General features: G+C 39.6%; 2 protein-coding genes across 2 annotated transcripts in view; one reads left to right on the top strand and one right to left on the bottom strand.

The window, feature by feature from the left end:
- Window positions 1-9,648, top strand: part of IQCG (IQ motif containing G) — an 18,823-nt gene extending 9,175 nt beyond the window's left edge. Inside the window, 5 exon segments of the mRNA XM_009576814.1 lie at window positions 4,985-5,146; window positions 5,768-5,842; window positions 7,533-7,664; window positions 8,889-8,990; window positions 9,505-9,648. Coding sequence (XP_009575109.1) covers window positions 4,985-5,146; window positions 5,768-5,842; window positions 7,533-7,664; window positions 8,889-8,990; window positions 9,505-9,648 — 615 coding nt within the window.
- Window positions 9,649-11,809: 2,161 nt separating this feature from the next.
- Window positions 11,810-55,120, bottom strand: LOC104076085 (leucine-rich repeat and calponin homology domain-containing protein 3-like; the record flags this gene model as incomplete). The annotated part of the gene is made up of 22 exons (XM_009576813.1): window positions 11,810-12,108; window positions 14,798-14,892; window positions 16,531-16,655; window positions 22,257-22,334; window positions 24,561-24,698; window positions 26,242-26,360; window positions 27,010-27,123; window positions 27,626-27,674; window positions 28,568-28,639; window positions 33,621-33,674; window positions 34,807-34,854; window positions 36,106-36,246; window positions 36,402-36,453; window positions 39,742-39,818; window positions 42,550-42,698; window positions 45,230-45,350; window positions 46,239-46,332; window positions 50,642-50,751; window positions 52,143-52,279; window positions 52,452-52,557; window positions 53,343-53,469; window positions 54,976-55,120. Coding segments are annotated over 22 exons (2,450 nt in total), but the record flags the coding sequence as incomplete, so codon positions are not given.
- Between the last annotated feature and the right edge of the window lie 16,969 nt (window positions 55,121-72,089).

Below are 72,089 nucleotides of genomic sequence, written 5' to 3'. Positions count from 1 at the left end.
AGGGACTGGTGTGTAGGGGGCTGCAATCATCCTGTCTCACACTAGCAGCAATGTCCTGGCACTGTGCAGTCAGGCTGGGTACTTCTCTGTGTCCTGCCCTGCACCTCTCCTACCCCTTGCAGTCGTAAGAAGGTGTGTAGCTCCTGTGCTGAGAGGGTGCTCTTCTCCGTGTTCTTTCAGTACCTTCTGCTAATTTGGTTCTTGCTTTTTGCCTCATCAAGTGGGATCTGCACCCATCTGGGATTTTGTTTTTATATTTCCAGCTTAAAAGTCCTTTTCTGGGCTTCCTTATAGTTTCAGCTTTGATAACAAATCAAACAAGACTACTTTCAAGTACTGCTTTCCTCCGGTGCCAAAAATAATGGTGTCTCACTGTGTCTCCCAAGGGAGAATAATTTTTGTTCGCTTCATATGGGATTTTCCCATAAGCAGTTTTACAGACACTTGCACGATTTGTCACCTTGCCAACTAATTAAAAACAAAAATACAGCTTGCCGATTTTGGAGTACTTTGAACAATAATAATGCACAGACCTGTAGACAAAAGCCTACATGATTTTCTCCAGTCTAGTGGATGAGAAAACAAAAGTGAGCAAATCTAATCATGGAACCAGAAAAACACGGTCTTTGCTTCATGCATGTTGCCTATATGTTTGTATTTTCAGCCTTGCTACCTCTTAATGAGATGCTAATTAATGCTGTAGTAGCCTGCTCAGCTCATTTTTCTTTCTAATGAAACACAAATCAAATGCTAAATGTTCGTATTTGTTTTCTTTCCTCTTGGAAAGCACTGATGTCTCTAAAGGAGCTGAAATGATCAGTCTGGTTTTGCTCTTACCCCTCCGTGCAGGAGCATCATCGACAGCTCTAGTTTGGCTGCAGGAGTTCTGTTTGCTGCTGCAGTGTTCATTTTCTAGCTAGTACAAAAATATTCACTTTCTCCAGTTTCCTGGACAAGTGAAGGCAGTCTGTTCAGATTTTGAAACAAGTTAATATCGTATAGGATTATATAGTTTAACATAAAAATTTAGGAAATGTAAACTTTCAAATTCCTACATTGCTATTCACCCAAAGACTTTTTATGTCCTGTAGGTTTTGTGGTATACTCATGCCATACGTGTGTGCAAGTCATGGTATAATTTTATAACAAGCAGTAAATTGCAGGCTACCTACCAGACAGAAAACCAAGACGTTGCACCATGGTATCAGTGAAAACAGGTCCCTAACTTTTATTCTATGGGGGGTCTCATAACACACTCAGCTCCACTGTATCAGTGCGCCACCTGGTAGTACTTTTAGTAGTGCGACTAAAATCCATCCTGTTTCTTCCCTTATCCTCTCCTAAGAGGAAAAATGCATCAATGAAGTGTTCTGGGGGAATATTTTAAACATATATACACACCCATTGGTGCATGTTTCTAGTGGAGAAATGCACCAGGCGATTACAGTAGAAGGCATAAGGTTTGTGATGGTCCTGAGCTCCTGGGTGACTTCATTCTGCTGCTGGCAGAGCCCCAAGGCAGCTCAGCAGGACCCGGAGCTGGTGCACTAGATCCAAACCTGGCTCCAGAGGGGCAGGACTTTCAAAAAGAGTGCTGCTGCCAGCAGGTCTGCTCCCTCTGCCACCAAACTGCCCCTCACACAGCTCGCTCCCGCAGTTGTTGGGATCGGAGGTGAGCTAGCAGAGGTCTGCAGAAGCCGTTACGTGGAAGCTGGGGGACCTTCCAGACCTGCTGTCCTTTCAGCTGAGGCAATTCTCAGGGTGTGCAGCATGGGGATGTTCTGGCAGCTGGGACAGAGATGCGGTCTATGGCCTTATTGAAGTGTCTGTAGGGCTGCATGTTGTGGTTTCAGGGGGAGCAAGTCCAGGCTGCAGCAGGTGTGTAGATCTAAGCATATCTTCAGGCTTTGCAAGCTGAGATATTGCAGCTGCCAGTGGAAAGACTTGAGCTCATACGCACTCGGTGTGGAAGCAAGGAGGCAGGCAGCAGGGCTCTCTGCCGGCACGCTTGCTGCTTGCACGTAGCACAGCACCCGTTCCCCTGCCCCCTCCGAGTGCCTGCCAAATGGCGGGTGCTGGGTGTGCTACTGGCGGCAGGGGGTTTATCTGACTGCTGGACGAATTCCTCAGACTGTTTACTCCTGTTTGCTATTTTTGTAACCAGCTGTATTTTAAGTGACTGTAAATATTAATTGCTGTGGAAGAGCTGAGAGGTCTAGGTGGCACTTGCAAGAGAGATAAATCAAAGAAAATGAAAACACAGGAGGGCGCATACCCTCTCCAGCTAAGCGCAGTTGCTTTTGCAGCCAAACAGCATCTGTGGGGCAGACTCCTATGGCACTGGGTAACAGCAGCAGACAGGCCTCTGAGCTGCTGTCTTGTGAGCTGGGAGATCAGAGAAAATCAGCTTGTTTACCTGCTTGTGAAGCAGACTGGCTCTTGACAACTATTTCCTGGTTTTTGATCTTGGTCTCTGCCAGTTTTGGACACATGAGGTATGATTTTGCATCTTTGATTTGGCAGATTCAACGCTGAAGTCATCCCAAATAAGCAGCCCAGAGGTTTACTGCATTAACTATGAAAGCACTCCGAGTCCTGGCTGGGAACTTTGCTATGATAAACCAGAACGAATAAATATTAACTCATTTTCCCAGTGCCTGTCCCTGAAGTTCAGAGAACAGCATACTCTACAGATGGTGCCCACAGCTTGTGGACATTTACTGCTGCATTTACTCCCTGCAACCTAATACCAAATGTGCCTCAGTTCTGCAGTGCCAGGTCCATCAGCTGGGCTGCAGTAGCTGCCCACATGCCTGCAGCTGACTTTCCCTCTCCAAGCGAATGCGTTGCTGTAAACCACCAGTGGGGTTTTGCATTTCACTTCCCGTCTGCTTTGGATTGTGTAACCAAGCCCCCAGACTCCCCACCTCTAACGAAGATGTTTTACAACACCACAGACCATATCCAAACCACAAACATGCCATACAACAAAGAAAACAAACAGAGCAGATGGGCCCCCATCCCAGCTGAGGCCTGGGGCGCTGTAATCAAAAGCACTTTTTCTTCTGCTTTACTAAAGTATGAAATGAAAAAGAAAATAACCTGGTTCATGCTCTGCCCCACATCTCTAATATCTGAGTACTTTGTAACCTAGGCTGAACCCTTCTTTTCTGACCTGTTTGCAGATCCTTAGCAGATAGCAGTAACACACTAACATCAGCAGTGCTTGGCTTTGCTAAGCCTCAGCGCCACAAAAAAATCAGTGTTTTTCATTAGCATCTCCCCAGTCTCTTTGCCAGCCTCTCAATTTAGACATGATTCCACCACAACACAGGAAGACAATCTCAAAATAAAGTGGTACGGTCACCTCCCATGTCTACTGACCAGGAACCCCCCCCCCCCCCAATGTCCACCAAAATTTCATACCAAGGAAAATAAAGGCCATTACCAGAAACCTTAATAGGACACAAATAGGTCATGTCTGTAGCTGTCTGCAGTCATATGATGATATGGCTGTAAAATAGTGTCTGATGTTGGAAACCTTCAAAAAAATGTGAACGCATGACTTTTAAACCCACAAAACAGTATCAGCCAAGGCCCCTAATTGTCCTGAGCCTTATAAATATACTTTACTCTTCCTAACTATGTCTGACAAGGGGTGCAGAGGGAAGGATTTTCCTTTTAACTGTTCCAAACTCTTCTTATAAGGAAACCTTTTCCAAATGAGTCATGCTGCAGAGGCTTTTAAACACAGCTCTATTGAGCTCGCTTCTTCCTGTGGCATTTTTCCATGTTTACACAGCTAAGGAATGCAAGGGTGCTTCAGAGACAAGATATGTGGGCTTCAAAACACTTAAATGCCAGCACTTTGGTATTTCATCTTCAGCTGCAAGGTTTGGCTGATGAATGTCAGACCTGTCATAGCATGGCAGGAAAGCAAAGAGAAAGGCTGTAATGGAGCAATCGGGCGCCAAACCAGAGGCATTAAGATTGATCTTGCATAATTGCACAGGAGACTTTGATGACCTTTTTAACTCTTAATACAGAAGTCTAGAGTTTTTCATTTTACAGGCGGTTCTTCCAAGTTCCAACCCCAGATTAATGAACTTTGATGATTAATCTGTTACTCAAAGAAATTCATTAAAAAGGAGTAAACAAAACAACAATCCCCAATCAAGTAAATGCACTTTGCTTCCTGAGCACACTCCAAAAGCTGGACAAACGGGGCACGTTGGCTCAGGATTCTTGCCCATTGGGGAGCTCCCGGGAACAGAATTCCCCCAGGAAAGCTCAGCTCCATTGCAAAACAAGGCGTGGGGAGAGGCTGGGAGCTCATAGCCAGCTTTTCCTCGGCTCTTCTTCCTTGCCCTGGGTGTATGCTTTTATAACAAAGTGGGCACCATCTACCTGGTAAGATTTCAAGAAAGAACTGTTTAAACATATGAACGAGTCAAGATTAGATTTTCACCTGTTCCTAAGGTTGTGTTTATACAGTTGCTGCATAGCTAGAAAGAAATGAATCCAAGGAATAGAGTATACTTTAGGAAGTCAAACTTCGGTGTATGTGGGGCTGAGGCATTATCCTCCTCTAAAGCTGCTCACTCACTGAGATGGCCTAATCCAAGAGGTTAGTAAAGCCTAACTTTAAGCAGTTGAAATTACTGGGCTTCTTTCATGCTTATAATAAGCATGCCTGAATCCATTCCTGGACCAGAGACCAGAAGGCCTGGCTTCTTGTTCCACTCTGTTCATCACTCTACCCTCTCCAGAGGTAATCACTCCTCGCTGATGGGTTTATTGCCTCTGTATGGGTTACAAATCAAACTTCCCTTTGAAGTAGAGGCTGAAATGGGGCAACATTCAGGGAAAGTGTGAAGCCTATAGTCTTGTCTCTTCTGAGTTTATCAGGGAGTGGAGAGATCAAGAAACAGTGAGCTCACCTCAGTCTCCAGGCTTGCTTTTGTGCTTCTGTCTCCTCCACTAGAACCGAGATAGTATGATTGCCTACCTCAAAGACGAACTCCAAGAGATGAAGGCCAAAACGAACATGGAGAGCTGCTACATGAAAAAAAGCATAGACCTCCAGGTCCACCAAACCCAGAAGAAGTGCAGCAATGCAGAGAATGTCCTGGATAAGGAAATTCAGGTAAGCCCTTCCCCATGACCCCTACTGGAAAGCATCTCCAGCTAGTAAGGAAAGAGCCCTCCCTCTTTCCCCAGATGCCCTTTCAGTTCTCCATCACAGTCACCAACACACCTGTTTGAACTGGATCTACTTCTTCTCTGTATGGTCCTGCAAACAGCAACAGCACGGATGGCATGGCTGCAGGAGGCAGTGGCTGGAGGCAGGGACCGCTTAAACTAATACCATCATCAGAGAAACAGACCCATAACTATGTCCAAAGGATGTAGCTACAAGGCTGTTTAGCAACATAAGCAGCCTGAGCTCCCAGCATTGCCCACAGCACATTATGCTGATAGAGCTGTTCGTGTGGCTGTAAGGTGAACTGGACTAGAAAACTGTTCTGGTTTTGCAAGCATTTTTTTTTTTTTTTGACTGATCAAGATCTGATCTAGCTGTCCCTTTTTCACGGATGGCCCAGGGGCAAGGACTGCCTCGGTTAATTTTGTCACTGGGAAAAATGTCTGTGGACTACACAGAGAGCTCCTGCACCCTTGCTCACCAGCTCGGCTTTCAGCAGCATGTGTGTGCACACACGTATACACTAACATTGTCTCTAATGTTTTCTGTCTCTGCTGATCACAGAAGTTGAGGAGCAAAACTGATGAGGAGATTCGAGTCCACATGGAGATTGAAAATTTCCTCAGGCAACACCATAAGGTATGTGTGACTGTCTGCTGATGCTTAAAATAGCAACTGATAAACATTGTATCATCAATTAGTGCCTAAAGAAAACCAGTTATCGCTCCATCAAATTTACCAGGTTCATGATTGCTGCTGTTTGAATGACTACTTATCCTCTTAATTAACCCAGCTCTCCCAGATTTGGAATTTGCTACATTTGGATACTTTTCCTTAAAATTAGAGTTCATGTAAAGATTGGCATTGTTTATTCAGATGTTGCAGATTTTTCCTCCCTCAGATAGTTGTATTCAGCTAATTGGAATTTTATTTAGACCTTCCTTGGCAGTAGCTGGGGCTCCCAGCGACTCAGTGAAGAGTGCTACTGCACAAAGTGAGAGCAACAGTTTCACAGACCCAAGTGTTGCGCAGAGAGGGCACTAAGAAGGAAATGACACAAACAAAGTGAGAGCAACAGTTTCACAGACCCGTGTTGCACAGAGAGGGCACTAAGAAGGAAATGACACTGCCAGCCCAGTTTTGCCTTGTCTTAATCTGAGGAAGAATCAGGGTTGGATAATTGCTAACTCACCATTATTGTACCCATTTTCAGCAGCAAACAACCATGATTGTCCTTGTGCTGTTGATCCAGAGGTTCAGAGCCTTCCTATCATCAACAGCAGTGCCCATTACAGGGAATAACACTAGAAAGCATCTCATAAACTATGTAACTGGAAGAAAACCTTTACTATTGCAGGGTACCTAACATCACTGCCAGTACGAAACATAATAGAAGATAACAAATTTTAAAAAATGTAATTTGAGTGCAAAAAAGTGCTGTATCTTGAGAGCAATCAAATAGTGTCCTCCATATCCCAGAACCTTAGTCTGATCAACGCTCCATAGTGAGGGGACTTCCCACGTACAAGCTGCAGCCTATTTGACCTCTACCAGAAGGCAGAGTGCAAGCCCCTCTGTACTCAGACAACAGCTGGTGGCTTTATAGAGGCCCACAGAGAAGAGGATGACCATGCCCTCCATCTCCCTTGTGTGTCCAGCTGTGACGCCGTAATGAGATTGATGCTTTTCCTCAGATTATTTTTCCGTGCAAGCAATCATTGTTGTTGCTATGGAGAAGTTATTCGTGAATGGGAGGAAGTCATCTGGGTAACTGTTTCAGCAACACCTGCCCTCCTATTCACGAGTGAGACAAAGCCAAGTTCACAACCTGAAACAGCGTGAAGTGCTGTCCCCTGGGACCTTATTCCTGGTGTGCTGAGTTTAATCCAGAGAGCAGGCAGGGAGTCAGGCAGAGGATAAAAGCTTTCTCACTGTCGAATTCTGTTTCTTAAACCCCCCTCCCTCTGTATACACACAAAGAATGGCTTCAGGTTGTCATTTACTTCACCAGGATTGTCCACAAAACTAACCCCCCAGTGCTTCTCCATCCTTCATGCACCTCTGAAAGCGCAACCCAGTCTCTTTTCATCCCCAGTCCAGTGCTGCGGGTTCCATGGTGAACCCCCAGCGAGGGGCCTGCAAGCCGCCAGTTATTTATCACTAGTCCTAGGTGTTTGATCCTTTCAAGGCTCAGACAAGAAGGAAATACTGACCATGCAGAATTTATGGGACTCTTACCACCATCCTGAAAGCAGGCCAGATAACAGTAGCAAACCTTTCCCCTGTACACTCTTTGAACCATGCTAAGGACCCCTCTATCCCCATGCAGATGGTGGAAGAGAAGCTGGAATACTGGATGGACAAGTATGAAAATGACACAGATGCTAAAGACGAAGAACTGGATGCCCTAAAAGCATCAAAGGCAAACAACTTGGAAATGCTGCAGAGATTTGCCAAAGAGGTAAGATATCAGCAGCATCTCAGTGCTCAGCCATGCAAAACCGCATCCTGGCTTTTTCCTACTCTTGTTCAGATAAGGAACCAGGACCATGGAAAAAAAAAAATCAGCAATCTTGAGGTGTAGGGTACAGTTATAAGCACTGGTCCTGGGAAGGCAGGGACCGAGTAGTCATCTTCTATTTGCCACTTGTGACATCAAGGAGGGATGATGTTTCCTCTACAGCTATTTTCAAATACCAACAAGTAATCAGAGAGCTATTGACAGCCTTTGTGAAGGGCAAAGACACTGTTCCATCCTATCAATATGCCTCACCTTAGTTTGTTGCCTTAGTCTGAACAAATCTGCTCCTTCTAGCAACATCTGGGTATGTCAGGCTGAGACTGGAAAAGGCAGCTCCATCCCTTCCTGCAGATGCACATTCACAGCTGCACAGTGCTGTTACAAGGGAACTGATTTCCTGCTCCACATTGGTTTCTTGGTTAACTGCCGGGCTCTGATCACAGCTATGCAGGCAACAGTGGAGCAGGCAACACAGGGCAGAGAGAAGTGTCTAGAAAAAACGGTGCTTTAAAGCCAGAAGGAATTAACTTGTAATCATTCCTTACTGTCACTGGGTCTGAGATGATGGGACTGAGTTAGATGTTTCCCTGCTTGTGGGCTCATTTTTCACTCTGTACACTGTCATCTCAGTGTCCCAAGTGTGTTTGTACATCATCTGCTGCCTAGCCTGGGGGAGCACGGGTCCTTCCCACCACCATCTGTTGCCTGAGACGCCATCAGACAGACATTTTACAGCACAGGATCAGAGGGTTAATTACACGCAGGCCGTGAGAGGTTTCACTTTGGCAGCAGCTCTCAGTGCCTTAGGACTGATGGTGGTAATGAGCAACATTTGCCATCTGGATTCAGGAAAGATCAAATAAAGGAGGTGGGGGAGGAAGATCCACACTTACACATTACCCTTGGGCTGCCAGGGAGCTCCTTGGTGCACAGGGTGGGGACCCGCACCGCGACCCACGAGCCAGAGCAGCCCTGGCTGGGCTGTGAAAAGCATGTAGCAAGGATGAGACCAGTAGGCAGCCAGAGGAGAAGACTCCTTGCACCAGGGTCCAGGTGAGCCCTGCCCTGGCAAGCTGCTGGGCAGAGTGAGCCTGGAAGGTTGGCCCTGCGGTTTAGGGGATGTGTTTTTCATGCAGTTGTTGCCACCCCTGTGCTATCTTGCAGTGCCAGACGTTTGAGGAAACCATCATCAGTGACCGGGCGGAAAAGGAGGCTAAAAGAAGACAACTAGAGCAGGATGCCCTGGAGCTAAAGAGCATCCTGAAGGTAAAGGGGAGCAAAGCTGAGGCAGTGCTGTTCCATCAGCAGTTGGGAGTTAATCATTTGCACCACAGGCTTTGTTCAGGCAGAAAATGGCCTGAGAAAGTTGGCTGGTGTGGGGCGGCACAAGTAAAGGACAGATAAAGCCTGTCCCTTTCTTTTGGGGCAGACACAAAGCCAGCAGCTAGCTGCAGGTTTGAGAAGGGAGCGAAAGGGGAGAAGCCAGTCTCCTCGAATGATTTGGGGCCGTGCTCATCACACCAGCCCCACTGCATGGGCGACACAGGGAGGGTCATGGGGCAGTTCCCCTGCTCATCCCCTTGCCACCAGCAACAGATGCCCTAGGCCCAGATGTGGGTGCCTTCAGCGTAACCAGCATAGGCCCAACTGCTGCTGGATGGGCCAGGGGTTCCCTCTTGCAGCTGGGGAGCGCAGGAGAAACGCTCTGGCCATTGAGCTGTACCAGGTACCTCAGCAAGTGATTTCCCCTAAGACCTCTCTCTCTCTCTCTTGCTTCCAGCTGCAGGCCTGGTGGAGAGGTACAATGGTTCGCAGAAACCTTGGCCCCTACTAGACCCTCAGGAAGATTCAGGAGAAACAGCTATCAGAGCAGAAAGAAAAAGGGGAAAAGGAAAAATCTGGAGCAAAGAAAAAGACACGATAAGTAAAGAAACCTGGCCACAGATATGCTCCAGGACTGTTGCTCGGCAGGGTACTGCGGTCTGTCTGTCTGACAGGACAAAATAAACCATGTAACAGAGCTCAGACTATTCTGGAGAACACAGTTCATGACAGACACAGCTAAGGTGAAGCGGCAGTAACTCTTAAGATCTTGAAGCTGCCCTTGTACAGCAGAGACACTGTTTCTCCAGTAGAAAGGGGAACTGCATCAAAGCAGTGAGAAACGCTATATCCCCCAAAGTGCTTTATAGAAACACAACAGCTAGCGGGAGGTAATCCTGTTAACAGCCCAGTAACTAGGAGCCCAGTAACCCACCTGCATGGGATGCTCTGCATCGAGAACCTCCTCGGCAGACCCCAAAGCACTGGCTGTGGCTGAAGCGCTGGTGTTTGCTGTGGCTCTGAGTAAGACAGGGAGGCCAAGTCACCCGCATCTGGGCTCAAGCAGCACTCTGCCTGCTGTCAGTGCTGGCGTTAGGTCGGCAGGGGGAAAACTGCTGACAGCTTGCAGTGTGAACACAAGGGCAGTCAAAGCACACGCAGGTTTCCATTCCCACAGTCCTGCAACATGTCAGCACATAGACAGAATAGCTCCAAATACCTTCCAACCGAGGGAAGGAACAATGGAAAAAGACAGCCGGCCGTGCTGCCTACGGGAGCTGATCCGTCACAACCGTATCCACCACCCTGGCCACCGCCTCTGCGCAAGCAGGATGAGGCAGTAGGCAGGGAGCGAAGCTGCTGGGGAGCAGCGTGCTGCTTTTTTAATGAAGAGGGGAGCCCTCTCTCCTGATATGACTGCCAATCACATGCAGGTCTGTGCACAAAGCAAAATTAGCCCTGCAGTTGAGCTGGCTGGTTTCTGACACTCCCACGCAGGAGAGCAAGCTCAAACCATACAAAGTCTGCTATGCTCTTTGTGACCAGCCCCATCCAGACATTCTCATGTCCAAGCTGAACTGTGCCAAAAGCTCTGAAGTTCACGTGAGATGATTGCAATAGCGAGCAGAGAGCCTTTGGCTCAGAACTCTCTCTGAACGGGAGAGAACGGGCTGGTGCCTGACTATTAGGCAGAGTCGATTGTCAAGGGAGCACTTAAATTTCAAACTCTAGACAAACTTGTGTTAGAAGTATCGGTATTATCGCTGGAGCACCGCTGCTTACCTGAAACCAGAACGCGTTCCCGTTCCAGCACTGGTACCAAAGCCATGAGAACACTCACTCGTTTTCCATGGTCCCTACGCGGTGGTAAGAACAGGGATCACTCCAGTCCGATGCTGGCAGGAGCTGAGCCAGGACTCGGTGTGCTTACACCCCACGTCTGCACCGCGGCTCCCTGTTGCAGGAGGCACTGCAGAGCAACCCTGGGAGTTATGATCCTAATTTTAACTCTTCTTTTTCATGTGCTGCTGACTTGCTACATTTCATTTAGGACTATATTCTCCGTACGCGGTGAGTGTTAACAGGTGACATGTTCGGGTGGAAGGAATGAAGTTTGATCATAAACTCTTCAGAGGTTTTCAGCTAAGGAAGAAGTGGGATAGAAGGGAGGGGCAGTAGATCTCCGCTGTTTATACCAGATTCTAGGCACACATTAGTAATACAACCAAACAACTGAAATCTGAAGCACGGCATCAGCTGGGCTTTGCATGCTTTTCAGCAAAGAACAATACATAACATAATTCTGAAAAATCCTCTGCATCCAGGGATTCTGCCAAGGCTGGGCTCCCCTTCAAGCCCCAGTTCTTGATGCCAGCGTAACAGCACTTGTTTTTATGGTACACCAAGTGCCCGGAGCCGCAGTGAACAAGCCAGTAGGAAGTTAACACACTCCACTGGGTCATGAAATAATTCAAAACTTCCATTTCAGTGACTGGTACTGAAAGAGAAAAAACAAAAAACCCCCTAAAACCATAAATTGCATGGGCACAGCAAAGTCTGCTTCCAAAATCAGGAAGCTCTGTGTCTGTGTGTATACGGGAAGGCGTACTTTTTATTTAAAAAAAAAAAAAAGCAACAGTAGGAAAAAAAGCAACAGTAGAATTGGGTTTGCTGTTCCAGTAAGATGGGGGGCGTGCTGAAATCTTGAGTCCCAACATGAGTGTCCTGGCCACTGGGTGACAGTGTGACGGGGGCAAAGGTTTTTAACCTGACTGAACCCCCGCGAGCAGCAGGCTCTTGCCTGGGGGCCGTGGCCACCCTGCCACCCATCCCTCCAGCTCCTCCCGGCCTCCTCCGCTGCCGCAGCCTGTCCCAGAGGCGCTGCTCTCCTTATGAGCCTTACCTCTCCCGGTCAGAAACCGCAGTGGATTTCTGTTTCTTGGCTGTACAGCTGCCAAGTGAACAGGCTGAGCACATCCAGTGATGGGAGCGGAGTGCACTGTCCCAAAAGCCGGCAGTTTTGAGGAACTTTGCCAAGGTTGGCACTGCTGTTCTTCTCCAGCTATGGAGAGATGGGATCAAAGTGCACAACCATGGTATTTTCTGCAGGGGGAACCAGAAATCACAAGCCCTTTGGAGAAACTGGTTTGCAGGGAGGTAAATGGAGAAGAAAGGCTGGAGATTGAGACGCTGTTTAGGAGGAGGCTTTACACAGAGGGGCAGAAATGAACACCCGGAGAGAGCTGGGCAGCCCTGCTGAAGGCAGGAACGGATTTGTCCCAAGTGACTGATGGAGTCACCAGGAGGTCAAAAAAGGATGCTGAAGCAGCTTGGTGAGCAGGGAACAGTACCGCGGGGGTATGCAGCATGTAGGAAGTAGTTAAGTTTTGTGGGTCTCTGGCAATTTCTAGGCCTTGCTTTTTTTTTTTTTTTTAATAATAAAAACTAGCTATGACAAGGGAAGAAAAGGGGAGCGAACGTTTTGGCTACTGAGAACAAACCTTTCAAAGGCTGCAGGGGCATGAAGCAGGGGTGCAAGTTTTACATTTCAAAAGCAAGATAGGATAAAAACGAGTAAAAGATAAGAACGGCAAGGAGCACCAGTACTGGCAGCAGCAAACTCCCCAAACCTAGAATGTACATTTTACTTTGAGAAAGAAAAAAAAAAAGGAGGGGTGGGGAGGGAGGAGCAAAGGATTCTGTACAAAATCACTGCTTCTCAGTATCTGGGGAAGGTTAAAAACATCCCCAAGAAAAAGCTTCTGATGTGGCTGCAGAATGTGTGTAAAAATGCTGAATTTTTCCATCCTGGTTAATATGAAAACTAGAGAAAACCCAGGTCCATTAACTGCCAACTGTGAGGGTGGGGAAGGGGAATAAACACCCAACACAGAAGATGTGACATTCATTGATGCAACAGAAAAACAGCAGGAAGAATACTGTAATTCATGTAAGTTTTAAAACTTTATTTCAAATTACCCATGGTTTCCTTTTATATTATCAATGTGCTAGAAGTTCACACTACTGGCAGAATACAGGCAATTTAAAATAAAGTATACAATATTCAGACACATTTATATGTAACAGACTTAGAAATTATGGAATGTATTTACAGACATACAGCATGGGTTGAAGCTTTAAAATCCTTTACTCTATTAATTACACGTTTACACTGTTTTCAGAAATAACAAAATTAGATCGCTTTGTAAAATGACACAATATCTATACAAAAGAATTTTTTAGATGTCCAAATTCACCTTAAAAGACCTCTGTTTCTAAAACATTTTTTCAAAGAACCATTTATAGTCATAAAAGTGTAAAAATACCATTTGCCACCGTGTCACTACCAAGAACAACAGAGGTGTTCTTGGCGCTGTAAAAAGTTGTCTCTGATTTATTTTAAGCAGGCCACCGGGGTCGGGGCCTTTATGAAAGCCTCCCCCTTCACAAGGGGAAGACCCAAATCCTGGCTGTTTTGCCCTGACCACCGCAATGCCATCAGGGACTCCTGAGTGCCCGTGCCGCTTGATCTGGAGTGTGTAACCTTGCCGAGCCTCAAACGCTGCTCAGTGCTCGACGTGGTTTGAGGAAGGATGGTGACACAATGGAGTCAGTGTACAAACAGCAGCAAGCACAAAACACTCAGATGGATTCCTCCCACATCCTCCAACTCAAATGCCCCAGAGAGGAAAGACAATTGCCTCTTTGCTTTAACACACAAAATAGAATTTTATACACGTTTTCTTTAAAATATTCTTTTCACGGGATACAACAAAAATTGCACATAAATACACCGAAAAATCCCAACCCATTTTGCAAAAGAGAACTGAAGTTGGTTTTGGTATAATCCATTAAATAAACTGTATGATGAAACTTCAGGTGCGGATTTTTGTCCTAAACATCTGGTCAAGATTTAGTGTTTGCCAGCATGAAAACACAGGATTATAAACGTCAAACTAACGTGACCACATAGATTGAAATTGCCAGGGTGAACTGTTGCTTAGAACAAAGTAGGTGATAGTGGGGACACAACGCCTGCCCAGCCACGCAACCACTGCTCTTTACATGAACTCAGCTGCTGTGCGTACGCACTGCTCGTACGGAAGAGTAGCTGTGTTAACCAGATGCGACAGGAAATGGGCATTTCTTGTAGTTCAGGCTCAACTCCCCACCCCATTAATTCCTAAAAACTAGTATTAATGCAATGTCAAACTTCCACCAACCTGAATACTGTTAAGTTTCATTTTCCCTAAGTGCTGGAAGCTGGTCTGGAGCAAACAACATACCCTCACAGTTCCATGAAGGGAATGGCTTTCTTAAAACGGGAATATTTAAATAGTCCGCAAAGGGTGTGCTATTAAGAAGTTAACATGCCCCTATACCAATGCAAGTGAGCTAATGTTGAAAACTAAGATGAACTCAGTGCCCCCCTCTTTCAAATTATGTGCAGAGACAAACATACAAGAAACACTTGTGGTCTGTACTGTCGGCCGTGAGTGGCAGAATCTCAGCAAACTACAGCAGAGGCTTCAGACACTTTTATGTAATCCTTTACGAATTACCAACACTCCTTGCAAGCGAAATTAAGTGAAACACAAGACCTACCTAAGGAGGAAAGTACGTCTGTAGGGAGCTGCTCTCTTCCTATGTGTATTGCAAGTTATTGGCATTTTCATTTCTTGCAGGGCTCAGGGCAACATGCTTACCCAGTATGAAAAGGTTCCTCTTTTCAGCTGTGCAGTTTTAAATACCCTTCAGGTGTTCTCCTCCACTTGCAATGTGATCAGCCAATGCCAATAAGAAGCAATTATGTGAAATAAGGGATTCAACAGTCACCACAATAGACCTTGAAAGAAATACATGAAGCAAAACAGAGCGGAAACAAAACTGCAAATCAAAAGGGGAAAAATCCAGCTAAGACCAGTCCTTGCCAGTGTTCCCATGGCAGGTTTACTTCAGCAGAAATGACTTTTAACTAGCCTGTTCCCATTTCTTCTCCTTCCTTTATCCCCGTGAAAGCCTCTTGGTGTATTCTGCTTCAAATATATCCCCAGATGCAATACCTCCGATTCCTGAAGTTGGTCTCAGACCCCGTGCACCACTTACTAGTAGCATAACGTTTTGGGATGCTTTAATTGGCCAAAACCTAACAAAGGAACCGCATGGGTGGAGAACTGGATTTTGCGAGGTCTTTTTGGGGAAAAAAAAAAAAATTATTGTAACTGATCTGGTAGTGAGCTTGGTGTCGTCACTAGGACCAGAGCACACACAGCTAGTCTTTGTTTTGCAGGTCAACTTCCCAGCAAAATGCTAAACTTGTCGGCTGCCTCTCCCATTCCTGTATATTGAATTTCCATTTTTATGTTACGGTATGAGGAAGGAAGTAATGGTAGTTCTGTAAAACCAGTGCATTTATTTATTAAAGCCTTGTTAAACCCACAAATAGAAGCCACCTTTTGCAACAGATTGCTGCTTTGGCAATATGCAGCCCACCTGTGGAAATTCAGTAATTGCATTCTTAAAATGATAAATTTCCCAGTGGCTGGGACATTCACCAGTGTTGGCATGTCTGCATGGGATGCTTCAGCCCCTGACAAACGTATTATTTGATAATGGGTTTCTAATGATTAGCATGGCAAGCTGTAATTCTTCACACTGCAGTGAAAATACATACATGGTTCTTGATGACATCTAGTCATCATTTGACAAAACTACTGAGTAACCAAACACATCCCGACATGACCAGAAGGGGAGGTGAGAGGAGGTAGGAAAGTGAACCTAGCAAGAATGCTAATGTCAATTAGCTAATCTGAACAGTTCCGGTTTAGTATCTTTTACTAAGATGTTTCTGGCGGAGAAAACATGCAGTATTTTTTCCCTTGGGGAAAAAAAATCAGGTTTTTTTTCCTTCAAATTTTAAGTAATGAGGACATGCCAAAACAAGTTACAGCTGCATGAGGTTCGACCCTGTTATGAAACACTGCAGGTTAAGATTGTATGTTGCAATTTTTTTTTATATATAATAGAAATAGCTCTTGTTCTTTGGAGGCAAAGAAATTCCCTTTCTTTGAACCCTGCAGGGATGGGAAGAAATTTCATTCCCCATGTGCCCACTGCAGCAACATCCTTTTTTTACAAATTCCCCTAGGAATCGCTTTCCAAACTCTACACCCATGTCTTCAGTCTACAAGGTCAGTTTCTACAGCTGGCTCCAACAGTCAGCCACTGGAATTCCCTGCCCTCCTCCCAATGAACTGTATTTTTTTTAAATAAGGGGCAAAAATACTGATAATAAAAATGTTATTGGAAACTGTTGTGATCTCCAAAAAAATGGAGAAATGAAGTAAAACATTCCTGTCAGGAATCACGGAAACTCATTTCCTTAGAACAGAGCTCTGTGTGTTTGGATGCACTGCATGGGCAGTAAAGTCTTCACGTCCTTCTGCTTAGCCAAAGTAACCCAAAACGTCCCGGAGGTCTTTACACAGCAGACAAGTGGTGAAGTTGCTGCTGCTTTGGGGGTGCCAGCTCCAGGAGCGCCTGGACAGTCACAGCTACCTGTGTCAAACCCTTCTCTTCTAAAATATGCAGAGGCAAACATAATTGCTCCTGAATGGGGAACAAAACAAAGACAGAAACAAAATGGATGAAAAACACTCAACTGAAAAGAAAAAAAAATTAAGCAAAAGGTGACTGAAATATGAAATGTTATGGACAGCTAGCACACACACAGGTATGAAATTAAATTTCTGCTTGTGACTGAAGAACCATGAACATGACTACTCAAAGGAGGAGGCCTTGGGATAATCCTTGTGTTTGTTTATTAGAAAACTGTACAAATAAGGATTTGAAAAAGGACTGTGGGAGAAGTGAGGAATAGCAAATTGTCCTCTATCTCTGCCCAGACTGAAATGGCAGCAGTTTATGAAACCAAAAGTAGATTAACTTAAGGAGGGGGAAAGCTTTGCTTCAACATGATGACCTTGCTACAACACAGAGTAGGAAAGGAACCATGGCTTCCTTTCCAAAACACACCTGCCTTTTTGAGGGAGTCCTCATGTAGCAAGCCTGTTTAGCCATCAAACATGAGGAAAGACCTGCTTTAAAGCAGAGAATGAAATACTAGTGTGTGCTATGGAAACACCGTGCAACAGGTCTAAGAGGAAATGTCATACTTAAAAGCGATTCTCCTCTCATGAGACACACTGCCCATCTGAAGTTCTTCCGTCTGTATGTATGCGCTGATCTCTATCATTACAAAAATTCCTTGGAAGGCACGAAAAAGCAGAAAGCACAAGTTGTTTTATGGAAAGGAAAAAAACCCACAAAAACCAAACAAACAAAACCAACAAAAAAAAGACTTGCTTCTATGTATGACTGAAATAACCTTGGTCAAAAAATGTGGAAAATGCCATTGCTCCTGTTCAAGGCAATGAGAAATCGACGGTATATTTATAGGCAAATATCCATCCTATGTTGTGTGAGTCACTACCACTTATTTATCTTCCAGAAGTACACCCGCTTAGCAGGTTACCTCCAAAATAATTCTAAGGAATAAGAGTAATACGCAAAATGCAGAAAGAGGTTTCAAAGTGTTTATTAATAATTGTGCTATTCTCAGTCTAAGATGGATTTAAAGCCTCATCCTACGTAAGTCCTTGGCACATCCTGGCCATCCTCACTCCACAACAGTCAGGATACATGTCCAACAGTTCTCTGTATCTGTAGAAAACAACCAAAGTGTGTCCTTCCTATAGAGCTACAGAGATTATTTTTCACATGTTATTTCCACAGCAACCTGCATTTCTCCACTCTTTGAATCTTTACTGATTTTTGATTGTTAAAGAAATCCTTCAGCATAAACAGTGGCAGCCAACGCTCCTCCCGCAAAGCTCAGGGCGGAGAGAAAACAAATGAACCCAGACTGAAATTCTTACAGTAAGCCATATGATCAGGCTGAAATGCACTTTTCTTCCAGCAAATTTATGTTATTTTGAAAAAAGTGTGCTTTTTGAGAAAATACTTGTAAACTCGAGCAAATATGCCTTATCTTTTTTCTGTTGTATGCAAATAGATAAGGGGAAAAGCTTTGGAATGACTCCATACCACAGTCAGTCACAACAAACAAAATTTAAAAACTGGAAGGCACTGTTAGTGTAAAACCCCTTGCAGCTTTTATCACAGTGTTCATTAGAAGAAGTTAAGAAACATAGGAACCGAGTTCATTTTAGTTCAAACCAGTAAGCAGTGCAAAAATAGCTTATTTAAAAATAAAACAATCTCCCCCTGTCAAAGGTCCCCTCTTTCCTCAAAAATGTTTTGCTTGGACAGAACACTTTGTGTGATTTGGAAAGAGGGCATCAACTCCTCTACTTGCTCCTTCGTTAAATACTCACTTTATGTTACAAGAGTTTGTGAGATCCATGTACACATAACACATTTTTACTGGTAGCAACCACATTTGCAACTAAACTCCTGTGTATCTTAAACTGTGCTTCAGAGTTGTTGCCAGGTTAACGTCTGAATGCTAACACCACTTAAACTGGGCTTACAAGCCATTTACTGTATTTTCAGGTATAACAAATTTATTGAAAACACATTTGGAACAGCCATTTTACTTAACACTTACCTGTCACTGGTCTCTAAGCAGAGTTCCCTGAATCAATCTACACTGAGGAGACATGGTCTTTTACACATCACATGGGAGTGCCCTGAAGTTCTGAGGTGTCCCTGAGACATTAAAGCATTAAAGCACCAGGAGGCTCTTCCTGGGGAGGGAAAAGCTTCGAAGCTTCACGGAAGACTACCTGAGTTTTGTAAAACAGTGAAGAGTGATCGTGCAGCTGGGACTTACATTTCTGCAATTGTATGATATAAAGGTTTCTGAAAATGACAGGATAAGAGGACGAAGGGAATAAGCATGAAACAAGCACGGGCTGGGGTGTCCACAATCAAGTGGCAACTCAAGAAGCTTTTGTCAAGTCTTATCCAGAGCACAGTAAAATGCTATGACATTCTGTGGCATCTGATAGAATCTTAAAGATTTTTCCTTCTATGCCAGAAAACATTTCTCTCAAAGCTGTTGAAGAGCTCAATTTTCTGAAAATTTCCTGCTGTTACGAAGCTCAAGTAGCTCAGGATTCACTGATAGTTACGTTAAAAATCCTGACTCAAAGTAATACACAGAGTCTACAAAAATGAGAAATCAAATGCTCTCAGAAGCAGGATAAGGGATGGGGGGTAATTAAAAAAGTATCAGTAACAAAGTCCTGTGGATGAAACTTACCAGACCATGTCTCCTAAGACTGTGAGATCTAATCAAGAACACTGATGTTGAAAAAAATACTTCACATTCTTTAATTTTTTTTATCAGATAATCCTGAAGTAATTCACCAAAGTGGGTGCAATTCCCATTATAGAGATGGGGAAACTGAGGTACAAACAGACAATGCAGTTTTTCCAGTACTACATCACTCGTCAGCACACTATAGCATGCATCCTAACCTCAGTCCCTTGCTCTAGCCCATGGACAGCACTTCCTCCCTTATAGAAGCATTATATCTGCTAAATATGACACAGCAAACAGAAATGTGAATTATGTCACAGATGGTCGTGTGGGTGCACCAATGTGTTCGCACATTGTACTTGTCACCTCTGTCCCATCAGTGGGAAAGAAAACACTTCATACACCCAGTCTTGACAAAAACCAAAATCCTTTCCCAAGCACCGGAGTGACGCAGGGAGGAAGCAGCAACACTATCCTTCAGCTAGAGAAAAAAGACCCAGCGATAGAACATACAGAGCGTTAGCATTAGAGTACAGTAAAACACCACAAAGCCCCAGAGCTGAATGGAAAGGGAGACAAGACTGGATTCTTCTGAATCTGTCCCCAGGGAAAGAAGAGTCTCAACTGTTCTTTTAACGCTGAGGTTTAACTGAAGAATGTCAGAAGGGGAACAAAGATTGTCCTGTCCAGAGTGTGTGAGCAGGAAGGGAAAACAGACAGAAAAAAAAGGTCAGTCAGTTAGCCATAGTAACATCCACGAAGCAGTCAGTCATCAGACATCTCAGATATAACCTACATGTTCGAGAAGCGTTATCACAGCTGGTTAATTCTCACAAAGGAATCTGCAAAGGCTCCCATTGCAAAGAACTCACTTAATGCAAATATTTAGTGTTCAGTGAGGTGCCTGTCACCTGTAGAGCTTAAACATGTAACTATTCTTTGTTGTTAAAGATATAGCGGTTTACACATGCCCTAGTGAAAAACATTTTTTTCCAGGGGAAATGAAGAGGCTACAGGTTTCTGAGATGCTACTGGCACTGAGTACACACCAAAGCTAAGTCTCCACACGTATCTTAGTTAATAAAACAGTAGAACAAGGGATTATTTATGTGTAACTGATGCTTGAATGCAATATCCTGCAGAAATATCTATTACTAATTAAATTAGAGTTTAAGTGTTCTGTAACTATTCCCACTGTGTATCTTTTCCCTCCCTTTCACACGGGTAACTGCTGTAAATCAGTGAAACCTAGATGCATGTATCAATCTGTTCAACTGTGGGTTTCTTTTGATGCAAGGGCTTTAACTAGCAAAGTCCTATAGAAATAGCTGCTCCACTATACTGCCTTTAATTAGCATTTTCTAAAAGTAGCCTTCCTCTTAGAAGGTAAGTATTTCTACATAGATCCATACTTTCAGAAAGCCTTTTATTTTTGTAATTAGAATTTAAATGAAAGGAAATACCTGCAGGCATCTTTTCCAGAAAAATACACTAGGCTGCCACTCCATTCTTGCATACAGATATCTTACGTTCACATCTCAGTAGATATGTAATGTAGACATGTGAGAGCAACTTTAGAGTTCAGGTGGGGGTATTTCAGTAAGTTTCCCCAGAGACCCTCTCCTTGAACTCTTTCACATTAAAGCAAGAAATATGAGAAAAACAGTAAGTGTAGCAGATGTAGCAAACTGGGTTTATAGGGGACTTTTTCTTAAGTGGCTTTTTTGTTTGTTTTTAAATGTGGGTCATTTCAATGATGTGCTCTGCACTGCAATCCCATAAAAACTACATCTTCATATTTGAGGGAGCTATAAACAGGGAAGCTGCGATGGGATTGAACAATTTTGCCCCAGACGAATTTATATTGTGCAGTTCTGCTGGACGTAGGGGACCAAAACAGTGCAGGATCTCAAAGTACTAAGGATTACTTAAAACTCCCTACCACGTTCCAATGTGATTCACCACTCAGTCACGTGAAACTGCCAGGCAGCTCAATAAATAGGCTATCCTAAAATCCCAATGGCTCAAATGCCTGCAAGTGAAGCTATCTAAAAACACCAGAAAATACTGCATGACTGACTCGAGAACACTGCTTTTAGAAATAGCTGGGAAATGAGTCTCTGGGTCTACCTTTCCCTTTCACAACACAAAAGGAAGAAAACAGTACCTACAACAGAAACACTGATGCTTAGCAGTATAAGAAACCAAATCAATGCTCTAGAAGAAAAATTAAGAAAAACATGACGTATCAAAACTATTTGTACTGAGACAGCTGCTCAATAAGACAAAGTGGAAAGGACAGGACAGCATAAACCAGGGTAACTGGACTCAGATGGACTATTTTATATGTTCCCACCTCCTAGCTCTTCCAAGTTTCAGAAGAGGACAAGGAATACCAGAAGATGGACTTCTACCACTGGTACAGAACAAAAGAATTAGGATCTATGCAAAGATAGCTACCGTCAGAGAAAGGCCAATAATACTGCGACTTGTTGGTAAGACAGTAAAGACGTTCACATAAGAGAATTATTCTGAAGGAACATGAAAAGCTTTGGGATAAAAATAACACATGCAAAACATCATCCAAATTTTACCCCACTTTTAAGCTGTCAAATATCTAACCTTGAGAAAATGTAATTGTTTTTATAGAAATACCTTGCAGACTTTAACTGCACCAGCTATTATGAATTTGAGGCACAGCAGTAAGTGAATGAGACCTCTGATAAACTATATCTGACTTCATTTTGCTGTGGAAGACAATGCAAGATAAGTCTGATCTATACTGCAAGACATAGCTTATACCTGAACCTTCTAAACCTTTAATCATTTTGTTTTCATCAAATCTTTCAAAGAAGGTTTTATTTTCTGAAGCATCATACAAAACTGCACCTGAAACATTACATCAGGATAGTAGAAATACGTACCTGAGGCACTCCAATCCTTCTGCAAGCTTCCAAGAAATTCTCCACGTTTCGTCTGCATTTTGCCATTGTAAGTTTAGGCTGCAAAGAAGTAAAGGAGGAGGCATACAGTGTTCTTAATTGGCAGGATTTTAAAATATCTTTATTTTTTTATTTAAATAAAACTCTTAATAAATCTCTTTGCCAAAAACACACTGCACTGACATAAGCCTGCCTAATTCAAAGCAGGCTGTGTTGTAGTTTGCTTTTCTTTAGAAAAGCAAGCCCAAATTTCAAAGCTACTTTATGAAAAGGTAATTTATGAATGCTCGATTTTTTTAAAAAAACCCAATTCTAAGCTGTGCAATATTCATATACAAGGTGTTATATAAAACTGGCTAACACTTTTAGTGACTACAGTCACTTTTAAATCACAATTTTAAAAATATATTTTGAATGAAACACACATGCATGGCTTCCATGCTGTGATTTCAGAGCAATTTCACGATATGAAGCAATCTGGAGTCTGTTCTGGACTACTACAATACAAAAATACATAAATATCAAACCATATTTCAATTAACAAAGAGATAAAAAAAATGAAGGCTAGATAAAACCAGAAAATAATGGAATAAAACTGGAATTGAAGCTTGCTGCTTATCAGCCTCTAGTAGATGTGTTTGATGTAGCTGTTTGAATTGCACTCTGGCATTTTTTCAAGCAAACTTTTTTCTACAGTTAGCTTTCACACTTCTACACAGACATACCACGGCACAGGCTCTGTCTTGTTTCTATTCCTGAAGCTTATTCTTTTCTGGTTAAAGAGACACAAGCTTCCTGCTCCTTTGAACAAGCTACCCACAGTCTACATAGCAGCAGGCAGCGGCCTCTGTGGGTTCAATACTTTTCCATAAGTGGTGGGGGTTCTGCTCTGTCCCCTCAATGTGCCGTACTTCCCCACCAAGAAAGCAGGTTAAAGGCTAGTGCTGACTTCTTTCTCCCGAAGTACGAAGGGAACACAAAGATGACATTGTGACTGAGGAATGACGTGATGCCTCTTCTGCTCCTGGAGCTGTGCAGCTAAAGGCTGCCTCTTCCTTGGGATTTATATGACAAAGTCATGATTTAATTCCTAACACAGAATATTCAACAGCACATAAAACCAGGCCATTGAACAGATATTCTCAATGATGCAAGTCTTCTGAATAGTGGCTGTATGCCTTTTCTCTTAATGATTCCACGATCTGCCTAAAACGTTGGTGTGTCCTGTTCAATCATTCTCAAAATAATGAGGACATCTGCTTGTTCACATTAAGTCCAAGGGAGAGGAACCACAATGATATGGTAGGCAGCCCTGTTAAGTGCCAGTTCAAATTCCCACCAACACAAAGACTGACTCCAAAATAAGAAAAAGCAAACACAACATGCATGTTTCAACAACTTCCCCAGGAACAATCTTCAGGTTTTTTTCCTTGTTCGTACAATTTAAAGGTGCATAACAAGCAATCTGCCTCTCCATACTACTTTTAAGTAGCTGACCCTAAATATTTTCACTGAACTTTCTGACTTCCACAAGAAGTTCTTGACCTTTCTCTAATTCTTTTTCCCTACATGATACACAGTAACGGACCCAGAAATATATCATCTTCAATGCTTTCCAGAAACACTGCAGTTAGGCAGGGTAAGAAAAACAACTTCAGAAATTTTCAAACTTTTCTGTGCGCTTCCTTCCTTGCTCCCAACAGTCCCCAGATACAATACCTTTTTCCCAGTTATCACAAAGATATGACTGGATTTGTTTTCTTCCAGGAAATGCTGTTTTCCAAGTAGCTCGAGTATGCTCTGCTAAAATTCCTAAGCAGAGGAATTTGGAGTGCTGTGAAATGGACACAGGAATCAACTTGGCTTCTCTGCCTGTTTTCACTATCTTGTGTAGTGGGATCCTAAATGTTGTAGAGAACGTTGTATTTTCCTACTATCTGTTTTCCTGAACTTCTTGGACCTTTGGATCTTTTGAAATATCCTATTTCAGTTTTCATGCTGAACTGTGTCTTATTTCACTAGTTTTCAAGTTAACATAGAGAGGACTTGAAAACGGTAACATTTTCTTACAATCTGTGTTAGAAGTAACTTCATTTAAATGAAACAAACCCAAATATAATTTCTTCTAATGAAGCTATAGACTCTTTTTTAGACAGAACAGATGGTTATTTTTTGTCACGTACATTTACAGAGGAGAATGCTGAATTTAGCATTTGTCTGTATTACAGAACTTTGTTGGATGTTATTTTGGACACCTATAAAACATTATCATTATTACATACTTACAACAGCAGGTGAGGGGACATGAATGCTGGGAACAGATCGGGGACGCACATGATTAGCTAAATGGCACAGAACAACACCATCGGTGAGAGCTGCTCCAAGATCACTGGGCAACGACACTTTCAACCGTGATTCTATATTCTGTAGAAAAATGAACACGGACACACAAAAAGTAAGAGCTGGTTTCCTCCAACTGTTTCATTCTGCAGAACATTTTATAAGAGGCAGAAGTGCTTCCACCACAACTCTCTGTCCATTCTCGTGACACTTCTAAACAGCTTTCTGACTAACACCAGGGAAGGCTCTGAGCACTACTATGGCCCAGAGCTGACCACAATCTGGGAGCAGTTAAGTTCAATGATGAACAGTCTTCGTTGTACAGCACAAGGGACTAATGCAACCATTATTAAAAAATGATGGAAATCGGGGTCTAAGAACAGTATTCCTAATCCTGTGTGTTCTCAGAGAATGGTTCTGCCAAGGGAAGTAAAAATAATTGTCTTTGTAGGTTGGAGGACAACAGTTACTGAAAGTCATGATAACATTTTTCCCTGTAAAGAAAAACCCAAACTACTTGGCATAAATAATTTTAAAGAAATGAGGTAGTTAGCATTTGTGTAAGGGAATGAAAAATTTCAATTCAGGCTTTTAATCTTATTTCAAATGCTGTGTGAATTTCACCAAGCTGTTACACAGTATCTTAATTTTTTTAAGTCTTGAAAAAGAGATTTAAGCTTAGCTGGGAAGCAGAACAAAAGAGACTACATACAAAGCATTTGGAGATAGCAGAAGAAAGGCTCTGCAAACAGCACCAAGTTTTGTTTTGTTTAAAGTAACTTTCTCCTTTTAGGGAAAGGAGATTGTCCTTACTTTAAAATTTACAAAGATAAGGAACTCTCTCCATCTGGGATGCTTATGGCTTTTAAAATCAGCTTTAACAAGCAGGAATTCTTACTTCTTGAGAAAGCTCAAACAATTAATTAGAGCACCTCAAGGAATCCCTTCATGCTCTGCAGAAACAAGTCTGGGGCAAAGCAGAGCAATACCTTAACGCCATATGACATTTTCAATATTCAATATTCATGTGTATTGTCATTGTACCTGGGCACAAAGCAGGAGCGTGGTGGCCCTGAACAGGCAAATAGCACAACCATACAGAATATTTGTACCTCAGATGTTCTGCACTTAACTAAGGATAAGGCAAGAATCAACAGATGGATCCAGAGCACACAAGAAAACCATGCTGTCACCATGACTGGCAGTAGTAGTCTCCGCAATCCATCTGCTTTCCTGTGGGCTTTACAGCAAAGAGGAGTTTTAAAAAAAAGATTAAAAAGAAGACAGTAAGGCAACTTTCCAGGGAGTTCCTTACAAGTGTGAAGGCTGATAAGGAAGAAAGCAAGCACATGTTTATTTTAAAAGCAGACATCACCGGACATTCAGAGGCAGAAGTCAGCACAATCAATTTTACAGAATTTGAAGCTGACTTCATCCACCACAAAAGAGTGAACACCACTGCATCCATCTGAAAGAAACACTTGGACTGTACAATGCCATTTAATTTTGGTCAACTGTTCACCATATTGGTTCAGTGAAATCGGTCTAAAACAAAAGGACAGATTTTGCAGGATGCATGCAATGCATTTACTAACATGTCCACATACTGGCTCCTGGCAGCACTCACCTTACGTAGCTGCTCTATTAGCTCCAGCTCCTCCTCTCGCTGTTTGGAGTTTTGTCTTACTCTAGGGTCTGCAGAATCATTAGCAGGAGACAAGGCACGGGTAGAAGATGAAATAACAGCTAAAAAGGTAGCACGAAGGAAAAAAAAAAATCACTCAGCACAGTTTGACTGATTGTCCTTCACTGCTGTACTACACATGCACACACAAGGTTCTAGAATGGTTACCGTGCATTCCTTTTCATAAATCTGTTTCTTTCATTTGATTATTAATCAAGCTAATGATCTGCTAATCGAAATGAGATGTTCGATAACACTTTTTCCTTTCTGTTTAGGTTCTGTTCTTTCTGTTGGCTAATAATCATTCACAAAAGGAGGACAAAGTTTTGCCAGATGAAGTATGTTGAAACAGTTCAGTCTTTCTACAGCAACTGCAATTTTGTTATGTGCTACTGTGCAATGCAAAATTTATGAAGCTGCCTTCATCAGTGGTTGAAGGTTTTGTGGCATTTCCTTGGTATCTTTTTAGGTGCAATCACAGACCAGGAGGAACAAAATCCCACATTTCCACAAATAATGACAAAAGAATATTTGATGGTTCTAAATAAAAAATTGCTTATTCACAAGTATTTAATGCCATATGTCTACAAAGGAACTCTAAAAGTAGTTTGATGATAATGGCCTGAAGTAACAGAACAGTGCAAAACCTAGGTAATGCAGATGTTAATATAACATAGCAAAACTAATTAATTTCTAAGCTATAAAACCTACCTTTGCTTGCTTCATCCCTGACAGCTGCTCGGAAAAGGAAACTCTCAGGTCGCTGGGAAGGGTTTCTATAGGAAGGCGGGGCTGCATGGCCAGGATATGGAGGGGAAAGGTGGACTAAACAAATGTGGAAAGGCACAGGAAAGGAAAGGAGGAAGAAGGAAATGGTTAGAGTTTAATTAGGAAATGGGTTCAGCAATGTGGTAATTAAAAAGAACAAAACAAAAATTTTAATATGATAATGACAAAACAAATTACAGCCATGCATGATAAAAGCGCAGAGCAGGAAAAGGCACTTCCAAGGACGCTTGCATGCAAAGCACATTCCACATACCAATTCCAACAACTGTTCTGACTGTTGCTGAATGCATCTGTGTGCCAAAGCTTGTATGAAGGCCTAAAACAGCCAAACCCTATGCTCTGCCTGAGGACATGCTTCACCCCTGTTGTTTCTTCCCTCATGTGTTTCTAAGGGGACCCAAATAACTGGGTAAATTCTCAAACACAGCAGTGCCACATACAGAGATGGGAATATATGCTCCCTTCTCTTCATAGTACAAATAAGCAAGCAGGCATTTTGATCTTATTTTTCAGAAATTTTGCTTCCTTTCCCTGTTACCTGTCTGAGTGGTAGGTGAACCGGGGGAGACGGCAGATCTGTCATCACTCTGTGGACAAAAAAGCAGAAGAGTATAAATGGTCCTAATCTGGAAAAGCTGTGACTACATTTTAATTTGCTGTGTTTTAAAAAAAAGGCTCCATCCATCTAAATGTGTTTCAGAAAAAAACCAGAAATATGAAAAAACAGTATGTTGTTCCCCAAGTCTCATCTCTGCAGAAAGTGACAAAGTTTTTTCTTTTGCAGAAATGATACAATTGCTTTTTTCTGAAGAAAAAGAATGATGAAACAGCACTGACTGTGCAATGACAGAGCTTTGTTTACTCTTCCTTCCAACCAAAACTTTCAAAGTATTCTTTGCAAAGGGCACACAGAAAAACAGGTAATTAAATAACACGCAGAACTTGCATTACAGCAGCAATGATAAGGATACACCTCTTTGACACCTTTGCTAATGCAAAACTGCTATTTACTGAACATCACTCTCCCCAGCGAAACACACTGTGGTTTTATTACAGTGCTTAACCAGACTTATGATTTCTTGTGATGAATGCATTCAGTACAGCAGTTTCCACAGAAGAGAAAGAAATACAGGATATCTGTATTCAAAAGCAAGCTGGTAAAGAATACAACACGAGTACTTTCAATGAACTCAACTTGGTAAAGAGTATATAATCTTGTACAGAAAAAGCAACATCAAAGACAATCAAGAACCCCTCGGAGCAGAGACTGGTTACCATGTTTTTATAGCTTAGGCCTCCTGTAGACACAGCCTAAAGCTAAGATGAGGTAATACCTACTACAGTTTAATCAGGTAAATCGGATTCATACCCTACCTGAACTTTTGATTGGAAGCTGACAGACTAACACCTGTTAAAACAGATGTGTGGATCCAAGAGTTTTTTGTTGGCTTTACTGGTGAATGATAATAGCAAGAGATACCTTGACAGGACTGAAGATAGAGGCATTAGGCAGGGTAGTAGCACAGCTTTCTTGATTCAACCCTGAGAGCGACTGAATGCAGAAAGAAAGAGAAGGCAGCAGCAGTGTTAGCAAACGGCTGATAGGTCACACACAAAGGTGGAATGCAGTAGACAAGTTAAAAAGGAAGAGGTGATCACAATCACATTCTTGGAAACACTCAACAGGCAACAGATACATACTTGCTGAACTACAATTAAAGCTTTCCTACCCTCCTGAACTTTCCGGCTAATAAGCTTGGGAGGTGTGATGCTTCTTTTACACACAACACAGTGACATCAAAAGCAGAACTAAGAACAATAAGTGAGGTAAAAGCTTCTTTAGTAACACCTAATGTAACAGCTATGCCATCAGACAAAAGGAAATTTTACCCTACAGGAGTTAATTCTGAGCCACTATTCAAAATAAATAGCTTTCTTTTTAATGTTTCAAGTATGTTACGCATTTTTAGCAAGTTATTTTCCTACCAACTTTGTAAAATCAGAGAAGCCCACATCTAACGGGCTCAAGAATACACGCTTTGTGCCTGCCACAAACACCCAATGCTGATCCTTGTGAATTACACACAAAGTAAGTAAGATTCCGTGGGTGGAATCTAGCTCTTGGGGAAGATGTCAATGGGAAGATTTACAGTGTTGTCACAAATAAAGTGCAGCCAAATTTCAATTATAACCAATATCAAAACCAACCAAATAAACAACTTTTCATGTTTACAGAACAGGAGCTCCAGCATGCCAATCTGTCACTGACAGGTGAATCTAGAAGGCCAAATTCTGTGTCTTATTGAAAGCACAATCAAAACGTTAACATCTGAGGACTGAATGGCTCAAAAATGAAACTATACTTTCTGAAACAGCATTCAAATAGCAAAGTGGCAGTTCAGCACAGGAAAAGAACACCAAATGACACCTAGAAACTCTACAGATGTGAACGACACACTTGGGAGTGTTAGTATTTAAAACGATTTGCAACTATTCTGCCACTTCAGAACAGTACAGCCAGGAAGGACTAGAAGGAGAGGTTATACTCAGGGCAAGCCTTAAATACAAACATCTTTAGGCCCTATGCAGACTTAACAGCTGATCCTCGAGAGAGCCTCTTTCTCCACAGCAGTGCAGAGCAAAAATCATGGGTTTCTTTTTTTTTTTCCTGTTTTAAAGAGTTTCAAAATATCACTTGACTTAAGCAAAACATTAGCTAGTATATGAGAACAGTAAAATAAAGTAGAAGTAGGTGGTCTGTAACATTAACATAACTGTTTATTCCTGTATGAAAAGAGCAAGACAACCTTGATGCAGACCAACAAGAAGTTATTACAATCCACGTACCCAGCAGTGGGCGAAGGGAAGGGGAACATGGCACAGCACAGGGTAGGACAATCACAACAGCAACACACTGCATGCTCTTCACCTTTTTGCGAGTCCCTGGCCTTCTTTTAATGGTATTGGTGTTATTGTCAATCTCAAACACAAAGAGAGGCTCAAAGCCATTCTGTCAGGGACAGCAAGGAAAGAAAGAGAGGGAAGAAAGGAAGAAGTGAGGCAAGAACAACTGTAAGAAAAGATAGCCACAATACAAAAGGAACGAGGATGCTGCAATTCAGGCTTACAACACCCTATGTGCATGCCACACTCGGCCTCTAGGTCTAGCACTGAAGTCAGAGAAATCTCCTTCCGCCAGAAACAACTGTAGATACAGGGACTGCCAAAGCAGAGCCCAACCAGAACTCTGCACGAACCAAATAAGGATATTTTAAGGGAACTTGATTATTAAACATTTGAATACACAAATGGATGCCAATGGTCTGAGAGAAAACTCCAGGGTACAAGTTAGCATAATTCAAGTCCTGCTTACTTTACCCATACCATTATTATTTGTAACACACTGGTGCCTAAAAGCCTTAGCTTAAAATGTTTCAGAGATCCCATGTACTAACAGTAACACGATGGCCTCAGGCTATGTTGGAGACCACAACAACAAAACGCAACGCAATGAAGGGAGCACAAGGCAGCAATAACACAAAGGTTATGCAAGGAAGAGGTCACACCAGCTGCCTGATGCTTATCAAGTACTTCACAGGCTTCACAACAGAGAAGTTGAGCAGCAGTCAGAGAACGTTTTGTTTTTTTTTTTTCCTTCCATAATACTCACCTTGTAAGGGACGGTATGAGAGAAAACAAGAAGATACTTGGCGGAAAAATGAGATTCATAAGCGATCAAGGCTGAAATCATTAGCCAAGTCTGAAGCCTTAATACTATCTCAACAAGTAATCTCAATTGTAACGAATGGGACTACCCTTGTGAGAATAGCAAGCAGGATATGACTAATATAAAACTTTGAGGTATACAGCACATTTTCTCAGAGAGGCCAGTGATTACATTTCTTCAGCAACATTTTAGTCTGGCTATTACAAGTCAATGCAAAGAAATCAACCACAGCGTGCAATGAAGTACTACAGCCAAACTCCACTTCAAATCACAGGTATGCAGAAGAAACGTACAACTAAACTGAACTATTAACATTCATAGAAAGTATGGGTAGTCATTTTGTGAGTTCACACAGACTGTCCTGAAATTATTTGCAAACAGAAGGAAACAGTCAGAGTAACCTGTGCAATGTGAATACATTTTAATTTTAATTCATGATAAAAGACAACAAGGAGAAGACCAAAAGAAACATGATGTAAGATTTAAAAAAGGAGATTCACAACTTAAATGTTGGTTTTAAGAAAATCTTTGCTTAAAGCAGTAACAGTACCAGAAGAGGGAAGTAGTAAAATAAAAGAAAGCTCACTTGCTTTCTAACTACATATTAGACTTATCACTTTCTTAATCTTTTCCTTACATCTGAGCTGAAAACTTTGTTTGGAGCAAAAGAAAAGCAACTGCTCAGTTTAGAGAGCTCTGATGTAACGAGGGAAATACTGAACAAAAGATCTTTTACTATACCTCTATGTAATATTCTCCTATTCTGCCACAAAGTGTTATTCCCACACCATAAAGCTAGGACAACAGTGGAAAATCTAGCAGAACTTTTTTTTTTTTAAATTTTTAAAATTTTTTTTAAACTAACCTATCTGCAAGTTTCAATGCCCAGAAGTTTTATAAGGTAAAGTTTACACTAATGCATGCAGTCTTTATGCAGAGAGAGAAAAAGACAAAGAGGAAACTATGTAAATGGAAAATGTGTACTGAAACCCGCCATTAGCGAATAGAATTTTGACATGAAATGTCTCTATACTTTGGTGGAGGAAAAAACCATCCCCAGAAATTAGATCTAGCTAAATTTCAAATCCATAAGGACAGAGAAAATGTCAAATGAAATGCAATAGAATATAAAAAGGTTAAAATAATTTCAACTCTTATGACAGACTTTTTTTTTTTTAAAGCAAACTCATGAACATTTCCTTGCTGTTGAACAGGTTTTTACCATACAAAATACATTTGTGGAAACAAAAATGCTACAAATTCATGAGCTAGCCTGGGCTTAATGTTCCAGTTACAATAATTGCCAGAAACAGCTGCCCTGGCATATGTCATCATTAGACACAGTGTGTATTTCCACTACAAAATAGAGCTGCAGATCATACTTCAGCAGTTCAGAAAACCCAGTATTTCATATACTATTATATTTTGCTGCTGAAAAGAGCACAGAATCAAAAAAAAAAATGAATAGAGAAATGATTGCTTTCAAATCTAGTTCAGTCTCTCCCTCCAGACTGTCCACTTTTTTGTGAAGTGCAAGGATGTAACTTGGGTAAAGACACAAAGGAAACAAACAGCGATGGAAGCCAGTTTCAAAATAATTTCTGAAAATTTCAAGTCATGTAATGTAAAATTCTATATATTAATTTACAACAAAAGTCATGGGATCACACAATCAAATAGAAATGGGGTCCTTAAAAGTATCTTTAAAATACATTCCAGAGATGAATTCACTGACAACAGAATATCAACCCAAACCACTGCTATTCTCCTTTTCTTATTATCTAAATATGAAAGCACATTTTAATATGCTAATTGGTTGTGATTTCTCTAAACAGGCACATGCATGATCACAACTAAATTTCTCTCTAATATTATGAGCTTTCTTTTTCTCCCACACAATGCTAGTCATGTGAAAGCAGGAAAACCAAAAAGTCTGAATAAAGAGACAGTAAATATCTTGACCAACATGTTCTGGAGAGAGATATTCTGAGAGCACTGCCTAAAGAAAATTTAGGCAGATAATGGAAGCACATGAATTAAGAAAATAAATCCCAGGCATGCAGTCATGCAACAGCAGGCAAATCAGGTGTATTTTTCTTTTATAGACATGGATTATGGCATTAATTATATTCTTTAATTATGCTACATCGCTAAGATGCCTTAAAGGAAGAAATAGCATAAAACATGAAGTAAGTATATAAATATTTTTATTTTTGCTAAGTGTTCAAAATAGATTATTTTTAAGACATCTTCATCGATAAACAATAAAAAGGTATGAGGAATATTTCATGATTTGTAGCATTCAAATGTAGAGCAGTTTTTCCCTGTGCTATGATACGGTTACCAAGATACTAAGTATTTCTAACCACCATGTGCAGGATGCAAACAAGTTAAAGTAGAAGGCTGTACACAAAGCATTAAAATTGCTTACTTGACACTGAAAAGCACATCAATTAGGAAGCAAGCTAAACGGAGAAGGAATCAAATCAGAACAACTAGAGGTGAATTTTGAATTTTAGAAGCTGTTCTTTACTATCAGTAATTTTCTTCCGCTCTCAGCAAAAGATAAGCTTTAATTATTTTGTGGAAAAACATCACTGTATTATTAACAAATGGCTGACAGTACAAGTATCAACATATTCATGCTATTAAAGCTCACAGCTAAGCCACTTTTCAAAGACGCTCATGTTTTATGCTATTTAGATTAGCGCTAAAATAGTTGGTCTAATCTGAGACAATCATAGCGTTGTTATTTCTATGCTCTAGAATCTGCCACATAAAAAGGCCATTACGTGCAGGATCTTACCACTAACAAGGCACTATCATCAGTATGCTGAGACCTTCTGGATGGAAAGGGACACTGGGAGGTGGGAGAGATGGAGTAATGTCAGAAACACACAGAATGTCAGAAACACACGGTATGTGAACAGACAGAAATTTTGGAACATGTACTGCTTGTTTATAGCATTGTGAGGCTTTTGTTAAAAATCCATAAAGTATATGCAACTCTGTAGGAACATATAGCCACATGACCCATGAATTACTGGGTATTCGTATTATTTAAGGAATCAATTATTCAGCTTCCTGGGTTGTCTCAAGCAAATACAGACAACTACGTACTCACAGTTCTTACTGTGGTAGAACAAAGGACCCTTTAAAAGAATAAATTAAGAACAGAAGAACATTAAAAAGGAAGAGGAGCAAAAACTATTTCAATCACCCCACGTTTTGGTAATTTTCTAACAAAAAAGAGTTAGTTGGAAAATGCTGCTAAAGCACTATTTATATTCATTATATTATTAAAAGTTTTGATCTGATTAACACTGCCAAGTGATTTATCTTCCCCTGGAGGAAAGTGGGGATGGCAAGCAGTGGAAGAGCTATTACTATGCAGAAATCTGATGCAGAGAGTGAACAGATGTCATTGGCTCAGCTCTGTATATTCTAGAAGACTGAGCCTTGTATGATTTGTGTTCTCTACTGACTTACTGGTTTTGATTATAAAACTACACTAGGACAAAACTTTTTAAAAATTCATTTATTTCTTTTTCTGATAGCCCGCAAAATTCTAATGCTTAATCTTTCTGGGATAACTGGTGATCTAACGACAGGAAACTGGGAGAAAACTGATCAATGAAGGATGACTGCAACACAATAACTTGTCTGAATACTCGCATTAGAAAGTAAACTGTACTGCTCGCAAGGAGCATCTTAAAATGGAGTATGAAATGAATTTTCTGTATACAACATAGAAAACACACAAGAAACAACAAAACAACATACTTGGACAGGCAATCTACAGGAATAGAAGGAAATATTAGGCTGGTCCCAAAAGCAAAAAAAACCCAACCCAAAGCTTAATAAGAAATGTGAAAAAACTATGCTATAACCCAGTCCTGAAGAGTTCTCCATAATCAGGAAAATATCTCTGATGGAGAGAGCTAAGAATGCAGGTGCTGACGTCCCTAGTAATACTCTTATTGCACTCTTACCTCACTATCCAGAGGACTTTGCTTCTGAGGACTTAAGGATGCTTTTTGCTGTAGAGAAAAAGGAAAAATGAAAGGCCAATTTAAAAGAATGTGACAGAGAAACAAAAGCTCAGAACAAAACACCATAATTCAGAAGTGTTTTAAAACACAAGATGTCTTAGTTTTTAAATAAAACGTGCATTGGGGAAATTTCAAGTTTCCACTGAGCTGAAACTTCACTGATATTACTAGTAAAAAACCAGCCTCAAAAACAAAACCCCCAAATTGTTTTTGCATGTTAAAGATGCATAATAAACCCAAAATATAACCCAAGGGAAGAATTTAATTGCTGAGAATAAAGTGCTCATGAATAACAAAGGCAACAGAAGAAAAACAAAAACCCCAAAAGGCTCATCAGTGAAAAAAATGCATCCTAAATATCTAAAGTCTTTAACTGAAAGACTGAGCTGAATCTTTAATAAAAGCAGCTTTTCTACAAAACATTGCCAGGGGCCTGAGATTAGTTGGTGCCAATGAAAAGCCTAGTTTCAGGCAGCTAAAAACCTTTTTCTAAACTAACTTTATACATTATGTAAATGCAGTGTAACATTCTTTTCCTCTCTGCAGACCACCCTAAAGCCAAAATATTAACTGTAACATTTATTAAATTTGTGATGGTGAGATTCGGCTAGGTCACCAGAACAGTAAACAGTAAAATAAATTTAAGAAACTAGCATATAAAAAAGTTTGCATGTTAAGCAGCAGACTACTTCATATTGACTGCAGTGAAAGAGAAAGCAAAGACGCAGTGTCCGCGGAGTATCTGATGCACCACAAATTTGCACCCATGCTTTACCTGGAAGTAACTTATTTATGCATCATAATATACCAAAATAGATCAGGCAACATTATCTTCTTGTGTATATGATTGATTTCTTCTCTGCCAAATTTGCCTTCAAAATTAAATTGCCTCTATGCCTTCTCAAATAAAGAACCCTTCTTTCTTATACCAATCCTGCCACATCTATGCAAATAGAAAATTTAGAGAATGAGGCGGACTACATAAAAACACAACAATTGTTCTTTACAAAAATCATATTCTGGGTAAATCTCTTCTGTCTTCCTCCCCACTTCCAGATTTCTCTACATTAAGCTACAGCACCAACACCAAATGGTATTAAATGCTATTTCTCCATTTTCTTTATACAGGGCCATGCATGCCCAAGAGTGCAACGTACAAGTATTAATGATCTTGGCAATTAATTTTCATTAAGGGATTCAGAAAAGATAAAGTATCAAGTAGCTACTAAAAAGAGGTACCTTAACAAAGTCAAGGACAGCTTCTCTCTGGATCTGTTTTGTTCTCATCCGCTCCTCCTCGTACTGAAGCGCTGCTAGCTGGGCCTCCCGACGGGTACGCTCTATGTGCCTGCGGTGTAGTTCAGGATCTGTATTAGGCACCTGGAACAAAACAGTGCACCAGGCTGTAAAGACAGAGCTACACAGGGTAAACCAGATGGGTTATGGAGAAACAGTCCATGTCTTATGGCTAATGTAAGTTTGGTTTTCCATCAAACTCATCCAAAAGAATAAAATAGTAGAGTTCAATATCTTACCTGACTGTGGTGACTTGATAGAGAGAGAAAGTAAGGTGAATCAGCCAGGGGTCTGACAAATGGAAAAACAGAGTAAGTATACTTTTTATCTTAAATATGAACAAAATTTCATACATGAGTTGTCAGCAACACACAAGTATCTCATCAAATCAGAAGAGTAACTGTTTAGTAAGCAAAGCTGTTAAACCAACTGCTGTGATAACGATTTAACTCATTGTGCATGAGAGACTTTGTGCAGTCATTTCTATCTCTTCTCCTGAATTGTGATAAAATTTTTCTACAGCTCAAGATGTACCAATGGGATTGTATATTTGGCCTACTATATTGAGATACCCAGTACTTTATACCCATTCTTTAAGAGCTGGTTAAGTAACCAATCCAGGAACTTTTCAGATGATCCTCATTTAGAAGAGCAACTGGCTACTATGGTTTTTTAGGGAAGGGAAAGAAAAATCTATCTGGAGAAACTGTATGTTTCTTTTCCCTACCTCTTTGTCCTGTCCACATAACTCCTTAGTACTGGGTGATGCTCTCTGTCCTGCATTAAATTTAGAGTTTCAAGTCTTTGTAATTCATCAGTATCCCTACAGGTAAACACCAGGTGGAAGGGGGATTGGCCACTGATGCATATAAACTACTGTCAGATGAATTCTCCTCTAGATTACAGCTGGTTTTGTATGAGAAATTGCCTAGACAATTAGCTTCAGATAACCAGAAAGGTGAAATTTAGGATGACTAAAGAAACCACGTTGTGATACCAAGTCAGATCGCAACCACTGCAGTTCATAATCAAATAAATGTAACTTGCTTAACAATGATTTCAAAATACACAAAGATGGAATTTCTCTCTTAAGACTATGTTCTGGTTATTGTGGCTCTTACTCTGCTCTGGAAAGAACAGAATTATTTTTAAACATTAGCATCCTCCGATATTTTCAGAACAAATATGCTCACTTCACCAATCAAGTGATTACTTTCTAACCGTCAGTGATAGAAGCCATCAAAGTCACAAATAACTGATCTGTCTCTTATCCATCATATCAACAATAAAAGAGAAATTTTGCAGTCAGTTCTTTGCTAGAAGGTAGCTGCTAGCACTGAAACAATTCCCAAGGTCCACAGCCTACAGCATGTTCCCTGCCATGTTGCTTCCTAGAAAGAAAGTTGATGGAAACTGAGTAGCTTACTCTTGACAGCCTAAACTCTGCAACCTTCACTCCTGGGGCAACTATGGAATACAGAGACACTTTCCACTGCATTTCCAAAAAATGTCCGTCATGCTGCCTGTGTGTAGACTTATTACCTATTCTGCACGGAGACGCTTAAGGGATGTGGAAGACCCATATGCTACAGGTCTCCTCTGTTACTTAAATTAGCACTGATGCACATGACAAATCCATGACTCTGCTGTTTTGAACAGACAGGACTGGGTTCAACTGAGTGCGGAGAAGCAGCATTCAGACCAGAGTACACACAGCTTTGTTGCATCAGGAATGCACCACAGTCTGTCCAGAGGCACAAACTGTATTTACTGAATTGAATCAACTCATGTAAGTACTCTTGAGCTGAAGTCTGCATTACATCCAATTCTAAGAGTTTTAATGGCTCCAGCACGCTGAAGGGAAGAAAAAAAAAAAAAAAAAAAAAAAAGAGTCTGCCTGCCAAGGCATTTGCACAGAATTACTGTGGAAGCAGTTTACAGCTTGTGGTTGCCACAAACGAAATATTTGACTAATACAAGCTCATAATATAAAAAATTACTCATTGTCATATGGCTGTTTTTCCACAGTTTTGAAGGCAACAACAATATGACCTGTTTTTAGTGCCTCATCAAGAATTTCACTCTGCTGCAGCGTAATATGAATAAGCTACAATTAATTTAGATCGTTGATTAGCTACTTCCGCGTGAAGATCCACGTTAAATTTTGAAAATATTGGATACCCTGGTGAAGTACAATTTCCTTTATCATTAAAATCTCTCTATGTAAACAGCAGCTCTCTCCTGGCTAAGTAGCCTTCTCTTGTCTTATTTCCTTCAGATATGTCATGGAATCCAGTGTTTGTAAAGTCTAACTATTTCCATGTTGACCACAATGTTTAAATAGAAAAACAAAAAATAAGTAAACAAACACAAAATCAGTCTTTCAAACCGAGAGCACTCACTTTATTTGGGGAGAACACGTCAGACTGCTGTATTATTTTATGCCTTACCTGTAGACACTACAGGATAAAGGATGTTCATATATACTGAAGGAGTTACCCTCTTTTACAGCTACTGTATCCACACATTTCCTGCACATTTCAAAATGCCTATCAAAATGTTGCCATAGCTCTGGAAAAATTTACACACTATTCTTGATTTCATTTTCTGTTTCAGTATCATTTTAGAATGCCATTAAAAATTAATTTCTACTGACGGTGTAAAGTAATGACATACTTATGGCTAGCAGTTTTTTTTTTGTTTTTTTTTTTTTGTTTGTTTGTTTTTTTAAACATTCCTAGTACAATTGAGCCGGTTTTCTGCTAAGTCCTTGCACATTTACTTTCACTCCACAGAATACTGAAATGCTTCAATAGCATAGTAAAGGTTCTACCAATTTTGATTTTAGTTCCATTAGCAAGAAGCTATGAATTTGCTTAGCTTCTGTTCTTTTAACTAGACACCCAAAAGTCTCTTCTCAAACCTGACCACCTCATTTATATTCTGTCCAACTCTGACCCATATTTTATGGATAAGCATTCCCTTCAATAAGCCAAGAAATCATTAAAGAGTATGGGCATAATTCAAAAAGTCTATTTCCTTCAACTAAGCGACCTGTTTTCAGCATTGACTCCCATTCTATCCTTTCTTTTCCCCGATGTAAGCTCACGATTATGGCACAGAAAAGCCCATTTTAATTTAAATGAATCCCACACAGTACTACAGGTACCAAGAGTCCACCAAGAATGTGACCTCATAGCACATCAGATACTCTATAGTAACTCTTTTTATGCTTGCCCTAAACCTGCAGTACGTTTATCCCTTCTGTCTGCTGTGTAATATAGCTTAAGTCAACTATTTATCAAAGCACAAATTAAATCATGAAAACCTGATACTAAATCCGTTTAAAAGTACACACTTTAATGTGCCAGATTTCTTTAACCAACTGATTTAAAGCCAAGCCTTTTGGTCACTACCATTATTAGAATGCAAATTCCTAATATGGAACAGTAGTTTATAAATCAAGTGTCATGCACATTTCTCAGAAAACAATGTCATTTTCTAAACATATTCAGTAAATATGCACTCTGCATTCATCATGAAACTTTGGATAAAATTACTGTTTCCACATATTCTTACCTGTTTTGATGTAAATATCGTCTTGTATCCTCTGTTCTTTGAAATTCTCTGACGGATACAGGCTTTACTGGTGAGCTCTAAGCAAAATAACACAGAAGAGTGTTAGCAACTTGTTCAGAATACTGTACATTAATGTCAAAGAATCTCTTTGTAGAGCAACATTTGTAACTACTGGTATTCAAAATACCTGACACAGAACCACAAAACACAACTCAGGGATGTTAAATTTCCAACTAGGCAAGCTCACTTTTATTTTTTCCTGCGATTTAAAGAAACTTTAGTTTCAAGATTAAATGTCGCTACTGGTAAATTTAAGACTTTAAAAACCTCCACTATTAAGAAACATGCAGAGGAGTAAAGGTAGGTAAAAAATAATTAATGTAACATAGAAGAAATGTAGAGTTAAGCTCTGAAGAAAGTATATACAAGTGTACAGCAATGCAGTCTGAACTCTCAGAAATACAGGATACAACAGGTGATGCTCTCTTAAGATGCCCTAAAGACAGGTCACAGAGGGACTAAGAAAACAAAACATGGGATGAATGAGAACATCTTAGGCTTAATTTGAGCTATGAAATAATTTATCCCTTTGGGAACAGAGACATATTGTCCTTGGTGTTATTTTAAAACTATTACTGATACCCATTAATGTAGGAAGATGAAAACTCTTCAAGATTAACTTGTCAATTTTCACTCATGCCTGTATGTATGTTGCTATATTGCACACAGTTAGCCTTCCTAAGTAGTAGAGTATTTTGGATTGTCTTTTTAGACAAACTACTGCTTCAGTTAAAAGCAGTTTAATTTTTATGAATAGATAGATCCCTATGAATAGCTTTTTTCATGTTGATCAATGCCTTTTCACTATTTACAGCAAAGAATCCTTGGGTTGTATTGCCAATAGCTGCCTTTTTTGAGTTTTGCTCTTGTGTCTATGCTTCAAGTGCCATCAGCTTTTGTGATTTGATATTGAATTTATGAGATTTGCAAAATGAATGCACCTCTCAGATATCTGTGTCACTGATTTTAAACACAGTAAACAGTAATATAAAGTGGACAAAATAGGAACCAGGCTCCTACATGTATACTAAAGATCCACATTTTTTTTTTCTTTCTTCAAAAAGCAAGTATATTTCTGCTTCAAAACATACAAAACTTTGGAAGGACACATTTGAATTGCAGCACAATAGGTACCATTTAAGCATATCAACTACGAAGATTTTCTCAGACAGGTTATTCATGTAGTATGTACAGTGAGCCACTGAACTGTGTAGCTGTGGTATTAATTAAGACTGATAGAACACAGAAGGAAACATGTGGCTGAAAATCTGTTTCTATAGGTTCGATTTCTGAGGACACTTTCCAAAAGTGCACCGTCCAAATGACTTAACAAGGAACAGTTTTCTCCATCTGTTCACAGCAGCGGCTGCTACAACTGGAACAAAGGCATCTTCCAGTTTTGGCAATTCATCCAATTTCAAAGCAACTCCAGTTGCACACTAATCCTTGTGCAGCTAGAAAGCAATGAAATGACATGAGCTAAAGAAAAGTGACAGTAATTTTACTAGAATCATTGCCTTTGACTGCACCAGGACATCATTTGGATACAGTAAGCAATCAATTAAAGCAGCTATTATTAGCATAGTATATTGTGAATGCTGTCAAAAAATATGTGAAAACAAACTTCATCCATATGTTACGGTGAAGTGGATGCACACATCCTGACTCTCAGGAATTACACTGCAGTTACTGTTACTGAGATTTCTAAAATGCAGCATTGCAGTGCAAGTATTACATATCAGCTCAAACAGAAAGATACTTGAGAACAAAAATACAAAAAAGAAAAAGATACTGTTTAGACTTTTTGGGAAAAAAAACAACCGAGAGGCTATTTTGCCCCCCCTTTTTTTTTTTCCTTTTTTCTGTGAGAGGAGAAAACAGGGCAATGTCCAGAGCTACTCACGTCTGTTTCTAGACATTTGTAAAAAGCTGTCTGGAGAACTTTCTAACCTGTCTAGCAATAATTTTACTTATTATTCATTTAACTGTATACTTTTACTGACTGAGGACAGTTTCACGTCAGGTTTATCTGAAACTACAGATGACGGCTTTTGTTCAGAAAGGTGACTACATACATATCCAAGTCTCTACCTGTGGGTTCCAGCCTTGCTCAACGGTAAGAGAGAAAGAAATCATTTGCTGCAAATAGTAGGCTTTCTGAAAAGTCTGAATATTTAAGTTAGTCTAAACTTAAAATGGATGCTCAAGTCAGTGAGTTTCCTGGCAAATAACTTATAATCAACATGAACAGCCAAATTAATTGGCAAAATTCCTGCACTAAATTTTTTACACTGATCATAATCAACATTTTTCCCTTGAAAAAGCTGGTGTATATTCAGTACTACCAAGTAAAGGTTAACAATTTTCTAGATATCACCCATTACCAGTTGGAAGCAACAACTTCAGTGTTTTCTGAAAAGAGCACTCCTTTGGAAAAAGCATTTACTTCACATATGCCTAAAGCACAAGCTTGCAAGAACTCATGACAGGAACACAGCGTGGCTGCCGTAGACTTATTCCACATATCCCAAAGGGCACTTAGGAACAGCTTAACACTCCAGCTCTGACCCTCCACAAAGCACAACACTGTGCTCTTCCCCCACATCAGACTTAATGTTTTTTTTAAATTCTTTTTTTTTTTTTTAAAAAAAAAAAACAAAGAAAACCTCTGAGGACAAGAAGCATTAATACCATCACAAAGGCTTTCCTGGGGCATATGAATTTATCTAATTTAAGTAAAAGCACCACCTCATTAGAGATTCGCCGCTGGTCAATATATGCCATGAATTGTGAGCTGAGGCTGTCTGAGTCCATGCACTTGGGTTGCCTCACCTCTTCCTCCTCCTCTTCTGTGGCACAGCTATCAATATAGTCGATCTGATCGAGATCATGTTCCACTTGACATACATACACAAAGAAAACACCCATAATTAGATAACCAACAGGAGAGGGAAAAAACAACACAAAAGCAATGCCAGGAACTAAGGCCCTACTGTTTTTCTTCCGTCTGGGAAAGCTCAGCCTGAAAGCTCTTGAATTTTGTCTGGCCCACTAACATTTGTTAAACATCAGATTTTGAAATAATGGTAAAAGTAATGGTTTTTAAAAAGCAATGAGAAACATGTATTAAGCACATAGTTTTAAATTGCTGGCCGCAGATACTTCTGCAGTGCCTGAAAAAGTAAAATAAATACTGTGATTTTTTTTCAATACTGAAAACTATCTATCAACTAACACCAAGGCTGTACAATGATTTGTGTACATTTTGAATAATTTCTCTTGGTTCTAATTCATCTCTGTCAGAAAAATTAGAATGGATATGACAGATACTTCTACTATTCTTACTACTACAACAACAAAACAGAGGGCAGCATGTCCAAGTTATCTGGATGCAAATGGAATAAATACAAAAATGTGGAAATAACGAAGGACAGTACAGAAAGCAACAAAACCCCTCTAAAACAATATAAAAGCACGTGCAGTTTTATTTTAAAAAGAGGAATTAAGAAAGTAATTAGGAACCACTGAAATGAGAGCAAGAAACAGCACAGTTTGGCTAGTATTGATTTTCCCTTGTGTGGGCGATATTATGTAGGGCAATTTTTTCACTTGTCACTGCTTTTACACATTCTGCCCAGGATTCTGAGAGTCATGACATGGAGCAAACTACCCTGGTGAAAAATACTGTGCTGGGGATGCAGGGGAAAGCATAAGCTCCCTTTCTGAGCACTAGTGCTTTCTTTTCCTCAAAACTCTCCCCAAACTTGCTCCAGACTCTCTTGCAGACATTCTTTTTCTACTCCCCCGCCCCTTTCCTGCTTGTCTAAAACAGACTTCTCTTTGCCTCACCACACAATCTAGCAACTGTTACTGCCAAAGCCACCTCCTCTGCTACTACAACCATCCAAAACAGCATTCCTATATACTTTGGCTTCATTAAATCTCCATCTCAGTTTCAAATCTTAAAAAATAAAAACAACAAACCAAACCAAAACAAAAACCCCCTTCTTTCCAGCCTTGCTTATTAAACTTAAATAATAGTAATAATACAGTAGAGGGTGAAAGACATTAGTAACTGTATTAGGAACACAAAATTGGAAAGGATCTCCTGGATCACTGACAGCTACATGCTATGGCTTGTGCCCCTCTCAGATACATGAACTGACTGTGCTCCATCTTAAAAGACTAGTGAGGTATTTCGAAATCCCTTGTGTACAAAACCCAAAGAACAAAATAAAGTTAGTCTTAGAGGTGGAGCTGGCAGCACTACCTGTTATTAAGGCTGCCCACAGCTTCCCATAACACCATGTCTTTAATTCTTAGAACTTTGCCAGAATTTAACTGTTTGAACTGAATTTTTTGTCCGTTAATGTGTAAAAGAGTGTGAGTCAACCAAAAAGTTTCAGATATTTCTAGAAGGTGGCAAAGCAAACAAAATATTGTGGCAGAGAAGAATAAGACCAAGAAAAGAAGATGGCAAAAGATGAAGGGGGGGACGAAGAGGGAAGAAGGAAGAAAAAATGGGAGTTGGGTGCAGAAGATTAGAACTAGCTGGTAATAGCGAGACTCAGATAGGGAATATGAACTGGAGCCATTAGAGGAAACAGAAAACAAGGAGCAGCTAAGAAAGAAGAATAATTAATCAAATTATATGGGGATGAGATCTAATAATCGGTAGTGCAAAAAAAAAAAATGGAGAAGAGGGAATGACTGAAAAAAACAAATCTGGAAGAACGCTAAAACTGGGACATATAAACAAGAAGAGGACTGAACTGTGAGCCAGAGGTTGCAGCAGATTATTGGAAGTTAAAATTGAGAAGGACTGTGGAGATCAAGAAACATGGGAGGCCCTATCACCTCTTGAACAAATATGAGGGTGCTACTGTAAGACAGCAGGACAACAAATTGAGAAGGTACAAAAAAGCAATGTCACTCAAAAATACCTGTTCCTCCTAGATGGCTTGCATGCTTGCATTAAAACCCGAGACTACCGAACGAGACACTTTTGCTACTTGGAAATATGAAATTCCCTGACAAAATTACTTATCCTGTTCCGACAGCAGTCAACAAAAGCACTGACAATTTACTACTGCTGTAAATTTTCCCCAGGAGCTCAAGCAGCAAAACTCCATGCACCGAAATTCAAGATTCCAAAATACTGTTTGAAGCATTTGGAGACTTTAACACAGCACATATGTAGAAGCTGACAATGTTTCCCAGATAATCCTAATTCTGATGCTATTTGATTTTGCCTTGTAACACCCTTAATACAACAGTGTTTTTACACTGTTCACACAACTGTGTTTTTGTGTCATTCCATCTAGACCTTCCTCTCTTTCCTCTTTAGACAACCCACTGTTTAGAGCAAATATTCTGGAACTTTAATAATCATGACAATAAATATTGTTAGCCAAAGATCGCTATTTACCTCCACCATTAGTTACGACTGTGCTCCCTCGGTTTTCTTGATACTGACTTTCTCTTCGCAGTCTCTGTTCTTTAGTGATCTCTGCCACACGTAAAGGCAGATCTGAGAACTCATCTGTTGGCTTTAGAAAACAAACAGTGAAATCAAGAAACACTTTTCTTTGGAAACATTGTCTTGTAAGCTACTACCTCTTGATTTATGTTTTTACTTCAACTGTCCTGTTTTGCATCTACAAAACACTAACTTAAAGCAAAATACAGCTATAGAATCTTGTTTTAAAAAAACATTTATTTAAGCGTTCTTGAAAAAAAGCTTGCCTACAGTTTTGTTTGCAATATCTGCGCGTGCTTGAAAACATCCCAGGATGGAAACTCCTAGAACCCTCTCAAAAACCAAGCTAGGAGTGCAAGCAGGCATACGGAGTATAGCTCACTGAAACACTTTACGTCTTAGCTACTGCCTTTTCTAGTTGTCCCAAGAGGAAAAGGGAGCTTCTTCCTTGGAAGAATAATTGACAGTCTCCTTGCTAAGAGATCCCATTTTCCTGCTTCTAAATGGCAAACAGATTTTAATTTTAGCATTTGAAACAAGCTGCAAAAAAAGAAGATGAAATTTCCATCTCATTTTTGAAGCTTAATTTTCATGTTCATATTTATTTTATTGAAACAACTACTCACGAGTAATTGTAGTTGACTCAACATTGTAATATGATACAGTTATAAGCTGCTTTTACAATGAGGAACCCCCTTTTTCTCATCTTTTATGCTCCAGTAAATTCATCTGTCATGCACTGTTTTATACATTTCTCTTCATTATTTCCAACTTTGTGTCCATCCCATATAAAATTATGTTTGTTTTTCTCCAATAAAACAACAAATAATTTTGGCTCAAGGCAACCTGCACACTAGCATATACATGTTGCCTACTGAATATGCTTCCAGATGTATACTTACTACTTCTCTTTCCTGTACAATACTGCACTCAACAAAAATAAAGCTGCAACACTTACTTCATTTCCTGACCATCTTTTGTCTCCACTGTCCACACTATTGAAGCCAGAATCAAGTGCTCCATACGGCCGGCTGGAATAGAGCTCCTCATGGCTGTCAAACACATAGTTTTAGTTACTGTAATATAAACACCACCAAAAGCTTCTCATCTATTACAGAACAAAAGCAGAATAAGCTACCAAGCACAGTTGCAGTGTGTTCACAAGCTCAGCATATTAGAAAGCATCATATTGTATTTGCCACATAGGGCAAGAGGCATGTGCTTACACTACAAACATATTCGTCAGTCAGCTGTCCACCTGCCACTGCCTAGCATTTTAAGAACTAATCTGATCCAAAGTATATATCCGTACTTCAAACAGTTCCCATGCAGAAATTATGACAAAGAAAGCTGCAAAGTGGTCTCTTGTTTCACTGTTTAACAAGTCAAACTTTCGTTTTCTGCTAGTTACTATGTTTTGGTTGAAAAACACTGTCCCACAGAATTTTTCATATGTAAACATAAACCCATGTAAAATTACCGAAAATACAGGTATATCACAATATACTTCTACACAAAAGTACGCAGAATGTATTATATAACTATCTTCTGTATCATAATTACCTACCTAAGAAACTGTGCAGTAAGCTGGACAGTATTTCAAATACTTCATAATATAATAAATATAGAAGTACAGTTTTCATCTACAAAGCCTAACTTTGTCAATGACATGTCTAGACAAAGGCATTAGACATGTGCCCAGTGTTACAATGCACATAACCAAACAGCCATACAGTTCCTCTCTAAATTTCTGGGCTCAGAAACTATGTAATTCAGCAGTACAGCCATCACAGATGTCCAGTCTGGCAACCACTGCAGATAGCTACAGCAAAAGAGACAATGGGACTTGTCTGATCCACTGCAGATGGCATTTCACAATGACTCAACTGTCCTACTGGCACTCGATGCCCCAGGGAGAACTGCAGCAGTAATTACTACATAATACACAAGGAAGAACGAATTTCAGGAAGCTAATTGCTTCACCCCATCATAACTAAATTGCAGGTCATTTTCTCACTGGTATTGCTCTCAAGTTGCTGCTCCCTCTAAAACCCCTCTTTTGGGAAATACTTATTTTCAAATTACTATTTGATTATGATGATTATTTATGCAGCACTGTGTGCGTGCATGGGACTTTGTAAAACAGTGGCAGACTATTACCCTGGGCTATTTTAATTTTCAGATAGACATAAAATGGCAAAAAACTAAGAGGAGGGATGGAGGGCTACAGATAAGAAAAGTTGCTTCTATGCAGATGTAGATTCTGCAAATGTACACCAAAAGACAAGCTCTTGTGCCTGCATGGAGTTTTGATTAACTCAAAAGAGTTCCATCTTTATGGCCCCTGTATTTGAACAGAAAAATCATCTGCATAATAAACCCCTAGCAAGAAGTGAGGGGAAAGGAAAAACAACTCCCTTCTTTTGTGTGGGGAAGAAAAAAGAAAGACCATGAAATCACCCAGTGCAGTTAAAGAATTATTAACTTGAATCACTGACAAAAGAACCATACTTATGCTAACAGTTCACAGTACTTAAATACTGGATTTAAAACAGGATCAGAGAAAAGACAAATCCATCTGCAGTATAATTCCATTTTAAATGCACCAATATTTTCAGAATCTCTGGAGAACCCTGTTCTAAGTTGAACAATTATTCCGAATTGAAGAGCATCAAAATTACTATTTGGCTACATCTCTAAAATAGAGAAGTATTTTGATACAAATTTTCTTCTTTTAGCCTTTCTTTTCAATTACAGCTTTTGAAAAGCTATACATCTAACACTACGGTAATCTGGAAGCTCAAAAATTCATAATCACTGTTCCCAGGACTCTTCTCTCCTTTTTAACATGAAAGCCTTTTTCTATCTCCCCAACTCTCACATCTAAAACAACTATTAAATGCTACATGCTTTACATGATTATAATCATGGAGCAGCCATCCTGAAATCAGTTGAGACTTAAGATTTTTATTCCTCCCTGACCAACAAGCTACAAGGAACAACAATTAAGCATTTAGATAGATCAAGGCATCTTGGGGCAACTACAACTTACCCGGGAAGCTACATACAGCTCGAAATCAAAGGAAGAGAAGCTAAACGCCTGGTAAGACCAACAGCCAAAGGAAAGACTTGCCAACATTTCAAAGACTAAAGCACAGCTCCAAAGCCACAATGAAACATGTATTTTTAACTTCTGTAAGAGCGAGCAATTGCCCAAATCCCAGAATATCCACTACACTGGTTTATGTATGAGTACTTCATATTTTAAACCTTCTAACTCCACGCTATACCAGTCTGCCTCAGTGCCAAAGGAATTGCTACATGGCTTCGACAGTTCTGCCTCCTCTCAATCACATTCACTCCGGCACCAACCTGAGCTGCTCTTAACTTCAGCGTTGCAAACGAGAGACTGGCTGCAGCAGATCAAAACTTGCTGCAAGATAAATTTCACATAGCTTATGCTTAGAAAAGGACTGTAACATACAAGATATCACTTTGGTAAGCCAGTCTGATATAATGTGACAAGGCTAAAACAAATAATTAGCTGCACTAGAACCTCCAAACCACACTTTCTGCCATAATGTTTCAGAATATCTTGTTTTATTAGCAGTATTAACAACTTTGTTATTAAAAAAAATGTTTGATCAAAAGTGAACTGACTGCACGAATCAAACTTTTTTGAACTTTAAGAGTCTCTACCACTCAGCTTCAGATTCTTAACCTCCACGGTATTTCACTTAGCTTATCAGATAAAACAGCAACGAAGTCTAAGTGTACTGACTGATACCTTATTTCTATCGGTCACCTTTGAAGATAACAAACATAAAGCTCTTGTGACTTGCCTGGAAATACTAACTATATTGTAGTTTAATGCTTTTATTTCTCTCATCCCAAGTTCCACAAGAATATAATAATTTGGGATCCTCTCTTCCACTGGATTATTCTACCATTTTCTCCTAACGTGTACTCTGATCCATGGACAGTTCTTCCATAGGTACATGAAGAGAGGAGGAATCAACTGCCACACTAAATGCCCTAAACAGCATGGTAAAAACAAGTAATTCTATGACCAACTCTTCTCCTCTTGGGGATGGAAATACAGCTAAAGGAAAGCCAGCTGAAGCTCATTTCATCTGGAAGCAACTCTAGAGAAAGCATCCTCAACCAGTTCTGCACTTGTTTTTACATTCATAATTCCAAGCTATGATTAAAATACATTAATTCTTCTCATTTCACAAAAGCAATTAATGAAAACTTCCATAGTAATATACAACCACCGACAACAATAAATCAGTAAACACATAGCCCACTGATCTTGTTGGAATTTATCTTAAAAAACAAACAAACTATGCTAGAGAGAAACAGATCATGGCAGTTTATCAATTAGAGCCTTTTCTTTTCAGTAACAGGACAGCATCCCCAGTATTATGCAGAAACCTTCTGCAACAGCTTATACTCTAGGAAACTGAGTAACACTCATAAAATGCTCATATGTTGACCTCATCTAGAAAAATAATTTAAGACATTCAGTGCTGATGAGGAATCACTCTGTCAGTCCCTCATGCAAATTCTTCTTCACAAATCTGACTCATGATGATTTATCGTGAGGGCCTCCGATTTGTGTTTTATTGCTGCCGAGACAGCGGTAAATCATTTAGCAACTTATTCCTCCACACCTTATTACCACCTTCCAAGACGACTGAGGTAATTTTTGTATATATTTAGTTTCATACTTCACTGACTCCCTTTCTTCTATATCACGTAACAGAAATAAATCTTAACTCACACTTGTCTCTAGACATCTTAATTTAGCAGCTGATATGGCTGACTGTTCCAATATTTGTGTTACAATGCTAAGCAATAGTGCCAAGTGAAAGCTTGCCAAAAATAAGAGTTTACTAATGGGGTGGAGATCAGCATTTACACCTGCAGTTTGAGCACAGCAGTTATAAAATTCTGTACAAAAGGTTAAAAATCACAGCAGGGATATACTTCAGTAAGTATGTGGAAAACATTAAGATCTTATAAACTGAATGCACATGTTAATAACATGAGAGCATGCCCCCTGTACTGTGAAGATACCAACACTCTCTTCTTACGGTATATCAACTCTAGCACTGCCTTTCATATGATATTGCCCAGGTATTCTTCTGAGCTGCTCCTCACTTCTTATATAGTGGTACCTTGTTAGAATGCACCATGAGATAACACAAATGATATTCTTCAAAGCCACCTCCATTAATGCACTTACCAAAGAACAATCCTTGGATCTATTTTTTTTTTTTTTTAAAAAACTCAGATGACCGACAAAATTTTCCTGAATATCATCAAAACTAGGAACCTGGATTGTGCAAAACTTACCAAGATCCAAATCCCATGGGTCTCCTATCATAATCAGGCAAGTCTGGAGCTATCTTGCATGCTTCTATGTTCAGGTATTTAAATATGTGAATTTTCCCTTTTATACATATCTTAAAAAAAAAAAAATTAAAAATTACGTAAGTATAATTTGATAATACATTTTCAAAGGACTCTACAGATATTTAACCTGTAGCTGAGAGTAATAAATGAGCGTATTTATGTCAAGCAATGCATCTTTTCTTCTAATCTCACTGCATTTTTGAGAAACAGCTATAGTGGAGCATCATGGGATGCCCGTGATAGACAAATGGAAGTTGTCCTCCAAATACATCTGGTCTGCATGCAACTTCGTCAGCTGGATGCTGAAATTTCATCATGTAAACAAGACATAGGCATTTACAAGTACCAGAATTTATACCCTTGGCATCGGAACAGATGCATCCCACCCATGCCCAGCTTTGAATGGCAGTGGCAGACTGCCAAAGAAAGCTCAAATTTAAAGTGAATGAAGCCAGTAACAGCTGTCTTTGCTTTCAAAAGGGAGGCAAAACCCTACTGAAACTACAGGTCTTAGCAAGTGCCACTGTTGACTCAGAAGCAGCAGCTCACAGTAGAACCTGTAATACTCAAGGGCTTATATATCCACGTTAAAAATCAAATTAGTCACTAACCATAATGCAGTTTCTAGCTCAAAGGCCACTTTGAGCACTCTGCTGCAAAGCAGCACTCTCCTGCACACCTTCTCTTATGAGAAGCGGCTGAGGGAACTGGGGCTGTTTAGCCTGGAGAAGAGGAGGCTGAGGGGAGACCTCATCGCGCTCTACAACTACCTGAAAGGAGGTTGTAGCGAGGTGGGGGTTGGTCTCTTCTGCCAAGTAACTAGCAATAGGACGAGAGGAAATGGCCTCAAGTTGCACCAGGGGAGGTTTAGACTGGACATTAGGAAAAACTTTTTCACTGAAAGAGTGGTCAGGCCTTGGAACAGGCTGCCCAGGGAAGTGGTTGAGTCACCATCCCTGGAGATATTTAAAAGACGAGTAGATGAGGCGCTTAGGGACATGGTTTAGTGGGCATGGTAGTGTTGGGTTGACGGTTGGACTTGATGATCTTAGAGGTCTTTTCCAACCTTAATGATTCTATGATTCTATAAAACAGCAGCACTGAGGCCTCAGTCAAAATTCTAACATTTGAGTGGTGCAAAATCAGTCTTGCCTAACAGAGCTTCCTCTCTCCTATACTGAAAGCAGAAATGTTCAGCTAACACTCAGCTACAATGCTAACAGTGGAATTCTTAGTAATATCCCATAGGTGAGACTACTAATACAGTAAAGTAAGAGAAGAAAGAGGGATTTTTCAAGCTGTGCTGTACATTTACTTTTAGACAACACTATTTAAAGTCCTCCTGTTCTTAAATAAAGTTTGTAATACAATCCTTCAGCTTTTAACTTTGTTCTGCCCTTTTTAGTTGAGCTAGTCATCTGAATTCCTAGCTGCAGTTTACCTGTGCAGGGGGTGACTGGAGAGGGTTGTTCTCTAACATGATGGTCTGCAGATGTCTGAGGTTCCTATAACAAACTGGTATTGTTGTTATTTTATTGCAGGAGAAATCTAATCGAATCAAAGGCAACTCAGCAAGCTCTGGAGATAGAAAATAAACATAACTCAGCAGATTCAAAAGCAAGAGTATAAAAATATGTGTTTTACAAAATAATTAAGAACACTGCTTCTAGCTCTCAGGGGAAGAAAAAGGCATTGAAAATAAAGAAGTGCTTGAAGCTTCTGCTGTTACAACTGACAGCCTTTATCTCACCTTCAGGTAAACGCACCAAATTATTTCTTCTGACATTTAGGTCCCGCAAGGATTCCAAATTGCCAATCTGTGGAGGTATTGTCTGTATTTCATTACAGCTCACATCCTACAAAGTAAAAGTAAAGAATGAGTTAGCAGTTTAGACATTACCACCACTGACTGGTAAGCCTCCGTTACTTACAATAGGTAGTGTTTTATTTAGGGACTGAAAGAAAAAGATGACTATTTACATAACACCTCAGATCCTTATATTCATTAAATCTCATTGCTGATATGAAGCATTATTCTCATTTTAAATATATGGGGAAATAAAAGCTTTAAAAGATTAAGCATTCAGATGTCGAAGTTTATTTCAAGTTATCTCATTCAAGCTATTCCATATTATTTGAGACAGTGCAACTTGCTATATAAAAGCTTTTTGCCAGAAACAAATGCACCAACAGCTCTAATTCCATCCAGCCTTCCTTTCAAAAATAGGGAAGATTCTTAGTTAAATTGACAGGGATTATTTGCTTTCCAGTGCAAGGCATCTTCCTCCACATAAATTTTTTTTAAGATCTCAGAGTATTTCAAACTCTTTTCTAACACCTCTATACAAAGTCAAAACATAGTTGCACATACTGTAGCAGACAGAAATTTTCTTAGGCTAAGAGCAGATTTAAGTAACTTGCTATTGCATACAAGTGACTGGCTTAAAATCATGAAGTTCACAGCAGAATGAGAAACAGATGTCAGTCTTGCACATGCCCAGATAGCATCCTAATCACTGCATTATTTTGATCAGTTTAAAAAAAATTGTTATTTCTTCTGAAGCACCTTCGGACCTATTAAACACATCAATTAAAAATTAAAGACTGAACAGTAATAGTAAAAAAATAACTGTATACTCACAAGTTCTGTCAGCTGTCTGAGCTGTCCAATTTCTTCAGGTATTGAAACCAACTTATTATTACTCGCTATCAGAACCTTTAGTGGTAGACTACAGAGGTGTACTGGCAATGTTGAAAGCTGGTTTCGACTTTTTGGACAGAAAGGAAACAAAATCATCAGAACTCTAACGAGAAATCACCTCACATCTTAATGCAATGAACGACACATACAAAAAACACACTCCATTTAGATGATCAACTCAGTTTTAAATAACTATTGCAAAAGTAGTTCCATGAAGTCTTTCTTCATTACTTGCTTTATCTAGTTATGTGTGAACGAACTCTGAATATTAGATGCTTTCAAACTCAGTGCTGGGGAATATGGTATTTTCGTGCCCTTTCAGGTGCTTCTGATAACTGGCCACCCTCTGTCACAAATGAGTATGTTTGAACAGAGTGCAAAAGCCTTTCTGATATGTAATATTGCAGGTCAGCACATACAAAATGCCAGAGAAAGTCATTACTTACTCAATTAGAAATATACTTTAAATATTCAGTAAATCATGTGGATCAAGAATCCTGGTATGATGGATTTCACTATTCCAAAATACAGTCTTGGACATTTCATAATAAACTACTATTAAAGTAAATATGAGGTCATATGACTGGATCGTAACCTCAGATGAGAATCAGGCAGAATGAGAACGGAATTGTAAAAGAGAAAGATTCTCTTTAAAAATAAAACATAGCAAGGAGCAGTGATTGGATGATTAGAAAGAAAATGATTATGATCTTAACTAAGGTTTTGATCCGGTGCTGACATTTACTGAAATATGCTGCTGTATTGTTTCATGCTTGAAACCCAGATTTCCCTACCATTAAAGCAAAAAAAAAAAGTTCTGAGCAGTAGGTGAACCAACAGCAGCTTTTAAAAGGATAATAATTGGGCTGCACCTACTAGAGATCATAGCAATAGGAAACCCATACCTGATTCATATCCTATTCCTACAATTCTCACCATCAATAAAAAAAGAAAATAAAGAAACGTAAGCATACTAAATTGGCAAAAGTATAACACCAGTAGGAAATAGCCTGAATTTTTTCTTGATTGATATCACTGCCAATTTGTGACGAGGAACTTTCCACACCTCTTAAGAGACCTTCTACAAATGGAGGACGCTGTACACAATTGAATTTCATCAACAGGCTAAGTTGCAGCCATTAGCTTTTAATGCTGGCAGAGAAGCGTTAATGCTTGAGAAAGATCTTTAAAAGCCACCAGTACAGTGAAGGTAAAGGGAAATTGCATAAGCCTTATTTAGCTGCCGAGAGCTGAATTGTATAGACTATCCAAAAGCCCTATCCTTTCTTTTCAGTCTGCATGTCTGTATTTCACATGAAAACTACTGGAATCTATTTTGTGAGTCCTTTAAGTTGGAATTAGCTTTCTTCATCATACTCCACTTCTACAAGCTGCTGCTTAATCCTCATGTTCCCTGATCCACCTAAGTGGGTAAGACTGGTTCAGGTTGCTTTGATTCAATGACAAACAATATAACAATGTGATGATTACACACCATGTTAGCGTTACTCATGGATGCATCAAAATTTATAAACCTAGACTACTAAAGCAAAATTTCTAAGACAATCGTTACCTGATATTTAGAAATGTTAAAGACTGTAAGTTCAAAACAGCCTCTGGGATATATCGAATGCAGTTCTGGTACAAATTAAGACTCTCGAGGGAGACAAAGTGACATGCTTCTGCTGGAAGCTCTGACAGTCTGTTCCGTGACAAATCTGAAAGGAGGGAAAAAAGAAACATTTAGTAAAGCTATTTTAAAACTTCAGGAGGACAAGTATTATCTGTATATTCGCCGTCACACAGTGGGAACAGTTGGACAGGAATCGGTTTCACTGTCCTGCCTGCAAAATTTTCAAGATTGTGAAGTGACTCTCACTTCACACCTGTAATAAATCAACATCTTTTAAAATCTTACAGCCACAATGAGAAAGAGAGCACCAGATGCAACATTCCTTTCGTAATCACACTTTCACATCCCAAACTGCCTTACGCTTAGAGGAAGCTAGTTTAAGATGCTGAAAGCCCAGCTTCAAATCTCTGTTCCAGGACCATCTTTAGAGTATGGAGTTGGGATTGGGTGGGCAGTGCTGTAATGAAAAGAATCAGAAAGTACTCTTCTCCCAGCCCCTTGCTAAGGTACTCTCTGCTAGATGGAAATCTCAGTTTCAAACTTCTGGTCTAAAATATATACTTTATATAGATACACGCATATTTATAGGTAACAGTTCCAACAGGGGAAACATGAGGCACACACCTTAAACAAGCCTTCTATACTCTAGCCAAAGCATTCCCTCCTTCAGACAGATACCAGTTCAAGCCTATAATCTCAACCAGGCAATGGAAAGATTTTCAATAAAGGGTCTTCCCAGCTGCAAAAGAAATGCTCTGCTTGCTGCTAGCAGTAAGGTTTACTGTTTCTTTGTGATCATACATTCCTTGCTTGGCAAGAGACAAAAGTTTAACCAAAACTACTACCAAATGTTTATACTTGAAGAATCAATATTCTTCCTTAGCCAGTTCCAATTACGAGTCTATGTATAAAATATCCACAGTATTACTCTCCTTCAAAAGTAAAAGTTGCATTGTGATAAATAATGCAGTTGCAAAGGGTTATTTTTTCTTTAAAGGCTAAGGAAAGCTCTTGCTTATAAATGCCAAAGGACAGTTCTCACAAACACACACTAACAGCTCCCACTTCCTAACACACCCAGCTCTTAATTCGACAGGACTTATGCTCACATCAAGAGCATCTTGCGTCAGGTGATGTGACAGATATGTCTGTTTAATAAACCAACGCTTCACCTTTACATTTTTAAGGGAGGGCAGACATTCATTGTAAAAACCCATCTAACCTGAATCGGTGTCATGAATGATTTAAAAAAAATCAAAATTTAATTGCTGTTTTCTTTATTTGTTTTGAATTTCAATTTCTCCTCATCAGCATAAGAGGAATAAAGCTCCCACCCCAAAACATACACAATAAACTGACGTAGTAAGTTCTATATCTTTATTCCATGAAGGAACCATCCAATACAGATTACTTTTTAAAGGCTGCCAATGCAGATAGGTCTTGTGACTCTTGATGTTATTTTTTTTTTCAAGGGAAGCTTTTCCAGAGTAAAAAAGCCCTCATGAGAGATATCCTGTCTACCACTGTTCCAATGTATGCTGCTCTAGGTTGCCCAAGGAAAAGAGGTCACTCCAAGTGACTCTAGGTCTACCTCAATGCTTAGAACAAGCCATGAGCTACTACTGATAAAGAACCAATAATCAAAAATCTCAGTAGAAAGAATCACTATGAAAAACTTTGTGGAGAAGAACCTCCGGATGTACATTAATGCACAAGTGGGAAAGAACTGCATTATCCAATCTACAGGTATGACTGAAGCTAACTACAGCAGAGGCTATGATGGATATAAAGTTCAGCAGAAGTTGCAGGGTGCACACAGATAAGAAAACAAGAAAATCATGGAAACTTCTAATCCACCAATACAAAAAGGTAACGGGGAACATAACGAAACTCCTTGTCTGTTCAGCAACAAGTATTAAATAATAATAGTAATAATAATAATATCACACTAAGTGCTTCTTTCCAGCTTGTGTCAGCCTCAAACATGACCTCAGCCTAAACTTGTCCAAATTTGATTTTGAAAAACCAACACTTTTAAATGAACGTTTTTGACCAGCTCTAATAGTGGGAGCTAAAACTACAAAGTAATAGAAGTTGTCAGCATTAAGTCTGCATTGCACATCTAGAATTGTTTAATTGCCTTATGCAGAAAACAGTTCAAGACCTTTGCCCCCCTTTTCTATTTTTTGTGAAAGAGACAACCTTTTCCCTGCCTTTTTTCTTTTCTTCTAAGAGTGAAGAAAAACCTGCACTTACAGATTGCTAAAGGCAGCTTCCACAAACATCCTAATCTTACCATACACTAATCCACATAAAACATCAGATAAATGCATCAAATGCAAAGAAAGACCACAGTGATGGATCCTGCTTCCTGCTACTGCCAAACCCAAAGTTTTCTTACCTCTGTTGCTCATCCCAGGCCCTTTGTATTGTCAGTTTGTGGGAAACTCTGATCAGAAATAAACACAACAGTTTTTCGGATCACCTCACCACACAGCCCCATAAACCCTATGCCAGCACCAGGGAAAAGTGATGGTACAGGCAGCAGACTCCTGTGTTCTGGTGGCAGGGATTACTTTTGCTGATTTAAAGCACTCGCTGAACTCCAGCCTAAGTGGAAACAGTAAATGAATTGGACTGATCAGAACCTGCCTAAGAATCTGTAGATACGAAAAGAGTCAATAAAGTATCTGTGTATATCCTGCAGGGACACAGCACACACACTCTCAAGGGAATTTATGCAATGGACACTTATTTTGCACAAGCCATCTCCCGTAATACACTAGTCTATCCCAGGGTTTCTTCTTCTTTACTTCCATAATTTAATTCTCATCAATGGTTTAGTGAAAATGACAGCAAACTGCAACCCTACCCTCCTCCAAGTTGTATAGCTGCAGTAGATTTAAAGCAGAGTAATAGTGCTAAAACTATGCAACAATGCGATGTCCAACATTGCGACATTCCCAGTGGGATCTTTCCTGTGCCAACATTGTTGTAAAACGTAACAGGAGAAGAGCGATTTCCAAACAAACATACTGTCCCAGCACAAATTAAAATTATGTATCCTGAAAAATTTCTAATAAGTGCAGCCAATCATAGTATTTGTAATCACTGAAATTATCTGTGATACATACAACTTGCCGTAACGTCTCACAGTATAGTTGTACGTTATCATATAAGAAAGGGAGAAGAATGCAAATTATTTCAGAGATGACAAGAAACAAGCAAAAGTAATTTAGAAAAAATACTTAGCTTCCACACAGACTAGATGTTTAAGCACCTATTTATTTTAAAGAATTATTACAACATTGGTTCACCTATAAGGTGTAAGTGTTTTTCTTAGGGACTCGGCAGGATGGAACTGAATTCAACCACCTATCTCACAATATACTAACATCCTTCAGCACACAGCTGTGCTGGCAAAGTCTGTTTTAATACTACCCATTTTAACAAAGAAACAGGCTTCCCAAGTAATGAGCCATATCTTCTGGCAGAAGAGTCACAAAGAAAAAGTTTCTTTCAATTCTGTTTTGGAAAGGGTTTAACCACAAATATGAGAATTCTCAGCTGCTTTTTGTTTCACTTTATCTTACCAAAGAATATTTAAAACCTAGTGTTTATATACTGTTCAGACCATAAGGCATGGGAGTACTAGTCAAGAACTTCATATATTCTGAACTATGATTTAGTATTTCTAAAGAAATAACTCCCTGCAAAATAACATTAGGTATGAAGAAATGAAAATACATTTTAAACAACAAATGAGCTCATAGCATGATAGAAAAGAGACACCAAAGCTGGTTAGCAGCAACGAAGTTTTTCCAGACTTCCCTCAACCTACAGTGATTTTCAAAACTTGGCATTTCTGTTTAGCAGTAGAAATTCAGTGGAAAGCAGATTAAATCGGAGCTGAATTTTGATGCTGCAGTATAGCCTCTTAAATAATTCAAAATGGGTCTAACCAATTACAAGTTTGGTTAGTAAGGTTGCAGCATTGTTACTCACATGATGGCCATGAGAATGCTATCTTATACACAGCATGTGCTCGAATGGGGAGCTAAGAGGGAAGGTCTGCCAGGACCATAAAAAAAACAGGCAAGTGCTAGAAAAAAAAGACTAAGCTATACTGTAAAACAAGAATACCTCGAGAATTAGATAGAAGCAATACATGATAAAATACAGTGTGAATTTGAACCTGCAAACAAAGAACTGCTTTTGGTTATTTGCAATCCCTACTTTGCCCCCTTGCAAACCTCCAACAAGTATTTAAATTTCCCAAAGTCCAGAACACAGCATGCCTAAGACTCGGTGACAATTTTTATTTTGGCCAATACCTCTGGAACCCTCCCCACTCCAGAAAGCAGACCTTAAATGGGACCAGAAATGGGGCAGGGAGTACAGCAATCATTGTACAAAACAGTTCAACAACTCCATCCTCTTCCACACCTTCCTCCTAAAAATATCTGAACGAAAGGAACAGCTCCAACAAAACCAGGAGAGAAGTAAAGAAAAAAGCGCTCCAGTGATTGGTTATGTATTTACATATATGCTACTCTGCAGTACAGCAGTAGCTGGTGCTTTTCGAAAAGAGAAAGTGGAAGTGAGGTAAAGGAACAAAAACTAAGGTACTTCATTGAAAATATCTTGTCAATTAAGACTTGTTTTAGTGATATTCTTCTGCTACTGTATCCATAAAATAACTGTTCAACAACAACCAGAAAATAAAAAGGTGTTATAGTACAAATTATTGTGCAAACTAAAATTTGCGCAAAGATTTCTCACCATTTCTCAGAAAAACGCCAGAATGATGTTGTGAGATAATTATTTAATTTTATTTTTTAACAAATATTGTATCATGAATTAAGAAGCAATTGATAACTGTCAAATCAACCGAGGAGTAATCAGCATGATGCAGATTATTTGCTTTAATATGTATGTGCACACCGTCGGTGCTTGACATACCGCAAATGCAAAGAGCAAAGGACTAATTCCCCCCCAAAAGCACAAACGCTGAATTTCACTATGAAGAAGCATACGAGTGAAATACGGCTATTGTAATTTGAACTAGGATTGACTTGTCTGTATTCACATTTCATGGGTTAAAATTACTGTTACCAGAAATCTGCTTTGAAAAAGGTTCTAACTTTTAGACTTTTAGCTAACTCTTAGCTTCTTCTGCTAAAAATGGATGCATTTCCTTGAAGGCAAGATCATGTGGAATTTTGGCAAAGGGGAAGCGTTCTTTGGAACTAAGCTCTTTGTGAAAGATAAAAAAGCCAACAGTACAAATACAAAATGAAATCTCAGAGCACAGTCAGATCACTAACCTTTTCCATCTTAATTGGGATTCTGTTCAGAAACTCAGCAAATCCAATGTTAAATGGGACTAGAGAATACACTATGTTTAAAATTGCATCATTTGGCATTAAGTGTGAACTCTTCCTGCTCAAAGAAGAATGTTCCTCTAACATCAAACATTAGCAGGGCTGTGTTCACACATCTTTAACTTAAGCTGTAACACAAATTTTGTCTCCAAAGGAAAATCACTGACGCATAAAGATGCACTGTTTAAGGTACCAGGTACTTCTACCCACTATAGACACTATAAAGTCAGGGAGCTGCAGCTCAACTGTTGCTGGCACTCAAACTAGCTGGGCGGTGGTGAATTCCAATTCATCACGAGATGCTAATGTGATCAGTCCACTAATCCTGTTGCGATGGGAATACGGCTTTGGCTTTCATTCCAATTAACTATGACAATGAGGGCCAGTTCTATGCGTGGTCTGTGCTACAAAATTTTGTTGATAAAAATCTGCCTTTTGTCACCAGAGGTCTGCATGTGTTCCCCACGTGTATTTAATTTTTTTTTTTTTTTGAAATGTAAACCAGCAAAGCCTCAATTTTTGGCTGTCTGTTCAAAACCAAAAGTCAGCAACCACCATAACACCCGCTGGCAAAACGTTAATGTAAGAGAAATTGTGACATTATGTCAGCAGCTGTAAACTGTGGGCTCCCACCCATGATGTATCATGTCTTCTATAACAACCCATTTGCAGCTGTGTGACATCAGTCATGAATGTGCTGCAGTGATGCAACAATACTGGTATCTGTGAATTGATTTGAATCCTGATGGTGACACTGGCTGCTTATTCACTGCTCTCAACTAGGATGACTTCATTTGAAGGGCAAGAAAATGTTCTGTCTTCCCTAAAACTATGAAGCATGCATTGTAACTTAAAAGCACACTCACAGTTTTCCTTTTGCACCAGACAAATCTAATATATATTAGCTTGCAGATTACAGACAAAAATATATTTTCACATCAATAATTAGATAAGTCAATCAATGACCAGGAGGCTGACAGCCAGTATAGTGACAGAAGGAAAAAGGCTGAATGAACTGCTGTAAAAGGACAAAGTACAACTGTTCAAGAAGAAATACGTTCAAAATCTGGAACTGTGTAAACAGACTTTTCTTTTCCATATACACAACTTAAAGACCAGAAGCAAACTCCACAGTTTCACAATGATAACAAAAAAACCACAATCACCAGCTTCTCATAAAACACTGAAGAATATCCTTGAAGTAGTTGATGTAATCTTGCAGATATGGAAAGCAGCTCACCTGAACAACTCATTTACAACTACTGCTCTGGAAGAGTCAGGCTGCTCCCTGGAAATTGACTGCTTAGGTTACAGGCATCTTTCAGATAACGTCACTAAACAGATCTTTTGAGGAACTTGATGTCATTTGATTGCTCAATTATGACATTTAGAATCAACTCTATTAGAATGATTACTCACATTTCCAAAAGCATTTGAAGCACATTGTTATATAAACCTTAACTCCACTTTTGTTTGTCATTCATTCTATTAGCCAAATAAATTCATGCATATTGATCCCAGTTTTATGAATTGATCTGTTTCATCTCATTTCAGAACTTGAAATGAAAATCTGAGAAGAGCAATGCTTGTGATCCTGCTGATTTTTAGGAAACATTCCCATAAAGCTACTAAAAGAAAATTAATAAAATGAAAGCACAGCCCTAAGCAGACTGGCTACTGGTATTATTGTACTGACTTTTCTTGCACAAGAAAATCAGAAATCATCATGAAAGAATACCTCTGTGATATAATTCTGATGCTGTTGGTCTCTGTACTCAGCACCTGGGAATGTTTTCCTTTCTAAGCACTGAAAACATTGGCATCCTTAGAGCTTCATTTCACACCTGGAGGATTTCCTGATGCAGGAGGGGTGATTTTACCTCTTCCTGTCTGCTGTGATATAACACTACCACTTTTGTCATACCCTAATTTAATTCAGACCTCAGAAATGTCGTCTCCTGACTCACCTTCTACCTGCCAGTCCTGTCAAACCTGAACTTTTCCCAACTATTCTCCCATGTATCTAAGATGTATCTTCTTGTAAGCCTATTAAACTAAGGTGAAAGAAGGTGGCATTTACTGAACCAAAGTGAGGCTGTTCCTTCTTTGTTTTACCAAGGTAATGCACACTGCTGACGCGATAGCACCACTGCCCGAGCTGGAATACCCGAACAACAGGCACAATGAAGACTGGTTTCACCTACATTATTTTTGTAGCCCTGTAATGAAATACATCCCCCAATTTCTAGCTTCAATTTCCAGTATTTCATAAAGGAAAATTAGATTCAGACATGCGATCCATCCTTGATACGCTTACCACATTTCAATTCTCAGCAGATCCATTCTTGATATGTACGATCACATTCCTACTTAGCAGCAGTACTAGCAGCATTAAACTGTGTTTTAACCATTTCCATGGACTAACATGTTGTAACCAAGAATCTCCAACCTGCTGTTTTTTGCAACGTGAACAGGCTATGACTTCTGCAGTTACAGAAAACGAGGCAAAGGTTAGTGGTTTCTTCCAAATGTCAACTTGGCGGTGCTACACCTGGAACGCAGAGGTGCTTACCACCAAAGCCTGCTTCACCAACCTGGGAATATACTGCATAACATGCAAAACAAATTGAAAGATTACACCTCACACTGAAATCAGCCCTCTAGATTTTCTGCCTTGTGCGCTAAAGACAAGGTTTGTAGTATGCTTTTAACCAAAGCTGCTTAACACTGTCCTTTATAAAACCTATTTCAACTCACTGCCAAATCATTGTCAAGTTTCAGATGTGTGGATCAAAGCTTCATATACGCTATTTCCTCTGGCTACACTTTTATTTTGGAACATTCAATACAAATAACAAAGCTCCTTGCCAAAGGTTTCAAAAAACAAGAAAACCCCTCACTTCTCTGAAGAACTCTCACAAATCCCTTGCTTGAAGCAATTTTAGTGAGTGAAAACTATGGCCAAAGCATTTACCTTTTCTTTCAACACGTAGATTACCAAATGAAACCTGGCTAGCTTTTTTATTTTTTAACTCAGGAGCATCCTAACAACAGTCCCACAAAGCAGTTTTGCAGAATCTGGCTTCCAAATTACTTGAACTACACTACTTTTTTTTAGCAGTAAGTTGCCCTTCAACTCTTCTCCATTAAAACACATCACATAAGCCCAAGAAATGAATCAAGTACAACTCTCTTACTGAGCTTAATCTCTGCAACATTCACTGTTCTCTGTTAAGACTAGAAAAATCTATGTACAAAGATCTGTAGGAACTTTAATTATACTAAATAAGAAAACTCAGCCATACCTGGGATCAAAGAGGAAAAAAGAAGATTCTAAGCACCAACTCCCATTCTCTCTCCCTTTTTTGTCTCCACATGATTTTAATGCATATTTGCTGTAGTTTAGCTTTCTCTTTTACACATGAATGAAAACCTCACAGGTGTCACCATAAAAAATACTGACTAAACACAAACACGTATTTTACATTCATGTACTTCATGTCAGCTGCTGTGTATCCTCTGACAAGAAAGCACATTCCCAACGAAAGCATGATTTTCTCACAGGAATAGACCGCATGAATACTGCAAGAGGAGGATAAATATTCTAATCAGAGTAACAACTTGGAATACAATGCCACCTCCTCTGAGAAATAATTTCATTTTCCTTCTGCAAGGAATAATATTGCTTGTTTATTAAAAACAAAAAAACCCCACCCCAAACCAGTGGAAACTATAGAACGCCATTATACAGTGTGCTTATGTGGTTACTGGAGAACAGGCAAGAGTGACAAGCTCCAGTCCCTGCAAGGAACTAGGAACTCCTAATATTCCGTTGACTCCAGTTGCTTTTCCTCTAGCTGGCTCTAGAGCAGGAAAATCAGCAGCCTAAATGAATCAAACTGTTATGTCAAGTATTACTTATTCATTTTTCTACGTAGACCCTGGCTTCACAGTCAGCCACTCTAAGCCAGTGAAGGGAACAATTCCTTACTGGCCACGTGTTATCATCCCCTCCCTTGCGCCAGCACTCCCGATTGTGCAGCCACACAGCCAGTTGGGTCTCATTACTGAAAATGAATCCTGCAAAAAACACAAAGCCACAAATAGTTTTCAGCCCTTCTGAGGCATGATCTGATTCATGCTGCAGTTGTGTAATCTCTAACATCAGTATAAGAGAGAGAACAAGAATGTGTGCCTGCATGTGTAGGGAAGAAAGGGACCACGACTTTTGGCAGTAGCTGGGATTTGGACTAGCTGGTTAACAATAACCATGAAACTGCACTTTTTTTGGTACCTTAACATACACACTTCTAATAAAACACAGTTCTTTTCAGAGTAGCAAATACAGGGTTGTGATCAGGGATATATCCCCAAGTTTTGCTCATTATGTACCTGTGTACACAGCACGCTATTTTAAGGATGGCACATAGTGGAGCAAAGCAAACACTTCATGAATGAGATGCAACCACTTTTCAGATGAGCAGGGTGCGGAATTCAGTCGCTTTAAAAGGGAGGCAGATGAAGGAAGTCAGATGACCTACCAGCTGGGCCTTATGACTGGTCAGTAAACAACGGAACAGACTACAGACAGAATACAAACTGCAATTGCATGCACTGCTAGAGCAGAGATGACGCAAAGTGGAACTGTTCATCCATGTTTGAAAATAAAAATTAATTCTAACACCTTCCTATGGGGTTTGGGGTTAAAGAAGTTTTACATATATTCTACTTCAACTTCTGGTAGACACCACCACACACACCCCAGCCCCCTCCCCAGTCTTCTCTCTTCCAGCAATTTCATTCCCTTTCCTCTCAAGCTTGGGCATCCAGCCAACAGCATAATCATGCTTCTCTTTCAAACAACCCTTAAACATGAAGCCAAACAAACTAAAATAAGTGAAAGTTGGAGAAGCAATGTTGCAAGAGATCTAACACTGAGGAAATGAACCAGAGTCTCCAGCTCACCAAGTCTGGTTAAATTGGGGAAGTTCAGTTCCTCACTGGCCAGCTGCATTGCAGGTCCCTCTGTTTTTTTGCGCAAAACATACATACAGTATTTATCTCCAGGGAAAGCAGCCTTTGGACAACACCTACAAAGCTGGTAAGGCAGCATACACCCCTTCATTGATAAACCTGGTTTAAAGGAGGCTATTTTGGTGTGACCCAAACCTACTCCTTATTGACTTTAAACTAAAGAAGAAAAAAGTCAAATCATAGCATGAAACCTGTATTTCTAGCCTTTTATACTAGTTTAACCAAGACAGTTTAAAATGATATCTGAAAGCCTTGGAGATACACACTCTGGGATCCAACTATACTGGTGTAAAATTATCACCTCTGTTGGATACTCCTTACCAGCCCCTTGCTGTAAGCTACTGATTCTGCAACGCTTGTGTGAGCATTTCCCAATTCACATCAGGCAGAAAAAACAGTCAAGTTAGCTCACATGATTTTTTAAGTTGTTTAAACTACTCTTGCAAATTTTGCCTGAAGCTAACTTGGGGAGGACTTACATGAACTGTATCTCTAGTGGATACATAAAGGCAGCGACTTCCTTTGGCAGCACAGTCTCCTTAAAGTAGCTGTTATCTGCACAGTGACAAACAAGTTGAAGCCTTGCCTTTACAAAAAGGTTTAGAAAAAGACAGGGGGAAGAAAGAAAACTTTTGAAAGAAAATCTTTAATCAGGATTTTCTAAGCAGACATTAATTGGAATTGAATCAGATCAAAGTCCTTATTACTTAAGCATTTTGTTTTCTTCTAGCATTAAGCAACCATCTTGGCTAAAACAAAGGAGACTAAGCTCGTTTTGTAAATGTTTTGCTGCAACACCATTACTTAGAATCATTACACGGTTCAGATTTGCTGCTTTGATTCAGGCCCTCAATCCCAGCATACACAACATGAAATTTACCTCTCCTCCTGTATTTCTTCCTCATCTGTTTTTATTTTTATTTAAGACATCTGCTTTTCTCGGTTCTCACACTCAGGATCATGGAGAATGAATACCAGTAAATGCACATACTCTCACCAAAAGCATCAGCCTTTCCACTATTTTTGCTTCCCATAGACCTAGGCTGGCTTTGTCCCGTACTATTCAGGAAAGACATACCTCCCTTCTACGGATCCTCTTCCCCATCGGGTAAGAATTTCTCATTTTCTATTACGTCTCTTCACTTTCCCATGAATGCTTCAAGACAACTGACAACTCAAGACTTGAGTATAACTTTTCACTTTCACAGGGGCAGAACTAACCTGGTTGTCACTTCACAACTTACAGCAACTTGTTTGTAGTGATCTGGTTTGCAGTGCAGAGGAGAGACGAACTGCTGCACAGACATAGAAATAAATGTGGCAAAGAGCTGCAACTTCGTCAGCCTGCTGTGGCAGTATCTCCTGAAACTATACTCAAGCTTCATTAAACTTCAGTTGAAGACATTCTTTTGCAGGCTCGAGTTGGAATGCTGAATCTAAAAGTCAAGTCACTTAATAATACATATTTTTTATCTTGTTTTTAATTAAAAAGCTTCCTATTGTTGTTATAAAACTTGTCCTCACATCAGGGTGAATTGTATTCAAAAATATACTTCAGTACAGGACACAATGCAAGCTGCCACCTCCAGAACAGACGGCTGAGCTAGTGTTGTAATGGGAAGACATTTGCTCATTAAGCGAGGAGAAAAGGCTGTGTGTTCTACATGGCAACTTTTCACTTCCTTACTTCAACAAGTTTAAAAAACCACATTTTTCTCATGGTCCAGAGACTGGCCAGTAAGTACTCACAGGGCTTCAAGGTCTTCATGCACATTATCATCTCCTTCAACTCCATTTCTCTCACCTTTTCATTTTTACCTGGAAAAACTGTAGCACGCAGTATGTACATAAGGTACCACACACAGAAGAAGCCATGTAAAAAAAAAAGAGATGCTTGCCAAGAAACCATACTGCACATACAACTTCTCCTCACAAAAAAAGACAGGAAAACAAAAATGAGATAAATATTAGTCCCTCCATTTCATGATCAGGCTCTACGATACTATGCTAGATACCATAGTCTGTAGTTTAAAATCCATAGTCAACTTTCAGTTAATCAGAAAAGGAGGGGGAAGGGAGGGTCAGATAATGTGGATAAAGCAATTTCACAGGTTAATATAAAACATAATGCAGACAGTGTACAATGATAAGTAGTGACACTGCTGACAGAAGAGTATCAAGACCTCCTAGGTAGCACTGAGCCAGGCTAGAAAACCCCTATAAGGCAGCACAGTGCCTTTTGAATAAATTTATGCTGTCTAAGCTAGCACTCCCACAACCAGCTTAGGTACTCCAAGAACACCTACTACGTTGTTAAACCACCCTCAACAATCTGTTCATCGCTATGTAGAGTTCTACCTGAAGAGACTATCAGTAAGGAAGATTGTATGTTACTGTCACTTTGCTTAATGCTCTGCTCTGGCTTTCATCTGTATCAGTGAAATATCTCATATATTTAGCAATTCCAACGGCTCTGAGACTAAACCGTAACCTGGGGAAGGAGACCTGGCATGTAATAAAGGCAGGACTAGGTCAGTCAGGAGGGCTGGAAATGTAAAATGCTATCAACAAAGACTTCATATTTCCACCATTCATCTATTTTACTAAAAGCTAGCAATGACTTCAATTCATCTTAACATTGTCCATAAAATTCCCCATCTACAAGTATTTTCACATATAAATATGTCAGCTAATATAACAGCTGCAATTTAAATAGTATCACGTTAGTTTTGCATATTCCCCCTACATATTTCACCAATAAGTTCAAAATATATTACCTTACTCCCTTTTTACCCACAGACAATTTAAGTAGAGTGATATATTAAAGTCAGCAGTAGATGAACAGACCATAAAGAAAAACATTTTAGCTGTGAATACAGTTCAGAATGTCTTAAGTGGAGAGTTAGAAACAAACCAGCTCAAACCAGAACTGAAAATTCAAAGGTCCTAAAAAGCAAAGTGAGTAATTTCACATAAAAAGGCCAATTACTTTCAGAGAAAGGCAAGCATTTCTATAAAATTTTATGCCTGTTATTACTGCATTTCTCTGAAGCTCTTAACAGAGTGCCTCCGTATTTACGGCACTTTGATACAGCTTCATCAGACTACAGAGTAAGGTCACCAAATATGTCTCATGCCATTGCAGACACTAATCTGTCTTCAGCGGAACGGTATTTTACTGAGGAGAAAAGTCAATAAAGTCCAACAGTCAAAAGTTCTATGTTCTTTTAATGACTCCTTGAGGCCATCTCTCATGCTGACATCATCCCTAACAAAAAAAGTCTGTTACACTTTACACAAGCAGCGTTGCAATTTTCAATAGGACAATTATTGCCAGAATTCTAGAAAAAGAGCTGGAGTCTTACCAAGTCATCTGTGCAGTACAAGCCATTTTAGCATCAAGAAATAAAACAACAGCATAGGATATGTATGGAAAATATCCCATATCAAACAGAGAGAACAGCCAAATGAGGAGATAAATGACAGCAATTGCCAAAACATATGTTCATAATATGAAATAAATTTTCAATCTGGAAACCATAAAAGTCACCTTCAGTCAAAAACACACCATGCAGACATTAGCAGGGATCGAGGACTAAAGAACTGGCGGTCACAATTTGATACATCTTCACTTTTTTGAAAGCTAAGCTTGCTAAAAACTAGTAGCTATCAAAATGATTGTTACATTCTCAAATTAATATTTGAGGTGAACTGTATACATCTTTTCACAAAAACCACCAACCAACCAAACAAACCAACCCCTCCCCCCCCCGCCAACCAAAATAAAAAACCAAACCATTATGAATCCCTGGCATCAAACACACAAAACAAAATCCAAACTGATCCGATTGCAACTGAAAATAGATTGATTTTTTTTTTTCCCCAAAACCAAACCAAACCCATCCCTGTTCAGGAAAATGCTTAAGTCAAGGTTTAACAGTAAATATTGCTCTTAAGAGGCTGTGATGGAAATTAATCTCAAACTGCAGTAGTCACTTTGAAAGTTTTTGGCTGGTTGGCTCTACCCCTTCAGCTCCTTCTGAGAAACATCAGTTTTGTGCATGTGACAACACTGTCTATACTGGCTCAGTACAAACTGCATGGAGCAGGAGAAAAAGGAGAATGAAAGCTTTTTGCTTTGCTAGAAGAATTCTTGACAAACTCTGAGCCACAGAAGAAAAGCTGCGTGGCAACTGCCCACACCGCACAACAACAACGAGAATTCCACTTCCAGAGATCTGCATTATTCCGTTTCATAATGACTATTTTAACTGCTAGTATTTTTAGATCTCTACATATATATAAAACCTTCATTTGCGAATGTGTAAAAAATCCAAATTGAAAAATCTCAAAGTTACAGAGAAACTGCTTCATACATGTTAACACATGGACACAAGCAAGACACAGAAAGGTATGAAAGCATACTAGTGCTCCCCAGCAACATGACACCCTGCCTTCTGCCCACTGCTTATGAAATACTTGACTGTGTTCCAGCAGAGCAGGGTTTCATTTTACAAGAGTGCTTCACAAAGTTAGCAGTGAGGGGAAGTGTGCAGTAAATGAACTCATCCCCTCCCAGCTCCCCAGATAAAGTTTCTTCAGATACAAAAGGAATTACCCTACTAAACAAATTGACTTAAAAAAAATTTCTTTTTAAAGCAAAAGACATAAAAAAAGCTTTGAAAATGGAGCTAGAACTATTGCCAGATTCTAAGTCCATGTACAAACCTCTGGATCCTATTATTTTTTCCTATTAAAAATTACGAGCATTGTTAAAAATGTTTATATATTTAATATTTATTCAACCCATTTATCTTACCCAAAACCTCACTAGGATAACAGGCTTGGGTAAAAAGAGGGACAACAGTCTTCAACTTAGGTGAAAAAGCAGGTAAATTAGTAGTTCCAGCACCACAAAAAAATCCCAAACAAATCCAACCCCAAACCATAGAAAATAGTCCCACTGCAACAATCACTCCCTGGATTTTAATCAAGAGACTTAATGGAAATAATTCAACTTTAACAGCTTTCAGAAGTCTGCACAGAGGAGTGGGGAGATATGAGAGAAGGGCTTTGATGCAGCAAGGGTACTGGATAGCTTAAGAGTCCTGAAATTACAAATTTGATTTTCACTGAATAGCAAAGAATAAGCCAATGAATCACACACAGCAAAATAGAAGGGTTATACATTGAAAATAATTTGCCCCGATATGCAATTTTTTAAAGACATTATAAAAAATGCACAGCATTAAAAGATTAATTTAGCTTCAGTATAAATATGGAAGTGATCAGCAAAAAGAAAGCAGTAAGCGTAGGAAAATGCGAGTCAAGCAAGATATTTGAAGTTTACACAGAAAGAAAAATGATGATAAAGCACTAACAATAGTGATGGTACTGAATATTTCTCTTGCCCTGAAAGTAATATTGATCTCGTTACAGTAAGTACAAGATGATGAAGAAAAATCTATCCCGAGATCACTAAAGGCACAGAAATGCACCTACACTTCTAACAGAAGTAAAATAAAACTCTTCAGGCTACTATAAAACGAGAATGAGAAACTTGTGAAAAGTTTCACCATAAAATATATTTGAAAATAAAACCATTTTAGTTTATATTTCACCTGATAATATTTAACATTCTTTACAAGTAAGAATTTCCCCATGTCTTTTAAACTGCAACTACAGCCAAAGAAGAAACAGCTGTTATAATCGTGACAAGAAAGACTACATACATAAAAGAAATACAGAGCACTGCACGTCATTGATGCAGAGTAAGATAGCAAGAGTGGCAGTGATTATAAGACATGATGCCATAAACTGATTAAAAATTTGGTAAATGAAAATTTGCCACTGGAGTTTGACATCCCCTGAAAAAGTTTCAGGAATGACTCTTCTGTCACAAGAGCTACGTGGAAAAGTCGTCATGTTGAAAGTAACATGAAGAAAGCTCTTGAACAGCGGGAGTGAAATAAAGTTTATTACAGTGAAGTTATACTGATGCTACAGGTGTGAAGCAAAATTAAAGTTACATTTACAATTTAATATGCACGCACACATGTATTAAACTCTTGTTCATTAATCTTCTTTCTCATCACGGAAGATGCTACCTGTCAGAGGTAGGCTGTTTTATGAATCAAGATCTCCAGAACACCACAAACTATTTTTGCTTATCAAAAAGCATGTCTCCAGCTTTACAACTGTTAACATCCCCAGTTCCTCCTAAGTACCGTCATCCCTGCACAACAGGCAATTTTATGAGATTACATAATGTAGTAATATAGTTTCCAATCAACTGGCATGGAAATAAAATACAAAGGCATATAAAAACAACTCTTTCAACAAATTTAGTCTATGTGCAATATAAAACTTGAAATGAAACTAAACTCAAGTCCCCCAAATAAGATGGATGCCTTATGACTTCTTTTTTCCTCCTCTCTTCATGGGCCACAAACTCTGTTTTCTAGCTTTAAAATTACATTACTTTGCCTGAGAAGTAAAACAATACACCAAACAAGTTTTTCTATAAATGCCTCTGACATAAGCACGTATCATCGTGCAAACTGCGAGGAAGCAGGATGTACCACACAAATTAGAGAAAGCAAGATGCGAAGAGATGGGAAACGCAGCGGTAGAAGG

Source organism: Fulmarus glacialis, unplaced genomic scaffold (assembly GCF_000690835.1).
Source record: "Fulmarus glacialis isolate BGI_N327 unplaced genomic scaffold, ASM69083v1 scaffold38034, whole genome shotgun sequence".
In the NCBI taxonomy this organism is placed as follows: Eukaryota; Metazoa; Chordata; class Aves; order Procellariiformes; family Procellariidae; genus Fulmarus; species Fulmarus glacialis.
This window is presented reverse-complemented; position numbering and strand designations above follow the sequence as displayed.